The sequence below is a fragment of the Nannobrachium achirus genome (assembly GCF_963921795.1).
Source record: "Nannobrachium achirus genome assembly, chromosome: 10".
NCBI lineage: Eukaryota > Metazoa > Chordata > Actinopteri > Myctophiformes > Myctophidae > Nannobrachium > Nannobrachium achirus.
The window spans coordinates 42,822,613-42,885,684 of NC_137819.1; the positions used below are offsets into that span (position 1 = coordinate 42,822,613).

Consider the following 63,072-nt stretch of genomic DNA (forward strand, 5'->3'; position numbering starts at 1 on the left):
CACCATCGTACCCACACTGGAGAAAAAGCTTTCTGGTGTAAACAGTGTGACAAGAGTTTCAGTCGGTTAGAGTCCCTGAAGAGACACCATCGTACCCACACTGGAGAAAAAGCTTTCTGGTGTAAACAGTGTGACAAGAGTTTCAGTCGGTTAGAGTACCTGAAGAGACACCATAGTACCCACATTGGAGAAAAAGCTTTCCTGTCTAAACATTTTAACATGGGTTTCAGTCAGTCAGAACACCTGAAAAAACACCTCCACGTTCACACTGGAGAAAAAGCTTTCCTGTGTAAACATTGTGACAAGAGTTTCAGTCAGTCAGGTAGTTTGAAGAGACACATTCGTACCCACACTGGAGAAAAACCTTTCCGGTGTAAACATTGTAACATGAGTTTCAGTCAGTCAGACCACCTGAAAAAACACCTCCGCGTTCACACTGGAGAAAAAGCTTTCCGGTGTAAACATTGTGACAAGAGTTTCAGTCGGTCAGAGTCCCTGAAGAGACACCATCGTACCCACACTGGAGAAAAACATTTTCGGTGTAAACATTGTGACAAGAGTTTCAGTTTGTCATCTCACCTGAAGGAACACCATCGTACCCACAGTGGAGAAAAACCTTTCCTTTGTAAACATTGTGACAAGAGCTTCAGTCGGTCAGGTACCTTGAAGAGACACCATCGTACCCACACTGGAGAAAAAACGTTCCTGTGTAAACATTGTGACAAGAGTTTCAGTCATTCAGAACACCTGAAGAAACACCAGCATGTTCACACTGGAGAAAAAACCTTCCCCATGTAAACATTGTGACAAGAGTTTCATTTCGTCGACTAAACTGAAGAAACACAAGTGTGTCCACAGTCACACTGGAGAAAACATATCAACCTGTTAACAGTGTGAGAAGGGTTTCAGTCAGTTTCACTCCTGAACAGGGGGGGACCCCCTGTTTGCTCCAGGAGGAACCCGAGCCTCAACAAATTAAAGAGGAAAAGGAGGAGCTACTTCAAAGGAGGAGCTACTCTAATAGACCATGGGGTGGGGTTATAATGTGCAAATCTGCCTTCCCTGTGTATTGTTGGTTACTTCCTTTAAGCCAGGGGTGTCGAACTCATTTTGGGGTGAGGGCCGCATTGGATGAAAGGCGACTTGATGAGGGCCGAACCAGTCGCGGATCGGATGGCATGCACACTCGCGCACATGTTCGCTCTGTTTTTCTTCCTGTCGTCTCAGCCACTGCTGTAGCTAGCAGTATAGCAGTATATCATTTTACAAATTGTGTTCATTATTAAAGGAGGGGGAGCAGGAATCTTTCTTTATCTAAATAATGACGCATATCTCTCAAAGATCCCCTAAGGATGCCCAAATAAATTTAAAATAAATAAAAACACAAAAGACATAGGCACATTTGAAGTTATAATCAAGTTATAATCAGTGTCTCCCTCTACACCCTCTACTTCCTTCTGCTTCCCTCGACTTCGGGACCACGCCTCTTCCGTGACTCACAGCGGAGGCTCGTTTCAGTCAGTGAGACAGGCAGACAGTCACCCCCCTCCCCTCTGCCTGTTTCTGCACGACTCTCCAGTCTGCACTGAGAGAGTGAACGATTAGTGAAATAATTGTTTAATGTTCTGATTGTGTGTACTTTAGCCTACTTCAGTAGTAGAGACACATTGCAGACTGTTTGATTGTGTGACTGTTTGTGTTCGCGGCTCGCTGCACGCCCGGACATCACCGCGATGTGTAAAGTAACTATAAGTATATTTACTCAAGTACTGTACTCAAGTACAATGTTGAGGTATTTGTACTTGGATATTTCCAATTTCCAATACTTTCACTTCTACTACACTACATCTATCTCTCAGGCAAATACTGGTTACACCATTAAAATTATTTGAAAGCTTTAGTTACTACAGTACCTTTTCCTATGCAAACTTCTAATAAAGTCTTCAATCAATCAAAACAGAAATACATTATAATATAAAACATATATTAACTACCTATTTTATACCTTGGCTGTTTTAAACTAGCCGATCTGCAAGCTGCACGTCACGTCCTAGGCGACTGTCATGCGAGAATGATATGAGAGTACTTTTACTTGAGTAAAATATCTTTTCCACCATTGCGATCTCGCACGTACGGCCCACGGCCCAGTCGCGTTTGTGAAGGACCAGATAATAACTACTTTAGCCCTATTATACCTTGGCTGTTTGAAACTAGCCGATCTGCAAGCTCACAATTGTGAGCTTGTACTGTAGATTGGCCACTGCGTGACTGTCCATGCGTGCGAGAATGATATGAGAGTACTTTTACTTAAGTATGAGTATCTTTTCCAGTCGAGATCGTCACGTGGCTCGCACAGCCCACGGCCCGTCACTCGCGTTTGTGAAGCACCTTTTAATAACGAATTCCAGTGGAATACATTTGTCTACCTTCTTTTGGGTGAGTTAATCCAATCTCGTGTCATTGTTTGGTCCAGAGGTAGAGAACACATGAATGGAGTAGAGAGGCAGGGGGAAAAAACGGGAGGAGAGAGAGGAAAAAAACAAAAAAAACAAACATCCACAGTCACACACCGAGGCAACTCCAGCATTTGGCCGAAACGAGCGCCCATCTCGGCTTGGTGTTTCTCAGTGCCTCGCTAGAGAACCGGGGCGCGAAGAGACACGCCCCCCAGGCTAGTAAAATACGTGCATGCTACACTATATAATGGATACGGAAAAAACGGCTTATTGATTCTTTATAAGAAATTGCAAGTGTATAGCATTCAAGTTGTTGTTCATGTCAATTAAGAAAGTTAAGAGTTCACTTTATTAGAAATAGTGTAAAATATTGTAATTTCCAAGACATTCTTCACATTCCTTTCAATGGGATCACGTGATGTTGCTCTGCTTTCATACGTCATGCTTTTGCTCGGCCATTCCCGAGCTCGTGGAGGAGGAGTTTTGAAAAAGTAGGACATTGGAATCTCCGTCTGAATACAACTCTGTAAACAGGCAAGACAACTATATGGTTGCATTGGCAAATATTTTCACAACTACCTAACAATTAAATTGGGACAAAGTAGATGTTATTCTGCTACCCTGTCTTTAAGTAAAATAGCTACTTTCATTATTGGTATTACAGTTGCAGTTAGGTACGAGAGATGCTATTTGTTTAAAGGAGTAGTCATCCCCAAAAGGATTTTTTTTTCTTTGATTACTCACGCCATGGAGACTTGATTTCAATAATATATTTTTATTTTATTTGTCGCATTACTAAGACAAAAATGTGATAATAGTACACTTCCCCCCATTGATTCCGGATGGGGACCCAAATGCATTTGACCGGATTGAATCGCGGGCCGTATGTTTGACATCCCTGCTTTAAGCTGAAAGACTCTGAGTCAAAAGGCCTGAGTAAATGACATCATATACAGGGTTTCCTGCAGGAAAAAGTCTTGACCAGGGGGGATGTCATGGCGCACACGCTTCCGAAAATTTTTGATAATTAATTAATTAATTCGAGTAATTAATTCACTTCATTTTTAATATTAATTCTTATTTTTGCCCTATAAAAACACATGAATGTGCCCACAATTCGTGCACAGATGATGCACTATGCATGTACACTCTTTTCACAGCTTTCAAACAAAAAAATCCGCTTGGAAATCCGTTCAGGCATTCAGGAGATACCAGCCCTTATGTTTTCTTCAAATGTAAACAAACATGGCTGCCATGTTTGAAAGATAGGGTTGGTATGGGGGTTAAACATGCAATTTCGCGATCGCGATCATGCCTAGTACATTGTTGGAGGTCCAAAAACCGCTTCCAATGAGTGGCTTTGTGTGTCCCACGCCCATATATGGTCATTTCAGTCCAGAATTAACAGGTTTTTTCAAAAACAAAATGTTTGTTTAATGTCCATATATGGTCATCTCAGTCCAGAATGAACAGGTTTTTTTCAAAAACACAATGTATGTCACCTCATGTCCATATATGGTCACTCCAGTCCAGAATGAACAGGTATTTTCTGTCCTGTACGTCCAGAATATCAGTCCAGAATGAATAGGCTTTTTCAAAAAGCAAAATGTGTGTCCCATGTCCATATATGGCCATTTCAGTTCAGAATGAATAGGTTTTATCTGTCCTGTACGTCCAGAATATGTGTGTAGTGTCCCTCCCGGTCTGATGAATGGATACTTTGAGGATTGGTCAAACTTCACATGATAATTTGGCCTTCAGGTTTTATCTGTCCTGTACATGCAATAGTTCTCACCTACTGCATCCACAACTAATGCTACTATAAAAACCTTATTCAAATAACAATTCAGAATAGAGGTTTTATCTGTCCTGTACATGTAGAATATTATCAACAAAAGGAGTGGATATCTATAGACACCCAATAAAAGATTCAAGTAAGAAAAGAGAAGAAAGCAGCAGTGACAAACAGTACAGAATGACACCACCAGAAGGATGTCGGGCAAATATAGTAGGCCACAAAAGAGTTGAAAAATGTAGTAGGCCACAAAGACTGGTCAGGGATAAAGATCCCCAAAATATCCAACCAGCACAGACTGACTTCCCCATCACTTGTGACATACCCAGAAGAGAGGAGATCAGGAAAGCTGTACAACAGCTGAAAAATTGGAAAGCAGTAGGGCCAGACCTGGGAAACTGCAATAACTATAGAGGGATGCAGTTGACAAACAACTAATCCCCAAAATATCCAACCAGCACAGACCGACTTCCCCATCACCTGTGACATCAGGAAAGCTGTACAGCTGTCATACCGGCTCTCCAGACAATTGTATACTAAGGGCGGATTCACACTGCGGTCTCGGGACCGTTCTCGAGGCTACTTGGCAGATGTTTAGACCGGTTTTGACAGTGTGAAGCGTGCGGTTTTCCTCAGAACCGGATAGCCTCGAAACCACCTCAAGAGGTAGTCTCGAGACTGCTTGATGCGACCTTGTGAATGGTGAGCTGCAGTGTGAAGCAACCGTCCACAAAACCGGTTTTGATGTTGAACGTGACCTCATATAAATTCGACGAGTCAGGCGTCGCCACAAATAAACACTAGGTAACAGTTGTCGACATGGCCATAAGATCAGCGACGCGTTAGATTGCTTGCTTGCTGGAGATTTGGGCAGACGCTGACATCCAAACGCAATTAGACAATACCCACAAAAATGCAGACATATTTTCGGTAATCAGTGAGTATATGCGTGAGCGTGGATTTAACAGAACAATATTACAATGCCGTGCTAAAGTCAAGTGGCTCAAACTACACTATCATAAAGTTAAGGATGCCCTGCTAAAAACTGGCAGCTCCACAGATGAAAAAGATACATTTATTTATTTAACCCTAACATCCTAGACCTAGAATCACAACCCATCACCCGTCCAATAAATCCGAGTCCGTCAACACCGCCAACTTCTCTTCTTCATCATCATCATCATCAGCAGCAGTAGCATCTCCGACTCCACTCTCCAGCCGAAGACAGCACGGGCATGTCCCGTTTTGGTGTCGTAGCGTTAATACTAGTGTACCAACGCTTTTTCGCCTCGTTTCTTTTTCTTTGAGGAAGCCACTGATTTGCACTCACTAGCAAACTTGTTCTAATATAATGTGCAGTGCATGCAGTGTGCCTGCTTGACGTGCTTGTTACCCTTAATGTGAACATTAATTAAGCCACACTGTGGCTTGTGAAAGCGTTTCAATTGTAGGCTATGTTGATTATTAAATAATAAAAATAATAACGTGCACTGCGCCTGCGCTGGAAGTCTGACACAGTGACTCGCTCATCATCATTCATTCATTTCTGCGCCTGGAAAATAGCAGATCTACAAGCTCACAACGCGTCGCGGATGCGAGGCATTGTGAGCTGGTAGATCAGCGAACGTCACTCGACGCCTACTATACCACCGGCTTCGACTGCTCTCTTCGCATTCAATCCGACTTTTTCACCATTTCTCAGACGTTTGAATGCAGAGAGTATGCACTGGGTATCCACGGAGGAGTATCCACGGTATCCTGTTCACCGTGCACTTTGAAGTACGCATGCGCCGATATCTCTCGCCTTGAATATTATTCCCCTCAGGGGAATCGAACCCAAACCGTGGGTTTGTTGCATCCGTGCTCTACTGACTGAGCTAATGAACGGATGAAGTGACTCCTTTTTTGTGCATTTATCTATGACGTGGATAGTGGGGTAGATGTTGATAGTGAGGGACTGAATATTTACTATTCTGTCCATAACGGCACATAACTCGGTAACGCGGCTGAGTGGGATTGGGCGCCGTTCCCACCGCTCGTCGCGGCAACTCGGCTCGCTAGCGCTCGCCTCGGTGGCGGTCATCGGCGCCCAATACCGCGCCGCTCCGTCGGGGTCTGTGGCGTGGGGCGTTACACCGGGGAACAGAGCATACTTGGCATCTTGGCATCTGGTTCGAGGCTGGGAGAGGCTGGGATTCACCTCAGGTTTTATTTTTGCGCTCCTCTGAGGTTGACCACTAGATGTCGACATTTTACTACTAATATCTCTGCATTTGGATACTGGATATCCAAGTATCCTGGATACTTTCTGCATTGAAGAGTCTGAAAGCACGTGAATATTTCGCATTAAGTGCGTTGATATCATTCGAACCAGGTGCACCATACAGGTCTATTGATACGAGGTGTGAACTTCGGGGGGTGCGAGACCCCGGGTCAGAAAAGGTTTGGTCGTCGGGGATCACTGCAACACTGTTCCACACTGCGCTGTCGCGCGTCATTGGATTGTTACATCAACTTTCGTGCCTGAATTTCTTGGCGACCAGAATCAGCAATGTCGCATAGTTGATGACGTCTGTATTCAAAAGCGAGGCACTATGTGCATACCGCCACCTATAGGATCGGGACGTATAGTGCTAGTGATCTCCAGGGAGGCCAGAAGGCATGCCAATGTGAATGCTGGCCAGCGTGAACCAGCAACCGTTTTCAGAATCAGTTCTAATCAAACGGATTGCAGTGTGAATCCGCCCTTAGATTCACTGCTTCCCTTCGAACCGAGGTTTGATTTTTTAATAATAAACTAATCCACAAAACTGACATCATTTCTATTGTTGACGTATTGCTGCTACTACTGCAGCATATGCCCAAAACAAGGTGCTCTGCGGTCAGCTTCATCAGCTGTTGCAAGTTAGAATGCGGCTTAATTCAACGTGGAAGTTGCTTGAAAACATTTCCTTAGACTAATTTAGGCTACGCGCCGTCGGATCTTTGGGATGTCGGAAGTTTGAGATTTTGCCCTACATATGTTTTCTGTCAGAGGAACAAAATGCGAACGTACCATTTTCCTGGATGTTCGACTAGAGAGACAGCCACTAAAGGAAAAGTATTTCCTACAGCTTGATGTCCAAAAATCACACTTTAAGACATCGCTTCACCCTGTGCTGAAGTTAAAGTTGAGCTTGAATCTGACACTCAAGTCACTGAAGACAACGATGATTGGGGGAAGACAAATGGAGGTGTCAACGTTGGAGAAAAACCTTTCCAGTGTAAACATTGCAACAATAGTTTCAGTGAGTCAGGTCTCTGCAGAGACACAAGTAGCCTGTTTCACAAAAGCAGAATGACAGTGATGCAAGGCATCATAAAACTGGCAAGAGTGATCCTGAAGTGGCTGGATTTTATTTGACACGTGCATCATTTGCTCTTAAAGTTAATTTGATAACTAACAATTAAGTGTAGGTTTGAAACGAGCAATAGGCACCTTTTTGGCTGTTAAAAAAAACTTGAATCCTCAAATTACAGATCTGTAAAAAAAAGGAAAAAAGAAAGAAAGAAATGCCACAAGAAAAAGAAAAATACACTTTGAGCATGAGTCCAATGACAGCAAGTCCATTATGGCTATTTACAGACATATTTGACAATTCTGTAACAAACATATTGTAAAAAGATAATTAAAATAATGTGAAACATTGTTTGAATAAAATGCAACTTTAATCAATTGTTTGAGAACATGTATTGTGCCATGAATTATTCATTCCACAAAACAAGAAATTGGCATAACAGCTAGATGGGGGATGGGGGGTGGGGGGGGGGGAATCCATTTTAGGGATTATCTATCTATCTATCTATCTATCTAGGTCGTCCTCAGACGAGCCCTCCATCGTTGTTTCCAGTCATCTCGGTTCTCCATACATCTGGCCAGCTCATTGGTGTTCTGTGTCCCTACGTCTTCCTTGAGTATGTCCACGTATGTTTTTGTGGGACGTCCTCGCGACCGGTGCCCATGTGTTGGCTCCCACCGTACCAATTTGCTGTCTGGAAGCTCCTGGTGTCTTTGGCAGTGTCCTGCTAGTCTCATTCTTCTGGTGGCAATTGTACCTTGGATATTTACATGTATTGTGAAATTATTCTCTGTCATGCACTGGGATCGATTCAACTTTTATTTGCCAAGCTGCATATCTGGTACCATTGAAACCCTCTGATCTACAAGCACATAACACGTCACGTGGCGCGTTATGTGCTTGTAGATGGGCTGCCTATTTTTTGGCAAATGTTTCGCCCCAGGATAATGGATGTTGGGATATTTTGATTATCGCCATAATATCGTAAATCGCAATTTATTTGGTCACAATAATCATGACGGTTACAGTATTCCACCCCTATAGCACAGGACACATTGTCATTCATACCATAACAAGACAGGGGCTCTCAACGCAGGGACTGGGGGGACCTTGAGGGAGCTGTAGGCGGTCCCCAGTTAAATGACAATTGACAAATTCAAAAAAATTAGAGTAAAGATTGGGGGACCGGACCGGTTCCATAGGCTCTAACGTAGCCTGACAGTTCCCTGACTGCTAGGCCAGTGGTCTGGGCACGTAGGGTAGGGCCATATATTCGTCCATGCCTTACCCCTTTCCTTAAACTATAGTAGTAATAGTAAAACATGGCAAAAGGCCATGTTCTACTATTTTGATTTTGTTTTTAAATATATCAAGTAGCTGATCTACAAGCTCACAATGTGTCGATATAGATCGGCTAATTGAAGTATTTTAAAATGTTTTTCAAAATGTAAAAAAAAAGGCAAGGAAGTTTAAGGTATAGGGGTAAGGCATGGATGAAAATATAGCTTGTAGGCTCTAACATAGCCTGGTACCGGACTCGAACCCGCAATGCACTGTTCAATGCGGGTTCGAGTCCCGTTCCAGACGATCTTAACTGCATGTCTCTTAGTTCAGATTGGGTTCCCATAGATATAAATGGTATAAATTGGGGGTCCGTGGCCTAATGCGTATCAAACTGGGATTCCTTGAAATAAAGGTTAAGAACCACTGCCCTAACACAATGGTTCTCTATAGGGACCAGGGATTGTCAGGGTTCGTTGAGAGGGTTACAAATGGACCTTTACAGGTCTGTAACATCTGAGAGATCATGGGGGTCCTTGATAAAAAACACACCTAGTGTGAAGTGAGTAGTGCTATTTATGAGTTAATTTCATTGGACACAGAAGCAAGTGCTAGGACAATGTCCGTTCTGCAACATTATAGGCTAATGCATTGGGATTTTATATTTTTATTTTTTTTTGCATTGGGAAAGTTTCCTGTTTATGACCTGAACCATGCAGCATGCAGTGGTTCCCAAACCTTTTAGCCCGTGAAGAGAAAAAAGAGAAATTAGACGTTTGCCCTGGGACCCAAACTAGTCAAAATAGCAGATCTACAAGCTCACAACGCATTGCTTCGCACCGTGTTATGAGCTTGTAGATCAGCTATTTTATTGACTTCTAATTTATGGAATTTCTTCGATTTTTCTTTTATTTATTTATTCTTTTTAATACTTAAAAAAAGAAGAAAAAAAACATTCTATACTTTTTTTTATTCATGACAATCTTAGATTTGGTGGAATGTTTTTTTTTTTTTTTTTTTTATGTTTTGACACAATGTAGGAAACAAAATAATTAGGGATCCATAAATGGGTCCCGACCATACTCTATGGTCCCGACCATAGACTTATAATAAGTGGTCCCGACTCCCGACCCAGTTTTTACGCTCTTGCAGTGTTTAGGAAACTATGATTTATGGGAACTGAGTAGGCTAGTTGTGTTTCAAGCCGGACATGATAGACGGCCGAGGACCGTTTCCGTCCTTCTCTCTCGTCCGGGTTGAAACACTATAACGGTAAACACAGTAAACAGAGAGATTCTACAATAAGTTTGCAGTGCACAAACCTTCGTGTAACTTCTGTCTGAGAGCGTCGTGCACAACAGATTTTGGAAAGAGCAGAGTGACAGGCTGTCTCTCGTTGTGAAAACGGGAGGACTTAGTTTAAGTTTCCACACTAATTTAAAGACATCAAAAAAAGGCAGTTTTTCTTTCATTCATTTTGGGGATGGTGTTTTCCTCTGGTGTTTCAGTCCGAGTGTATCAAAGGGTGCCTGCGGCGCTCGGGGGCGTAGAGCAGGACCAAGGTCCGCTGGCCTTCGCGCCGCTTGCAATGTCGTGGACAATAAAACGAGCGCACCCTTTGATACACTCGGACTGAATCACCAGTAGAAAACACTCTCTCTTCATTTTGGGGTGTGGGCTAATGCTAAGCTAAGCAGTCGACCTAGAGACTGAGGGCGGCTTGCACCAACACGGTTTAAGCCTTAAACTGGTTTAAATCAAGGTTTATCTTTTAATCAGCTTGCACCAAACCTTAAATCTAGTTTTCATTAATCAGGTTTAGTTTTAAACCATCCTTTTAATCTTGGTTTGAATTTTCACTGTAAACCTGGATTTCTGTTAATCCTGTTGCACCACTACTTTAAACTTTGATTTAAACATCAGTAAGGGATCAATTTTAAACCTGCTGTAGAGGTGGTTTAAATGCAAACATGCCATTGACAAGACATGAATGGGGGTCCCCCTCCTGGCTGCGAGGGAAGCCTCACAGCATAAGCCCTGCAGGCTTGCTGCAGACAGCGTTTCACAGCTGAAAACAAAAATCTCATCATATTGTTGTCTTCAATACATCCTTGTACATCGGCTATTTTAAAATAGCGAACATTTATATATTTACGGGGACATAATAGGCCTACAGTCAGTGGAAGAGGACTTCCCAACCAATATGGAGACGTTTTAATTTTCGAAATCGCTTCATAATTGACGAAACTATCAAACTGTGGTGTATTTCTTTGCTTCCCTCACAGGAGGATAGCCGCGCATCGCCGCACCGCGCTGTAGCGAGCCGAGCGCCACCGTCGTATGACGGAGGCTCACGGAGCGTTATAAAATTAAATATTTTTTGGCTGCAGGCGCTCTTCTTAACATAGAAGGTGATAGGCCTGCCCACATTCTCCCCGAAGTAAATAAAAAAGTAACGTTATGATGTTAGGCGTAAGAGAATAGTTTATTCCAGTGTGTTTACATCGCAAATCCAAGATGGAGGACATTTAAACCATGAAATAATCGCAGTTTATGGTTTTAATCACAGGTTAAGGGTTTAATCACAGATTTGTTAAGCAATGCTTAAATTTAAGTGGTGCAACGCACCTCGATTTAAAATAAAACCTAGATCAACAAACCCTTGATTAACCCTAAACTAAGATTTATTTAATCCCTCTTGGTGCAAGCCGCCCTGAGCCTCACCCTTACCCGTTAAAGTGTGTTTTCCACCAGGATAAATGAATGATGGTATGTTTTTTGTTCTTCTCTATTTTTGTTTACATAGAATGATAAGAATGTAACTTAGGCTAACTTGGAAAAAGGGGCATTTATGGTAGTGAACCTGAACAGTGTTTATTAGGTAAATATCAACGACACTAAAATTAGACCCTAGTAAGCTTTTCGGCTTATTTAACCCTTAAGTTCTGTTCAGATTCACTTCATCTTCGTTCTGTTCGCGGGTCATTTTGACCCAGGGGATATTTTGTTTAAAAAAACAACACTAATATAAATTTTAACTTAAAGGGGAGCTCCGGTGGTATTTAAGGGCTTTTGTAATCCCATATTATGATATTCGAACGTGGAAAACAAAAAGGGATTTTATTTTGGTTGGTGGTACATTGAGCGAAAACAGTGTTTTTTTTCTCGAAACTCCGCTCCCTGAGCTGACTTTGCCTGACTCCAGCCCATAGACCCGCCCACTCTCTGAGCGGACTGGTTCTCTTGGTCTGGTGTTGTCATATGACGCTTAACTTGATATGGTTTGGTATCTTGGCGTACCAGCCAATGAAAACTATGCGAGACGGAGGAGGGGTTGGGTCTAACTTTTGAAAATCAACAGAAACAGTGGAGGTAGGGGGAGCTCAGCCAAAGCTCTTAATTGCTCCCTTTGAACTTCAAAGGGGGGTTGTGCACACTTTGTTAGCATCAAAGACAACGACCTGTTTGATGCCTGTCATAGAGGGGAGGGGGAGGGGGGAATGTTTTTGTGTACACACAAGTCAAACACAACCCCTCCCACCAGATCTCTTGTGATTGGGAATTTCAAATCCCCTCCCCTTCAATGGGACAATGTCAGAGTCAAGCTTAGTGCAGAGTCTGAAATCAGGCTAGAGCTGACTATGACCTCACTTCCTACACTACCCACAGACAGTGCTTTGCGCGACACGCTTCCTCCCGCCCGTAACAACAACAGCACGCCATCCGATGCTACGTTGTAGGGGCTTGTTGGTGGAAAGCATTGGTCGTGTACTTGGAAGCAGTTGTTTTTGGAAGTAGTATTAGTAATAGTAGTATTAATAGTAGTAATAATAGTAGTAGCCTAGTAGTGGTAGTAGTAGCATCAGCAGCAGCAGTCGTTTTAATAGTAGTAGTAGTAATAGTAATAGTTTTTTTGTTTTGTTTTGTTTTTTGCAGTAATTGTACTTGTTTAGTGTGTGTCTGTGTCGGTGAAACGATGCCGCAGTATTGTTTTGTTCCTGGGTGTTATGGGGCCAGAAGGAGGCAGAAAGGACCCCTGTCTTATCACCGTCTTCCAAACATGGATACTAGATGGGACCTTTGTAGACAATGGCTGAGAGCTATCAAACACCCTCGTTACGACGAAAACACAGACCCAGCTATACTCGGAGGTCTGCGCGTGTGTGGTGTACATTTTACAGCAGATGACTTCGAGAGAAATCTCATGGCAGAACTGATGGACAAGGGAAAGACCAGGAAAGCGCGGGCTATACTGAAGGAGAACGCGGTTCCATCCATATTCCCCCAAGAGACTGTTGACATGGAGCCTGAGGCGTCCACTTCGACTGCTGTTCAACCCCTGCCGGCCAAAAGAAGCAGACCAGAGGTGTGTTTGGAGTTAAAATGCCGGAAGCAACTTGTGAAATATGTAATTATAGATTATAGCAAACGCTACTACGCTAGCCACTTGACTAGCTATATTGATGTTGTCACTTTTCTTTAGAACCTTCCACCTGCAGAGGCTTCAGATGAAGTTGCAGTCTTTGAAGGGGTAAGCAACTTTTATTTGGAAGAAGTAAATATTTAGCCTTGTTGTTTGAGACGCATCGCTACACGTTGGGAGCTTGTAGAGTGGCTATTTTGAGTAAATTGAGTACCTGAGTAAATGTACTTAGTAGTTACTTTACACCACTGATTATTGACTGTTCAAACTGAACGAAAGGCTGTTTGATAAACACACGCGCGCACACACACACACACACACACACACACACACACACACACACACACACACACACACACACACACACGCACTGCTTATTTGCGTTCACATTTCTCAAGACACAAACACAAGTAGTAGCTCAAATGCTCAAACTTGAGAAACTCAAGTATTTCTGCATGCAGATCGCGGATTCAGGAATCTGTGGCATTGAGGCTCGGTCACACAGAGAAGATTAATGGATCGCTTACTTCAAACTCATTGTCCCTCCTGGTCCATTGGGTTTCGGCTGCTTTTTCCAGTTCAGCTTGGGTATTCTGAAGTTCAAGTATGTTGCAAGCACACCGCTATCCAGGTGGGCAGCGAAACTGGGGTGTTCTGTCACCCACACACTGGTTGTCTCTGTGTCAGCTGGAAGGTCTTCAAACAGGAACTGAACACGAGGCCATGTTTTACAACACAGAGACTCCTTTTCTGTAGGCATGGGTTGACCGTCCACACTCACACCAGTCAGTGTTGTTAGCTCTGGGTGGTCCCTCATGCTCTGGTGCAGCAGCCCCACTTAGTTTTACTACTACTACTGATACTTTTGTTTTTGTTTGGGGTTCGCGGTTACTGCAAGCCTACGGCAGCCGTATCGGGTCAATCCTATTGTAGTTTCAATAGCTACAACGACCACCTTCCACCACCTACGTCATAGCCTCGGGAACCCAGGCGTTTCATTGGCCAAATCAGTCTATGACGTACGTGGTGGAAGGCCCCCTACTGGCCACAGAACAGTAATGTAAGGAAATAGATGCATTTTAGCATGAATGTGGTTAACTAAAAAGACACAGACTTAGTTTAAAACCGGCGAACTACTCCTTTAACAAATCATCATCATACATTGACTTTGTCTTAATTCCAAACAATTCATATAATATATATGGTAAATATTTGCATTTATGCTTTGCTATATCACATTTGAAAGAGCTGGACGTTTTACTGATAGCTGAAATTCATGTAAAATAAGAGCTGAACACATGTGAACATGGGAACACACATTAATGTCACATATGAATGTACACTTGAACTTAAACACTAGGAAGCACATGCTTCACAAACATGGACTGCATGTGAGGCACATATGAGCTTCTTGCACCTCCTGCAAGCAGTCTGTCTTCCTGTCTGCTGTTGTAGGACACACTGAACAGAGCTTTCTCTTGCCAGATGCTTCAACTCTAAGTTCACGGTTTATTTTACCATTTATATCATTTGGATTGTTTGGAATTGAGACAAAGTCAATGTATGATGATGATTTGTTAAGTTAAAATGTATATTGTTTTTTTAAACCAAATATCCCCCGGGTCAAAATGACCCGCGAACAGCATTAGAGGGTCAAAAAAATGAGGGGGGTTTAGCATGGGTGTAGTGCAAAATCTTTTGACATGTGATCCCTGAAGAATCTTTAAAGACTAGGTGGTGCCATGATTTCCCCCCCCTCTAAAACATGATTATCAGGTATTATGATTATACTAGGAGGAAGATTTTTTCCAAAAAAGTATACAGAAAGAGTTAAAATTGGGTTTTTATGTGGCCACACCCCAAGTTCATTAAGTATGCATGGATGTCATGGTGGGTGGTGACCCAGCTGAAGATAAGATTAAGATATTAATTATATTTTCCAGAATTTCCACATAATTAAAGTCTTCAAGTGCAAACTTGAAGTCCTTTTTCACTTGAAGTGAAAAAAGGACCTTAAAGTTATGAATTATAATTGCATATTCAGGAAGTGCTCTGTGAAAAAGTAACTTGTCCAAGTGATAGCCATGCAAAACATTACAGTCATTTGACAGTTATTACAGAGGAATGAAAGACACACACACACACACACACACACACACACACACACACACACACACACACACACACACACACACACACACACACACACACACACGTCACACGCACGCACACACACACACAGTGTGTGTGTGTGTGTGTGTGTGTGTGTGTGTGTGTGTGTGTGCGCGCGCGTGCGTGCGTGCGTGTGCGTGCGTGCGTGAGAGAGAGAGTATGTATGCATGTTTCCATTCTTAACAAATCCTGGTTAAACTCTGGGATTTTAATTGTTTCATTCCAAACTGCAGATGCAGATGAACTTTCCAGACTCAGCCAGATCTGTCTCAGTGAAACAGGAGGAACCTGAACACCAGCCAGACCTCAGTAAGTTTCACTGTCTCTTCTTTCTTGTGTTTTTCAATACAACATCCAAAAACAAAATCTTGTTAAAAAAAACGCAGTGTTTTTTTCTTCTTCTCAGAAGAAAAATTAATACATGTAAATGAAATATTAATTACTTTAATGCTGCATAGATTAATCCTACTGATTAAATGGCCTCTCTTCTGGCGCCATCTTTTTATGGAAAGCTAAATCTGCCATATATAGAAATAAATAAATACATGAATAAATGACATAATACAGAATTAAATGCAAATATAAATACATAAATATGCAAAGAAATACAAAAATAAATAATTAAATGTATATATTTATGCAATATTTTAAGTATTTGTTTATTTATTTCAGTATTTATACATTTATTTATGTATTTAAACATGTATTTATATATGTATTTATTTACGTATATATTTATTTGTACATATATTTATTCATTTCCTAATTTATTTGTTTATTTATGTGTTTATTTATGTGTTTATTTATGTATTTAATTATTTATTTAATTATGTATTCATTTATCTATACATTTATTTATTCATTTATTTCTGCCTGTATTTCATGAACTGTATGTTAATGAGGGGGCGGACCCTGATGATGTCCCTTAACAGCCATTGGATAATCTATGTGGGAGCTCACAGATCGATTGTACTTGTCTGACTCTCCAGGAAATGATTAGCTATGGCCTTTAACTTGAGGCTGCAGTGAGGTAAACAAAATGTTGAATTGGCAAACAATTGAGGGAGAATATAGAGTTGAGTTTTGGTGTATTTGGCTGCAAATACTTTTTCGGACATCATGCTTTTTGGAGTGGAGTACATTTTAGAACATTCATGAAGTGGCAGAGCATATGAAAAGTCCATCATCTCCATGGAAGCCTTGGAGAGTTATTTGTTTTCAGGATTGATTTAACTACCTCACCTGCGACATCGTTCATCTGCTTGGTGTGGATGAAAGTACAGTCTACAGTTGGTGGCATTAGCCATTAGGTGAGTTTGTATCTTGGGTAGGGTTGCCACCCGTTCCGTATAATACGGAATCGTTCCGTATTGGACAATTAAAAGATGCGTTCCGTATTGAACCAATACGGAACGCGGTTTGTTCCGTATTTAACCAAATGCCCCATAAAGGTCTGTCACACAAACCTCAATACAGAATTTAACAATAATGAATGAAATAAAACACAGGAAAAGACAGCAAAAGGAGGGAGAGGGTGAGGCGGCTCGCCTCGCAGTCGCTCTCTCCTCTCCTCTCCTCTCGCTAGCCCGGCCGGCCCCTGTCTGCATTATGCACTGCATGTCGCTGTCAATCACCGTTGCCTAGTTACAGTCAGCGCACACCGCGCGCTTTAAAAATGTCGTCTGAAGACAATACTCCACCGCCTCAAAAAAGGACAGACGCCTACAAAGGTACAGACGCGAGTGGGAAGAAACAAACCCGTGGCTTGACAGCGTCAGTGAAGGTTGCTTGCCAAGCAACCTAGCCTACAGTAGCCTTGCGTAGCCAGGCTTACTCATCTCCGAAGAGAAAAGAGCCTACAGTGTGTGGAGAAAAATAACATGCAGTTGCCAGGTCTGATAATATAAGCCATGTTGGGCTAGGTTGGAAGAAATTCCATGCAGTGTTGCCAAATCTGACTATTATAAGTATTTTGGGCTCTTATTTCTGTAAAGTTGCTCAGGTGAAGCCTATAGTGAAGCCTATTCAGCCTAAAGTAAAACATTTGTAATCTTCGTTGCTAATAAAGCACTTTAAACTTTAAGTATATGACTTAATGGTTTCTTGACTACCTTCTCTTTACTGACCACCAAGTGACCCAATACAAGAGCCAGGTTCAAATCATTCATTGCTTTATTTCATACAAAATTAACTTATTCATATTTTAGAAACAATTGGCCACTTCAAACTGCAAAACAATATAGGTTATACCATGTTGTGTGTTATAGTTATGGGTCCTATTCTATGCATTTCATGGGTTTGGGACTGCATTTTTTCGCCGGCCGGCGGCTGTGCCACGCGCACGGAACGCACGCACCGCGTGCCCGGAAGAGGTGTTCCTTATTTCAATTTCTGAAAGGTGGCAACCCTAATCTTGGGCAAAAGCTTAAAATGTTTATACTCACTTACAGTATACATGTAAATATTGAATTATCTTGTTTACCACTACCAGCACGGTTTGTTACAACTTCACTTTAAACCAGTGGTTGTTAATTTGGGTGTTAATTTATCTATGAGAGTGTACACATTGACCCTTAATGGTTCATTTGCCACCTTTTGTACACCATCAGAGTTACAGACCTGTAAGGGTACATTTAATACCATTTGTACACTCTCAGAGTTCCAGACTTAGGGGTCTCTTTGGTTCCATTTGTACACTCAGAGTTGAGTTAGAAACCTGTAAGGGTCCATTTGGTTCCATTTGTACACTCTCAGAGTTACAGACTTGTAAGGGTTCATTTGGTTCCATTTGTACTCTCAGAGCTACATACCTGTAAGGTTCCATATGTACACTAAGAATTACACATAAGGGTCCATTTGATTACTAACTAGCAATCATGACTTGCCATTAACCCCACGTTGAGAACCAGTGCTCTAAACCAGTGGTTCCCAAACGTTATAGCTTGTGACCCATTTTTTGAAATATATTTTTTGTAAGAAAGGAGAACAGGATTTTTACTTGAGTCATGACACATAACATTGGTTTGTGACCCACTGTTTGGGAAACGGTGCTCTGGATAAACTATTAAAGTAAGTTGTGTTTGTTAACACAATCAAATCTTATTTTTAAGGGTGGCTGACAACACTGGCGAAGATGAATTGGATGCAATGGTCTGTGAGATCCTTGGTCTTCCTCCAAATACTGACTACAAGATGATGAGACACAAGGCATACAGGTTCAAAGTAAGTGATCATTGCTCATCTTTCAGCTTAAGCCTAAACTCTTGTCATTTTATCTATCCTCTTATAACTTTCAAATGTGTATACTGTACATTGCTCAACTCACCTCTGAATCCTATTAATTGACATGACCAATAGCCTAATTATATGTTGTGATTATTAGAAGTGATTCCAACATGGGTGAAGCACCCTTTTAAATTTCCTCTCTTTCCCCCCAGTTTTTCTTGGAGAACCATGTGTGCAAGGATCAATGCATGGTGGTCCACAGGGGGTTCAGATGCACACACTACAGCAGCAGACTGTGAGAAGCAGATCCTATTGTGTCATCTCCTACAGTCAATGACATATACTGTAGATGGCAACCAGAAATGAATACGGTATGGCTATACTTCACATAATACTTATAGAAAACCACAAAAAGGTAGTTTTCTTGAAACTTCAGCCCCAATCCTATGCCATTTAGAGGACATGATAATGATGATAAATCTAAGTTCTAAGCTAGTGACCACTGCTTTCACAATTGTCTGCTACCGGGTGTCATGGTCCTCATTCATTTCTATTCATTGAGGGGACCTAAATATTGAACAAAGTACTACTACTGTGCAGATTTCAATAATATAAAACTCACAAGGGCTTCTGTTTGTTGTGTTTTTATACCCAGCCCCAACTGCCTCTGATTGGCCTACCAAACTTTTGTTTCTGTGACGCAGACGGAAATGTGCTTCAAAATTCTGGAAGCTTGCCTTAAAAATTGCCTATCCTTTTTTGCAGATGCCCCAGAGCCAGTGGAGGAGTCTACCTTTCTACGAAGGACTCGCATTCCCTGCCACAGCGGCCAAGGCCATTGACTCCTGAAGATACTTTACATCCATCTACCACATGCCAGGAGGACTGATAACACGAATAAAATACATTTAAACGAACCGCTAGGCTTTGTGTCATTTAACATGATCCTGCACTAAGTCATTCTGTGTAAGACTGTACTGTATGATATGCCTAAATTGTATATTGATTGATAGTTTGAAAAATAGTAGCCTACAGTGGTACGGTTATATAATGATGCTACAAGGATAACACAAAAAGTTATAAGGGCTTGTTTCCATTGTGGTCCTAGCTGGAGATCAGCTATATTTGGCAGACCTAGAGACCTCAGAGACCCTGACTGGTAAAGTAAGTACCGGTATATAGGGTTTAAGAGCTTAAATGCAGTGATTGTCTGTGTTCAAATATATTCTGATAGTAATCATTGTTATAGGGCAGAGGTCATCAACAGTTGATTGATAACCTTGTGGGCCCTAGGGGGTCTGCAGAGTTACTGCAGGGGTGGCAATGATAGATGTTCTAATGTCTGAAAATACACATTAAACAAAATAATTAAAAATAAAAGAAAAGAAAAAGTTTGCATCAGCTGGCACCTCCTAAGGACTGGTGTGCTGAACATGAAAATACATATTGACATGAAACCAGCACATTTGCAAAGAAGATACATTCGTAGAAATAAAAATTTAACTGAAGTTACCCATCTGAACAAGCTCATTTGTGTACAAAAGTTGCACCTACCCAGCCAACTACTTAGATATTGAAACATATTGAACATCCTATTATTCTTAATTGTGGATCAAGATGGCAAGAGAATATTTTTATTTTGCTAGTTTAAAGGGGAGAAACATCACAGTGTATATTTTGCAAGCCAAACCCCAGAATCAATCCTCCAGTTTTAGGCAACACAGAAGTGGGGGGACTTTTTTTCTTATTTCCAGATAACCAGTGTTGGGCAGTAACGAATTACTAATAATATATTACTGTAATATTATTACTTTTTCCAGTAACGAGTAATGTAAGGTATTACTCTAAAAAAAATGGTAATATATAACGCTTTACTCCGCAAAAAAAAGCCTCGCTACTCCGTTACTAGCCATTTTAGCCGATTGCAGAAAAAGAACAGATCTACAAGACATCAACATACATCTACACTTCTACAGAGATGCAATGTAGCTTGTAGATCAGTCATTTGCGCAGTGCGCACAGTTATGACGTTGCTTATGTCATGAGACCGGTGCATGGACCAGTGTCAGCGCTGCCTGTCACAGTCACAGAGAGAGCATCAGCGTGCGACGCGCTTACATGGATGGAACATTTACAATCTACAAGCACTCCTCTCGGCCGCGGAGGGGTCCGCGGGGGTCCGCCGCGGAGGGGTCCGTCGCGGGGGTCCGCCGCGGACCGTCCGCGGAGCTCAGCGGGACCACCGTGGACCACTGCGGACTGAGTTGCTGCTGTTAGCCACTAATAGCCAGTTAGCGTAGCCTCCACTGTCTGAGCCCAATAAGCCTCATGTCTGTTGTAAAATGAAAAACTACTCACCGAAATAGACGGTTTTAGGGAGTTGAAAGCCTACTTTCCTTAGTGGGAACACCCAGAGCCCCTGCACCTCACGTCTAAAAGTAGCCTACACTTTTTAGCCAGAAAAGAAAATATGTAGCCTATTATTTAAGGATAATATAGGCAGGGGTCTTCAACAGAGCTGAGAGTTTTAAATGTAATAAAAAATAAGCAATGTTTTGTTGGGTTATATATTATATGTCTTAATTATTAATTGATAAAATCCATTAAAAAAGTTTCTAACTGTTCCCAGGTCAAATATTGATGTGTGATTAAAATGTGATTAATTGAGATTAATTAATTACAAAGCCTGCAATTATAATTTCTTTAATCGCATCCCAGAGACTCTTATTGTTCCAATAAATTGGATTCAGTTCTAAAAGGAGCTGGCTAAACAGATTTTGCAGGTTAAAAAAAAAGAAAAAAAAAGTAATATAACTTAATATATTACATATTACTCTTGATTCCAAGTAATAAGTAATATAATATTATTACTTTTTCCAAGGAGTAATAAGTAATAAGTAACGATTACTCTCCTAAGTAATATTGCCCAACACTGCAGATAACAAATCAAAGCAGCATGTGGAACACCACAGGCCTTAAAGGAGTGCAAACTGCAAATCCCTAACCTCCTTCAAAATGAGTCTGAAAAGTCACCTCCAGAACGCGGCTGCTACTCGAGACTAAGCCCCCTTCTCTTGTTTTTTTTTTTGCTTTTGTAATTGATGTTCTCCTGTTCTATCCTTCTGTCTTTCAATGTTGCTTTCCATATCTTTTGGCCAAACACTCCACTTGGACCCGTCTCAAAATGTAATGGGCAGATTTTCATGAAACTTGATCAGTGCATTCATGCTTCCTGGAAGATCTACCTTAACCAAGTGTTCCAATGACCTATGTTTGAGCGCCACCACCAGGTCATAATAATCAAGTTTCACACAAGGTTTGGGGCTGTTTGATTATAGCAAAAAACAACACAATCTTTGGTCAATATGATTATTTACTCCATGAAAGTTGGAACCAAAAGTGTTAATTGGTTTTACATGTTGACCAAAAGGCTCTCTTTCCATCATCTTGGCTAGATCAGAACTAAACATCTCACAGTTTACCTGAGATTGAGTTTGGGTTTTGTGGTTTTTAGTGAGTCAAAGTGCACAGATTCATAATAATGATCTTTCAGCCTTACTGTGGTCACTCCCCTAACTCAGGCAAAATAAAGTCTGTTTACAATATGTGATCAAATACGATCTCTCATCCCCACTTGTTAGTTTGGACCACAGCCCAGTTTTTGAACAACAATTATTTGTGTCCTATTTGCATATTCTTGATACCACTAAGTCTTAAGTTATTAACGTCTTTGTACAATTGCTTCATTTCAGACCAGTGTTTGGAGTCCAGACTGCAGGAGAAGATGAACTCTCCAGACTCAGCCTGGGCCATTTCTATTAAACAAGAGAAAACTGATGATCATCCACACTTCAGTAAGTTTAACTTGAACCCTGGCATTTGCTGAATAGTAACCTACAAGCTCACAATGTGTGAAGTATTATTTTTTAATATTGTTTCATAATTTCATGATTGAAATTAAATATTTGCTGTAACACCATAATTGGGACCGCAGATCGCAATTAGTATAAAAACCTGCAGATCATGTGCAGTCAAGCCTCATGTCACGCTCCATATTTCGCCAAGACAGAATTAATTTGCCCATATACGTATGGAGATCCCTGATGTCATCAATATTAAGCCGATATCTGGGAATGTCCATATATGGACATATTGTGTCAGTTCAGGATAACCAGTATGGTTGTCGGTACGCGAGTCTCACTTGTAAATGAATTCCATCCTTGTCCCTTAATGTACCGTAAGCAGATTATACCTCATTTTGTACATGGCACATGGAGGATGGAAATGTTTATTAACACTTAAATAATCCAGTGTTTGACTATCATGTTCTGCTCCCATGGTTGTGTGTAGAGGAGGTTTCTCCTGATCAGCAGAGGAGCTCCAGTCTGCTCCATGAGGAACCAGAGCCTCCACCCATTAAAGAGGAACAGGAGGAACCAGAGCCTCCACCCATTAAAGTAGAACAGGAGGAACCAGAGCCTCCACCCATTAAAGTAGAACAGGAGGAACCAGAGCCTCCACCCATTAAAGTAGAACAGGAGGATACAGAGCCTCCACCCATTAAAGTAGAACAGGAGGATACAGAGCCTCCACCCATTAAAGTAGAACAGGAGGATACAGAGCCTCCACCCATTAAAGTAGAACAGGAGGAACCAGAGCCTCCACCCATTAAAGAGGAACAGGAGGAACCAGAGCCTCCGCCCATTAAAGTAGAACAGGAGGAACCAGAGCCTCCACACATTAAAGAGGAACAGGAGGAACCAGAGCCTCCACACATTAAAGAAGAACAGGAGGAACCAGAGCCTCCACCCATTAAAGTAGAACAGGAGGAACCAGAGCCTCCACCCATTAAAGTAGAACAGGAGGAACCAGCGCCTCCACACATTAAAGAGGAACAGGAGGAGATACTTCAAAGACCAGTGGAGCCTGATGATGAAGACATCTCTTCACATTGTTCTGAAGTTGAAGTGGAGCTTGAATCTGACACTGAAGTGACTGAAGACAGTGATGAATGGGAGAAGACAAGTCGGTGTGTCCACACTGGAGGAAAACCTTTTCGGTGTAAACATTGTGACAAGAGTTTCAGTAAGTCATCTCACCTGATGGAACACCATCGTACCCACACTGGAGAAAAACCTTTCCTGTGTAAACATTGTGACAAGAGTTTCAGTCAGTCAGGACACTTGAAGAGACACCGTCGTACCCACACTGGAGAAAGACCTTTCCTGTGTAAACATTGTGACAAGAGTTTCAGTAAGTCATCTCACCTGATGGAACACCATCGTACCCACACTGGAGAAAAACCTTTCCTGTGTAAACATTGTGACAAGAGTTTCAGTCAGTCAGGACACTTGAAGAAACACCATCGTACCCACACTGGAGAAAAAGCTTTCCGGTGTAAACATTGTGACAAGAGTTTCAGTCTGTTAGAGTCCCTGAAGAGACACCACCGTACCCACACTGGAGAAAGACCTTTCCTGTGTAAACATTGTGACAAGAGTTTCAGTTTGTCATCTCACCTGAAGGAACACCATCGTACCCACACTGGGGAAAGACCTTTCCGGTGTAAACATTGTGATAAGAGTTTCAGTCAGTCAGGACACTTGAAGAGACACCGTCGTACCCACACTGGAGAAAAAAGCTTTCCGGTGTAAACATTGTGACATGAGTTTCAGTCGGTTATGTAACCTGAAGGAACACCATTGTACCCACACCGGAGAACAAACTTTCCAGTGTAAACATTGTGACAAGAGTTTCATTCCATCACAAAACTTGAAGAAACACCAGTGTGTCCACAGTGGAGAAAACTTGATATGTTAACATATTTCAGTCAGTTTAACTCCTGGACAGGAGAGGACCCTCAGTCTGCTCCAGGAGGAGCCAGAGCCTTAACACATTAAAGAGGAAAAGGTGGAGCAACTTCAAAGGCCAGAGGAGTCTGTTGATTAAAGGGATCACCTAAAGCTGTAGGAAATACTTGCCAGTAATATAGTCGTTGCAAAGGTATTCATTTGTTGCCTGAGTCCTGTGGTCAGAGTTGTGGTCAGTTTCTGCTGAATAAGAAGTAGTTCCAATGATTTAGCAAGCCCATTTTTTTTAAAAATAAAACACAAATCCACAAAACTCATTTGTCTTGTCAATATATTGCAACTACTGCTGCATACAACCAAAACGAAGTGCTCTGCGGTCAGCTTCATCAGCTGTTGTAAGTTAGAATGCGGCTTCAACATGGAAGATTCCTTAGACTAGTTTAGGCTTCGGGCAGATGACCTGAAGATACAAGCATATCCACACTGGAGAAAAACCTTTCCACAAAAAAATATTGTAACAAGAGTTTCCATAACTCGGATCACCTGAAGAAACAACCAACGTACCCACACCGGAGAAAAACCTACGCCCGTCAACCGAGGCCTCCGTTAGGACGCCTTTTGGAGGCATTACCCTGCCCTTGTCTTTTTTTCTTTCTTTTAAATCCTCATTCAATTTCCTCAATCCACAATTTCCTATTTTTTTTTTTATGTATATTTTTTAATCCCATGATTTTGTTACCCATTCTTCACCCAATTGTCTAATGTAATCCTGGACGCTACACTCCCTCCCAACGGACTGTCCGGCTAATGCTTCCTTCTATGCATGAGAAAGTTTCCCCAGCTGGACGTAGCACGTGAAAGGAACATGTTAATCCAACCAGTTCCTTTCCTCTCCGTCAGGCGCCCCTGCTGGCCAGGGGGAGGCAGTGTAGAAACCACGATTACTGCATGTTTTTGTGAGGGTACCTACCCTAACTCACAGAAATGCCCTTTTGACAACCCCACCAAGGGTACGGGCACTGATGACACAGAGGAGAGAACACGCGCCCACAGTGGTTGTGGTTGTGTTTTTATACCTTTTGGCCTTACATCTTTATTCTTGGCACACAATAATATGAAATCTCATAAGTTACACCACTTTAGGACAGGCTGACCCAGTGCAATTCATCCATTACAATCAATTTATCTTACAGAACATTATGGTACAATAATCAAACTCTGAACTGTATTCCATTCTCTCCACTTCTCCATGACGGGAGCGCTTCGCTGTTACTACGTGTCATCTTTTCGACACCCAATTCCAACCCTTACTCTAACCCTAACCTCCGTGCGGTGAGTCGCTAACCCTCCCGACGCTCCGTTGTCGAAATGATGACACATAGTAGTAGCGAGATTTCACCTCCATGATTCCATTGTTCTCTTCTCCATGAAAAAAAAAATATATATATAATAATTCTACTACAAAATAGCTTTTTTGTCACAGACTATTCATCATACATTATGAATGTAGCTTAAGTTGAGATATATTCACACAGTTTGAAAATGATATGGTTAACACATGTTTAAGGACAGCACTCTTATCCGTATAAGTTCTGCCAGGAGAAAGCATGCACAACTTCAGGAGAGGAATAGTTTCTTAAATCAATATAACTGGGCGCAGACAGACTCTTGAAGGTGTCAGAAGTCAGAACATGTTAATACATACGTTGGTATGAGTTGTGTCCTGCATTTCTATGAGACATGATCAGACCCCGTGTGGCATCAATGTGTAGTGATGGAAGCTCAAAGCTGTGATGGATGCAGTGTGAAACTATCATTGATTTGAGATTTAAAAAAGGAAGAATATATAATGTAATATCAACTAATTGATTAACTGTGTTGTCCAAGACTAGTGAAAATAGCCTGATCTACAAGATCAAAATGCATCTCATCTTGATTTGTTTTATTTGTAAGGGGTTTCTTGCAATATGTCCAAAATACTGTAGTCAATCAATTATTATTTGATTAACAATTGTAATTAATTGACTGATCTCTGCCCTCGATCATTTTGTTGGGTAAACTGTTGTACTCCTAGGTGGATGTTCTCTTCTCTACAGGTCTGGAAGGTCATATACTGTAGTACTGTTACTACGGTATATAAACAATGGACAGTACAAACGGACCTTTACAGGTCTGTAACCTCTGAGAGGGGTTCCATTTGTACACTCATGATCATGGGGGTCCTTGATTAAATAAATAAAAAAACACCTGGTGTGAAGTGACCGCTCACTCATTTTGTCCTAGGGGACAATGTCCAGTTTGACACAGAGCCAAGAGCTATAGGGGAAAATGTCTGTCCTGCAACATTATAATGCCTTGAATTTGTTTTTTGTTGTTGAAAATAATGTTTCCTGTTTATGACCTAAACCAACATTTATGGCAGTGGTTCCCAAACCTTTTAGCCTGTGACCCAAAAGAAAAATCAGATGTTTGCCCTGGCCCCTGGCACCCAAACTAGTGAAAATAGCAGATCTACAAGCTCACGTGTTGCTTCGCTCTGCTTTATGAGCTTGTAGTTTGTATATTTTCACTACTTCTTAAGGCCCATTCCCACTGGGCCAGATAACAGATAAAAAAATATCTTTCTCCAGTTATTTTTCCATTCAAAGTGGATGGTAGATACAGATAAAAAAATATATTTGCCACAGATAAAAGTATCTGTGGCAAATATCTGTGGTAAATATATTTTTTATCTGTATCTACCATCCACTTTGAATGGAAAAATATCTGGAGAAAGAGATTTTTTATCTGTTATCTGGCCCAGTGGGAATGGGCCTTTATTCTTAAACATTTGTTTTCTAATTTTTTTATTATGCATGATACATAAGTTCATTCTTTCATAATTGATGCTGGATTCTATGTAAAATAAAAATGATTTGATAACAAAAAACGATTCGATTAACTGTGTTAACTGTGTGCAAGACCAGTGAAAATAGTCTGATCTACAAGATCAAAATGCATTTCATCTTGATTTGTTGTGAGCTTGAATATATATTTTCACTATTATTTGTAAGTTTTTTTTTTCTTTTTTTATTGCAAAGCAATATGTCCAAAATAGGCAATCAAATTTGTATAAATAAAAATATAATTAATTGACTACATCATTTTGTTGGGTTAACTGTTGTACTCCTAGGTGGATGTTCTCTTCTCTACAGGTCTGGAAGGTCATATATACTGTAGTACTGTTACTATATAAACAATGGACAGTACCCGAGACCAGCAATGGGGGGCAGCAGTACGCCAACTAGCACTAATAACCTCTTACCTCGCTCACCCACCAAGCAGATCACAGTGAACGAAACTGTACTGTCTGATACGAACGGCTAATAAGTATTCAATCAATCAATTTGGGAGCTTTATGTTTGTAGCCTAAATAGGCCTAATAGCATGAATATGTATAGGATATAAACATTTGGGCTTTATGACGTGAATGAAGCTGAAACCGTAGACGTTCTAAACTCAAATTAATTAAACACGAACAATCTTTCTAAATTCGACCAAGACATTTCAAAAGGATTTCCCTTTTCTTTTCAGTGTGCGTGTGTGTGATGGTGTCCCATATGTTTTTTTTTTCTTTTTTCCCCCCCATATGTCCGTCCATAACGTAGCCTACGTGGAAGACGCTGTTGCTATGGTGAAGGAATGTCAACAAGTCTGTGTGTGTATCGTGTGTATGGGCATACAGTAGTTCAGCCACCGTCCACACCGCTACAAACATTCCTGATCAACAACGTAGCCATACAACCCGAACAGTGCACCCGACGTAAAATGAAAGAAATGTCTGCTATGAACAGAAAGTTGATCCAGAACCTCGCTGAAAGGCTGTCTAAACAAGTGAAACACTGTGAGTATTGACTTATTGTTTTATTTCTATCATTGATTCAACAAAAGGGTTAAACAATAGACCTATCTAGGCTAGTCACAGGGCCGTGCTTAGCGATTTGGAGGCCCCAGGCAAACCCCAGTTTGAGGCCCCTGGGTCGGGAGCCATATGCGGGTCGCGGACCAATTTCTAGGGGTCGCGAATAAATACTCCCTTATGTTTTGTTTCCTATATTTTAGCTTTTAATTATTTGAAAATATATATATATATATTTTTTTTAATAACACAAGTTTAATAGCCTATAAACTCTAGCACTTTTTCAAAAGAATTCCAGAGAAAATAATAAGAGGAGGAGGGAGAAAACAGGGGTTGAGTGTTTTACTCAGGGACACTGCAACACATTGCTAACCTGGCCTGGAATCGTACCTGTGACAACCAGGGATCTGGTTCCCTTGGCAGGCTCACTAACCACTCAGCTATGGATGGCCACAATGTTTGACATATAGAAGATAAAGAATGAGCTTCAACTTCTCTCACCAGAAGCAACTTACACAGGACAGGTAAAGTAATAAGAATAAGAATACTGAGTTAAACATTACATTACATGACCATGTTAACATCCTTTTGTTAAGGGCCCTTTTACTATTTATATATGAGGGTATTGAGAGCTTGAGTTTGAGAGCTGGTGGGGCACCAAATGAATTTGGGGGCCCTCAAAACGTTAAATATAAATATATACAGTATAAATCTTGTTTATATTTTTAAGGAGACTAAAGTAACTTGTGACATTAAAGCTCTTTTCAGATAATCAGAGCCCATTGTTGCAGCGACAGGCCAACTTCTTTCAGGTGGTAATTAGCTGCATGTCTGTGGCAGAAATGTCATCTAAGGATGGTTGCTTCATGTTAAATAACACACTTCAGCTCACGTTTCATACACTATTAAACCTATGAATTGAATCAGTTTTATTACTTATAGTGTTTTAAAAAAACGTAATTATAATAAGAATATAAATAACTTTTAAGTGCATGTTTTGCAGTGGTTTTCAAAGACAAAGTTTGTCTCACAGGACAGTCAGTGGGTTAAAGCTATACATATCCATTCGAAGTTAAACACATACATTACATGACTATGTTAAGGGCCTTTTTACTGTTTATTTATATTTGACGATAACTCATGGAGCCCCCTGGGTGTTTCTGTTTGAGAGATTGAGAGGCCCCAAATGGATATATTTGGGCCCCTCAAAATGTTAAATATAAATAAACAGTATACAAACTATGCGTGCCATCTTTAAGAAGCCCCAGTAAACCCTGTGAAAGTATTTCAAGTTAAACATCACATTTCATGTTAAGGCCCTTTTTACCCTTCTTTTATATTGATCTCATCCCGGGCCCCACTTCAAACTATCTGGGGCCCCCAAAATGAAATGGAATTGATACACATATATTATATGTATATATAAATATGGGGGCCCTCAAAACTTTTTTTAAATATAAATATATACACACACTTTAGAAATAATGTATCCATTCCCTGCATCGATCCTTCTTAAAGTTAAAGTAATGTACGTGACATCACAGAACAGACACAAAAGAACCGCTTGGGTAATCAGGACCATTGTTCTCTGGTCACACCTTTGAGAGCCACGCTCTTTTCAGATTCTAATGAGCTAATGTTAACCCTCACCCTCACTTCAACTGTTCTCTGTCTCACAGTTGAGAGCTCAACTGGGGCCCCCTGATGGCCATGTTGGTTAAAAAATAAAATAATAATAATAATCTCATGAGGCCCCCAGGCTGTGAGGGGGCCCCAGGCGGCTGCCTATTTTGCCTGTATGGTAAGCACGGCCCTGGCTAGTCAACAAAACTTTAAGCCGAAAAGGGCTGAAGACGAAGCTTAGTATTATGCCACCTTATTAATATTTAATTATAGGCCTACTTATTTGACCTTTTTGTTTTTAGTATGCAGCTTTCACATCAGCAGCATTACCACTTACCCTTTTTTTTTGGCTTAAATGTAATTAATAGTCCACATCACTCCCAAGACCTTTCCAACTTGCGCAAATCATGTTAAAGGTGCATCATGATGTTATTTTCTTTTGTTAAAATTTGTGTTACATGGGCATGGCTCTACTGATAGTATAATAGTATTGGGATAATAAAGGTATCTATCTATAATCATTCATAAAGCATTTGTTCAATAGCCTAGTCCTCTCTATAGTTAGCAAACATTTTCAGGCCAGGACACCAATTTTATCCAACCATATACCTACTACAGGATCCATGATGAAGTGAAATTGGAAGTGAGGCTTCTGAGAAGAGAAATTAATGAGCAGACAGAGACACATGAAAGTGTAACACTATGAAACTGCAGTTGATAAATGGGTACTTTTTCTCCTGAATGGATGAAATTGCTCAGAGAGTGCTGGAGAGTTGGGTAGAAGAATGCTATATTGAACAAACAACACTAGCATTAACCTTATATTTCATACTCTGGCTAGTCAAAAATGGCTAATTTACAAGCTCAGATAATTGCATTGAAACCCATTGTGGGCCTAGATCTGCTATTTTTGAAAACATTTAACATTTTAAAAAACATGTTGCAGTTCGAACTCGCCATTATCTGAAAGCTCACCTCTTCAGACTCTACTGTAGCACAGAAGTGCTATAATTGTGAAGACCATTCATGGATTTGTTCTCATGTTTTTGTTACTTAGGCTTGTCTTTCTTCTAGATAGCAGGTTATTTAGACAGATGGTAGGTTCGTTGTTTAACTGGTATCCAATATTTCAAATGTACAGCATATTCTAATAGTTGTTAGTATAATATAATATAATATAATATAATGTAGGTTATTGGTTTACCTGTGATCCTATAGTTTACTGAGGCAGTGAGTACACTCTCAATCTCTGCATTTGATGTACTTATTTTGTTTAACCTGGCTTATTGTAAGCTGTTCTGGTTAAAGAGTATCTGCTAAAATGCCTAAATTGGAACTGTAAAATGTCTGTATGCTTGTGTGAATGCAGTCAATAAAACGGAGGCAGAGGGTCTGATCAGGCTGTTCAACGGCCTGGTGGGAGACCAGAGTGTGTCTGGGAGGACGGTGAACGGCCTGGACAGAGGGAAGTTCAGAAACATCCTGCACAACACCTTTGAAATGACCGACGACATGATCATGGATAGAGGTACGCTTTGTATATTATCTGCTGTCCAGTTTTAAACCGTGACATTTGATTTAGAATGTTGTTGCTGTTGGGAAGAAACCTTGTGTACTGTATGTCTGCTGGGGCGGCATAGCTCAGGGGTAGAGAAACCGTTATTAGAGCACAAAGGATTCCCAGTTCGAATCCGGGCTCCTCCTGAGTTAATGCGACATGATGTGAGCTTGTAGATCTGTTTTCTGCACGATGTGAAGATGTGATACAGTACATAACCTAAGTGCTGCAAAATGACAACTCAAAACTCAATACAATTCTTCATCATTATTCTGCCTCCCAGTCTTTCATTCCTTTGATAAGAACAATGACGGCTTTGTCAGCGCCAAGGAGTGGATCGAAGGACTGTCCATCTTTCTCCGAGGGACCTTGGATGAAAAAATCAAATGTAATGTCTTACTATCAATCTTACTATCAAGTCTATTTTCTCTCTCTCGCTGATCTACAAGCTCACGTGCAAGCTGCAACGTGTGTGAGCTTGTAGATCAGCTATTTTCAAAAGCAGAATCCTCACCCTAACCTGAATCCTTTCCTTATTGTAATTGATTCCTTTTTCTATTGATTTCTCACCCCATGGAGACTTGAATTCATGGATATGTGTTTTGTTTTTGTTGTATTCCTAAACCAATCATTTGAGGAGACTCTTTGTGTCTCCATAGGGAATCACTGATGCTCATCAAATTATTGGCTTAGGCTAAACGTTTAAAACCATAAAACATCTTTTATCCTCACAATGTCTACCTCTCAAATCTTACTAGACTTGTGGGGACATACTGTATTGCATGACCCTCACAAGTATAATTATACAAGCACACACACTATTGTCTAATAACTGTGCTATGTGTATGTGTCAGATTGCTTTGAGGTGTATGACCTGAATGGCGACGGCTACATCTCCAGGGAGGAGATGTTCCACATGCTGAAGAACAGCCTGATCAGACAACCTACAGAGGAGGACCCTGATGAAGGCATCAAAGACCTGGTGGAGATCACACTCAAGAAGATGGTGAGAACACTAGAGGAGAACCAACCCAAACACACTACTCTACTCAGTCTACTGTCATATAAACATTTTCATGTTAGGGATTTGGCTGATGCTGGCAAGAGTGAAGAACATGAGTGAACTGGTTGAGGCTTTCGTTTCTAGAACCAGTTTGGTGACCTGCACTTTGATTGTACGATTTTTGGGGTAGGGGACAGTTACAGTAACAGGTCACCACTCACCTGCATATCATTGCTATCGGACAGAAACCTCATCAATGGCATATTTTTGTTCTCCTTTTCGTAAGTAGCAATCCACACGCTCAAAACACGTCGGATATGGATATATGGAGAATGAAAGAAGACTTTGATCATATTTATTCAATATTCTTTGTGAGGTGACGGTGACCTTGACCATCGACTTCTAATCGGTTCATCTTTTAGTCCAAGTGGACATTTGTGCTGTATGTCATGGAATTCCCTCAGCGCTTTCCTGAGATATCACGTTCACCAGGGGTTGGGAGTCTGGGACGGACGCACAACTTGAAAACATGATGCCTCTGGTCCGGCCACAGCCGTCCGCTGGCGCAGGCATCAAAAAATAATCAGTTGGCAGTGTGTGTTAATGTTTCTCAACTTTTGAGTATTTGTGTTGTTCACAGGATCACGACCACGACAGCAGGTTGTCTTATGCAGACTTTGACAAGGCAGTGAGGGAGGAGAATCTACTGCTGGAAGCATTTGGAAACTGCCTCCCTGATGCTAAGGTAATGAATGATACAGTAAAGTAAAATGTAACAACTGAATTATTTTATTCAACAATACCATGAAATCTTTCTCATATTGTATTTTTTTCTCTTCTATTCCAGAACATACTTGCATTTGAGCAGCTCGCATTTCAAACTTGAAGAAAATTGTGTATTTTCACCTATAGAATATTCAAAAGAAACATACCTCTGAAGCCACACTCCCATTTGTACATAAAATATTTTGACTACAAGAACAGTTTCAAATAATTTCTTTTACAACTGAAGATCTCTGTGAAATGTCCAGCATTGAGTGAGTCCTATTCCTGAATGAGCTTCAATCAAATCCGACGACGTGGTTTAATCTTTTTTGGCGCTGGCTTGATGTCAGGAACGGATGCCACCTAAAAACAATGAGAGAAGTAGTCATCTTCAATCAAGTTCACACCAAGCATGATTAACTATACTGTCGTTTTAAACATTGTTCTAACTGAAGTGGATGGCAGCGTTCACATTACAACTGATGTTGATATGTGAATGATAGTCACAAATGGTGTCGTATGGATAATTATTACAGAGAGTTATTTGGAGCCACTGTTTACTTTACAGCACTTTATCATTCATCAGCGTGGACGGCGGACGCTCAAATAATCATTGTTATGTAGTTATCGTGCTTGATGTGTTCACTCATTTAGACATGTTGTAATAAGTCTTTATACCTTTCAATCCAGGACAGCATCTGTGTGTCACATTAGTTGTTGCTATACTATACATAGCAACAATAATTGTTTTAGATTCAAAATACAAAGTTTTTCATAAAAAGCATGTTAGAAGAATTGACCTCAGGTCTAAATGGATTAAGACAAAATTTACACTCCGGTGCGCACTGGTGTTGCACAAAATAGCTGATCTATAAGCCGACAATGTGTCGTTTGTTGGATGCCTTGTCACCTGAATTCACGTCAGAATGACGGGCACAAAAGGTCTACCTGTTGCATGGTGCTCCGGATGCGGTCGACAGTGGTGTTCAGTGATGCGTCCTCCATGTCCATTCTCGGGGGTTCGGGTAGCTTTGGCCCAATCAGTGGCCCCTCGCTGTCCCCTCCTGTAACATCACAAGACGACAAGATGCTCTTGGCTTCGTCTTCCTTTTTACGTTTCCTGTTCTCCAAGAGTGACGTCCTCGGTACAAATCTGATCGATGGGGCTTTCTCTGGGGTCGGCCTGCTTTCGCTGCGGCCTCTGTCTCCATTCAATGGCGTACGACCCGTGCTGGAGCTCTGTGTTGGCTGCCAGTTTTTATCAACGACGACAGCGTTATGTAATGTCCCCATATTGTCCTCCGTGGGTAAAGTCCTGTGTGGGCTTGTCTGCGGAGGCAGATGGTATGCCGTGTTATGTCTGTAATGATACTCTTCTCGAGGGGGGAGAGGCAACAGAGGGAAGCCTGCTACGCAATGGCTGGACGACGTCGAACTCTCTCCTGCGTTGTGGACAGAGCTACGATCTACATAATGGCTGGAGCTGGAACTCTGTCTTGTACTGTTGTCGTCAGTGCTCCGACCGTGTGCTGCTGAAGTTGTCCTCTGTGGTGGTGTGGTCGTGTCCGATGCCGTGGCCTCCTTGTCCCCTTCTGTCCCCTTGTTTTTTTCCCTTGCTTTGTAAACAAAATGAGAAAACCACATGGTCAGTGACTCATGAATAGCAAGCATAAATTTAGCAATTTAGCAGTTTTCTTCTTAAATAACACTCTTGATCATACTACAGCGAAACAAAAAAGCATCAAAAATAGCAGATCCACAAACTCAAAGTGTGACGCAAAGCAACACATTTTGAGCTTGTAGATCTACTACTTTTTCTACTTTTGAATTTTAATCCTGAAAAGTAACAGTTTTGGACATGAAGGGTTTCCACCCGATGGAGACCAAATGTTTTTAAATGTATTTATTCTTTACTCATGACCCGATTGACACTAGTTTTAACCAATTAACCTATATACTTAGTTGCCTGGGGTCCCCCAGGGGTCTATACCGGATCCCCTCCTTTTCCCCTCTATACACCAAATCTCGTAGCCAAAAATAGACCATCTACACAAGTTTGTAGATCGTCTATTTTCAATGATTATGACTCGAATAGGGATGCTACAGGGTTCATGTTATGTTACCTATCATCTGAGCAGTCCTGTTCACATATCGCCTTCGGTCTTGCAGCTTCAGGCGGGTGTCCTCCACCGTCTCGTACTCTGGAACGTAGCACACATGTAGCACCCCACCGTAGAAACTGGTCTCGTCCATGCGCCGCTTGGCTGCTCTGAAACAGAGTATCACCCACTCACTTTACTTCTTCAAGTAGACTAACAACACGTGGCCCAGGTTGTCTGGAAAAAGTGGTCAGTTATAGGTGGGCCGAATGCATTTTCAGAGCATGTTTGTTTTAATTAAAGTGGCACGGTGTAAAATGTGTTTAATGAATAAAATGTGGGTGGGAATCGTTGGGTGAACAATTGAACGTGTAAATATGGATTACCTAGCGCTGGTGAGTTTCTGGAACTTGACGAGGTAGACCTCGGTGAACTCTTCGGCAGGGTACTCGTCCAGCGGCCGGTACTCCTCCACCGCGCCGTACAGAGCGCACAGCTGCACCAGCTCTGTCATCACCCCGATGGCTGGGACCCCCTGCACCATCACGTAGCGGGACTCCAAGTTGATAGTGTACACCTGGGCAGGGGCGTCACAAGGGGTAGGAAAGTGGGACTGAGTTACAAGGGCCCAAGGTGGAGGGGCCCTAATAACTTTATCTATTGAAAAATAGCAGATATACAAGCTCACAGCGCGGCACCGAGTGCCGCGCTGTGAGCTTGTAGATCTGCTATTTTTGAAAAGTTGTGAAAATGTGTGAAAATCTTTGAATATATGTATTTTTTAAGCGAACATTTCTAACTCAAATTTTGCTTCTGGGGGTCCCTGGAACTAAATATTTTGAGATCGGGGTCCGTGGCCAAATACATATCATCTTGGGGGTCCTTGACATAGGTTTCTTGCACACATTTTCACGATTTTTCAAAAATAGCAGATATACAAGCTCGCAGCACGGCACTCGGTGCCGTGCTGTGAGCTTGTATATCTGCTATTTTTCAATAGTTAACATTCATGGGGGGCCCGCAGTGAATCCTTGTACCCAGGGCCCAGATTTTGGTGTGACGCCCCTGCACCTGGGTGGGTGGTTGGGCACACAGGGATTAAATAACAGAATGGTTTTCATTTCAAGGATTCCTCACGGTTTGACATGCATTAGACCCGGACCCACGGACACCCATTTGAGATATCATATGTTCATGTCTTTGTGACCCCAATCTACACTGTAAAATCTTCATTCAATTTAACTCTGAGAGCATGCAAATAGAATCAATTCCATTCCCTCCAGAAATAAGATAAATTTAGGATGTTTTTATTTTATTTTTTATAATCAGTGCTTCTCACGCTTTTGAAATTCAAAGACCCCAGGTTTGATATGTATTTTCAGGCCTCTAGAGACCCCCATTTGATACAAATGTTTTATCTCTGGGACCCCTACTCTACCACAAATATATAACATCCTCACACATTTTTATAGATGTTTTTAACTATGAGAGTTCACAAATGGAACAATGAATAATCCACACAGGACTCTGTATGTTGTTTTTCTGCATGGCCCCATTTGTTGTACACTCTGAAAAGTTCCACACCTCTATTCCACTTGGATCCCTGGTGGTCCCTGGACCAGTGGACCATGACTTTGAGAACCAGTGGTTTTAAAGTGTTATTGCATCAATGCCATCTTTAGCAGGCAAACAACACACTGCAATATTTTCAAAAAGGTATTCAATTCAACATTTTGCAAGCATAATGAAGTAGCAACATACATCATCCTAGCCTAGACCATTCAACTTGGCACTTCACTCATAGATGTGGAGTCTTCGTTATAAAAGGCTCCATTGCTCACTTATGTGTACAATTGTTGTTTATTTTAATGGAGACAAGACATATAAGCAAATAAGTGTAGCCGATGCGAAAACATGTATCATACAGTATTGCCATTGTACATTTTAACAGTCTGTCACATGTTGCTGAGGTTGCTGCACGTGCTTCTCACCTTAACAGCTCTATCTTTCCTCCCCTCTCTGTACTTGGGTCTTGAAATGCAGACTTTGCGTTGTTCATGGTGTTTATAAACCTCAGGAGTGTCCCAGCAACTAGACTTGTTGTTGTTGTTGTTGATGACGGGCGCCGCCATGTTTGACCAATGACCAAGTCGTGGGGGGAAAAGAAAAGAAAGAAAACAAACCTTGAGTTCCGCCTTACACTTCAGATTAAGAGCTTCGTTACTGTACAGTGGCCGCTGATTACTGTGCGTGTTCGGCATTCGGTGGGGTAAATATCTTATTCTGAAGGACTCCTCTTAGATCGGCTACTTTGGCCTTTACCGGTGACCACTGAACACATCGATTGATCATTGTGAGCTGTCTGTGTGCACTGCTGACTTGTGAATCATGTCAGTTTAGCTAGATGTAACAACTATGTGTTGTAGATAATGTTTGTTAATCAGGGTATTCAGCCCGTGACGGTGGTCTTTACTAACACCAAAGACTGCTTCATTCACCTGCCCTCTAAACTCATTTCACATCTTTCCCTGAACGAGGTACGTTTTATTTATCATAATTTATGTCACTTATGTGTGTCCTTATGTGTTAGCTCTAAGTTTATTGACACAAGAAAGTGCTGAGCTTGAGAGCTTCAGTGTAGCACATGGTGATTATTTTATGGCAGTAGATTTGTGAAAAGTGTAGGTTTTCTTTGGGGTGGTGGACTGGTGGTGGACTGGACACCTTTTGTTTGGAAATGAATATAAAATACATCATGGTCCCAACTATATCTGTTGTTGTTTTTGTACAGTACGCCTAGATTAATAATCAATACATGGCCACCCCATACCTAACCACGTCTATAAGTTTTAAAAGTAAAATTATCTAAAGCATTGCTTCTTGGGTTCCCCAGCTAAATTGGTTAATACAGTATCACAGTCATTTTAACCACTTTAACCATAATGTATCAGGGGTCACTGGAACAAAATATCTTTGAGATTGGGGTCCGTGGCCAAATACATTTTGGGGGTCCTTGACATGAAAAGGTTTGCGAACCCTTGATCTATATGCACTCGAGATTTGTAAATAGACTAAGCCCCCATGTTTCCACCATCCCCCTTATTTCTCCTAATTTCTATGCTTTTGTAATTGATGTTATCCTATGCAAAGTACTCTCTTCTAGCCGTCTGTCTTTCAATGTTATATGAGATACATAAAGTGGTTCCTGTGTAAATAAGCCGTAAAGCTTACTAGGATCTCCTTTTAGTTGACCTGGTACCAGTGATTTGTGCTGTAATGAAACGCTGCTTTTTCCTATTGCAAACTTCTAATACATTCTTCAATCAATGAATTCAATCAGTCAATCAATCAATCATCAATGCATTGTGTGGTGTCTCCAGAAGCATGCTGTGGAGCTGTCCTGGGACCATGGCTGTCCTCCTGTTTTCCTGGGTTGGACCAGAAACCCCTCCTCCAGCGGGGAGGACGACCACAAGGTGGCGTTGTGTCGCCACCTGGGACAAAAGCTGGGCCTGAAAGATGGAGAGCAGGTAGGTGGCCATGTATTTACCTTGATTTAATTATCAGTGATTCTCTGCCTTCTTTTAGGCCAGCGGTTCCTTAAAGCAGTGGTTCTCAACCTTTTCAGGCTGTGACCCCCAAAATAATCATATTTTAACTGGGGACCCCCCACCCCCACCCTGACGAGCAGTGAGAGTTGAGGCATTACATTTTGTATAACACGGTTCTATTGTGAAAATAGCGTCTATTTTCATCATTTCTGCCTCTGATATTTGACAATTTGACCAATGTTTCATTTGTCATTTTAGAGGTCTGACATCACGCTCTGACATCACTGTGATGTCAGGTAAACCAAATCCCTTTTTTGCCCATATATGGAGATATGGAGATCCCTGCGATGCCAGCGGAACCAAATCCCTTTTTTTCCCATATATGGAGATATGGAGATCCCTGCGATGCCAGCGGAACCAAATCCCTTTTATGTCCATATGTGGAGATCCCTGATGTCATCAATATTAAGCCCATATCTGTGATGTCTGTATTGAATCTGTGATAATTATGATGATTTCCTCCAGGGCTACCTGAGGCCTTGTCATCAGGTCTCATCGGTTCATCAAGTCTTCGTGGAGCCCGTGTCTTCTGACGACTGGGAGATCTTGGTAAGGCAGCATACCGTTTTGATCGATTGATTGAATACTTTATTAGTAAAAAATGCAAACGGCAAGTGGTAAAGTCAGACATTAAGGCTAAAAGAATGAACACAAGAAAGGGTCCTGGTGACTTGTTTCCATTGTGGTCCTATGTTATTCAATTCATCAACGCAGCATAAAACATGTACAAACAATCGATCAATAGGAGCTCCACAGTTCAGCTCTGGAGCAGCAGCTGTTGGATCAGATCCGAGTGGTGTTCCAGGATGCTGTGTTCCCGGTATGGGTGGACCAACGTACAGTCATCTACATCAGGATAGGTCAGTATTAACACAGTTGCCGCCAGCCTTTTTTTTGTAGTTTTTCAAAACCACAAGAGAGCGCTGTCTACACGTCTATCCGTTCCATTGAAAATGTTCTTTGGCCTGGCTGACACCTAGCCCAGAATAGCTAAACTCTATCCACCCATGTTGACACAAGGGAGAAATAGCACACGTCATCAACCTTTGCGTCGGGCGCTCCGTGCACACGATCCATGCATGAGCTTGTAACGTTTAGCAAGCCGTCCTCCCACGCTTCTCAGATCCGTTTTCCGAATGAAAATACGGCTTACAGCTGAGGAGATATAAATGTTTATGTTTATTATACAATCTAATTGGAATAATAACAATGGCGACACGGAACCGATCGCGCACGTCCGGTTCCGGTTCAACCACTATGATCCGCCAGTGGACACAAACATAGGTTACAAACGAAACCCCCATTCTATGATTTTGGCAACATTTTTTGGTTGTTTTATTTAACCAAAAGTGCTTTTCTCGTCCACCTACATCCCTGGCGGAAATGCCTAATTAATGACCCTCGCCATTCTACATCTGGGGAAGTAAATTAGTTAATAAGCCCAACAGTGACGATACAGTAGGAGCAATAATTCATACATGGCACGTAAACATACTCTTTTTCTTTCCTAACACCCCCTGCATGTAGCATCTCTCACTCCATCCGTACCCTACGGCCGCCTGGAGCAGTTCACAGAGCTCATGGTCTCTCCAAAGATCCGTGCGGGAACTAGTGGCATCCACCACCACACCACCACCACCACCACGGGCCCTCCTCTCCCAACCGCTCAGGGGAGCCAGAAGCCTCCTCCTCCTCCTCATCACAGACACAGGTCCAACCTCGACTTACCCTCCTCCGCCGCCCCGTTGGCAACGTCATTCCAAACTAGCGCTCATCAGGGGCACGGTTCTTCCTCTAACACTTCCATTAGTGCCTCATCATCATGGGGTGGTGGCGGCATAGCCGACCTAAAGAGCCTGGTGCGCTACATGCTAACGGGCAGCTACGACGACCGTGCCGCTGACCATCCTGTCTCCGTCCCCACCATCCCGGCCCTGGTCAGTGACTCTATGTACAGGGTGTGCCGCGCCCCTCCCGGCTATGCCTGCACCATAAGCCCCCATGGCGGCGGCGCAGCGGCCGGCGTGGTTCACCTGTTCCCCTGGTGGCGTGGTACGGAGGACGGGACGCCCGGAGGCCGCTCGGCGGTCACCTACGGCCTGCTCTCCAGGGTCCTCTCTCCCAAGGAAGGCAGGGAGAGGGTTAAGCGGAGCGCGGAGAGAAAGAAGAAGGTTGCTGGGACCGGGAGTGCCTCCTCATCCAAGGATCCTACGGGTGCAGGTATGCCTCTTTAACAGTTATTTTCTTATTGTTTATAAACATAGGGTGCAGTTATGCCTGTCACAATTATATTTTATGTCTTTTAGATAAAAGATTTGAATTATATATTTATTATTCCCATAGTCGTTCCCATGTTGAGAAATGTTATTACAATCATTTTCCACTGCACTTAAGGATTTTATGCTTTTTTAAATGTATTGATAGTTATTTTATTGTAAATGGCTGGTCCTGAGTGTGATTTGTTTAATGTGCAAGCATGTAAATGACAAATAAAATTAACCTCGAAACGTAAAAATAGCAGATTACAAGCTTACAACACATCCCGATTCCCGAAGTGACACTTTGTAAAAAAATTAAATTGTGTGAGAACTTAAATGTGTAACGGTGACAAAGCTCCAGGTGCGGGCAGAGTAGGAGAGGAGCAGCAACGACAGGAGGAGGTGGAGGAGGAGGAGGAGACCATGGTGGTGCGGGTGGTTTGTCACCACATGGAGCAGCTAGCAGGAGGCCTGCAGAGGTACCCTGACATGGGGGAGATCCACTGTGGAAGAGTGTGGGTGAGTGTGGAATGTCCCTATTATTACATAATCATCTAGTCGTAATTATTTGACATAATCGCAATTAAGCTTGTAGGTCTGCTATTTTTAAAACATTATTGATATTGTTTTGTATGAAATGTTTTGAAAGTCTAATAATAACATGCCCAACAATATAAGTACATACCTAAAACACAGTAGGTGCTGGTAGAGTCAAAATGGTTTGGTTTCCCAATAGTTCAATCTAGTGGTCACTGATCAGTTTAGAACAATCATGTGTTTTTAGATGCCTGAGCACTTGACAACACAACTGAACATCAGCCCCCATTCCATGGTGAGGATCAAGCCCGTCCAGACCACCTGTAAAGTTGCCTCCTGTATTCGCCTACAGCCCTTAAAACCAGAGGTGAGTTCCAGTCATTATGACATGTAACAGGCATTAAACATGCCCAATGCAGTTCTAACGATGGCTCACTCCAGTGTTCCCAGGGCTATGAAATTCCTGGAAATATGTTGAAATGAGAAAAAAACTGTTTCCCAAAAAGGCTATTGGTTTTGGTAATAAAAACCATGTAAAAAACAACAAAACATGTCTAACGTTACTCAAAATATTTATCAGTAAAATGTAGTGCTGCCCTGCACAAGCTGCATGAAAGCGACCTAATGTATACAGGACGTCACGTGACAAAATTCTAGCTGTAGTAAAGCTTGTAGATCTGTCCCCTTTGTTACGTGACGCCCTTTGCTTGAGTCTGTCTTGGGGCTTTGATAGCATGCTGGAGTAAGAGCCTCCCGGCCTCATTATTGCACTGCTTTAGGCCTGGGAATAAAATACTTGTAAATTCATTCGTAAAAATGTGTGGGAAATTTGTTGCCAAGCGGATAAGAGCTCTTTGCCATTGGATGCTTTGTCCCCATGTCTTGTTGTAGTCACAGCCAGACGAGAGTGACGAGGACATCCAGACAGCTTTCTTGGACTGGCTGCACGCACAGAGCCACCAACCGCTGGCCTGTCTGACCGCACGCCACAGTGTCATCCCCCTACACGGACATGAAGGTGAGAGATACGTGGTGTGACCAGACGTACCGGTTTGGCTGGGATTGTCCCGTTTTCAAGCTGCCTGTCCTGAGAAAAATCTCCAAAACAATAGTCTCCCATAGCCAGACAACCATTCCACACTCCACATCCGCAAACGCTATATACCATAGAGTCTAGAACTACACATCACAAAATCCGAATTTGTTCCTGACTCATTTCCGTTCGCGAAAATCTTTAAATTTTCTTTTTTTAATTTCCATTTTGGCTAAGCAGCAAGCATATACTGTATATGCTTCGATGTGAGGAGGAGGCTCCACATCCGCTTTATCGCTTGATCATTTTCAGATCTTCCATTGCTCCAGACTGTGTGACGGAAACATTTGAAAATTGTGGGAGGCAACAGTCTGATACACCCAAACATTTCCATAACCAGCTTTTTTAGAAACCTGTTTGAAGGATCATTCATCATTACCGATAGTTGACCTTGAACTTTGACCTCCTTTTTTTTTTTAGATCGGTGGTCTCAAACATGCCCATGGATGCTATGAAATCAGGAAAAAAAAACATTCCCATGCAAAGCTAGATCATTTTGAATGAAGGCTGTTTTAAAGAAGGTTTACAATTGGAGTGAATGAGAGCTCACACACACACACACACACACACACACACACACACACACACACACACACACACACACACACACACACACACACACACACACAACAAACACACTTAGTCATGTTCATCAACAGCTGCAGAAGAGCCTAGAGTCAAAGCCAATTCTTTTGGCTTAGTCAACGGTGCCACCTAGTGGTCAAACCTGTGAAGATAGTCCATGGCATGGAATGCGTTTTAAATACTACTCCTGTAAATCAACAACCAGGAAATATATAATGTACATGTAGTGTTAAATAAAAGTAATGTCGAACCTTCTTTCTTGTGACAATTCTTTAGCTAAGCTGGAGCTTGCGTTGACTGTGCTTAAGCCAGAGCCAGAGAACGATCATCCAGACCAGTTGTTTCTGCTGTCTCCAACTCTCCTACGCAAGCCAGTCATACAGGTACTGTTTCTGCTAGCTCCAACTGTCCTATGCAAGCTTTGAGCTTGTAGATCTAGGCTTTTGCGCATAAAACTTTTTATGGAAACACTTCAAAATTTGAATAAACTTTCATTATTCGCAAAAACATTTATGCGCTTGGAGGAGGTGGATTTTGAGGCTTTATCTTAAATTATGTTTTGAATTAAAATGCATTGAACTCGTGGGAAGGGCTGCTGTTGGTCGGCTGCCTCTTGTACCTAAAAAAGTTAAACCATTCGTTATTATTCTATGTTCCGCAACGGCATCGTGTGCACAGAACGGCAGAACAGTTTACTAGGCTAGAGAACTAGGCTAGAGAACAGCAGACCTCCAAGTCCAAGCTCACATCGCATCGGCAACGAGCTGTGATGAGCTTGTACTGTATATCAGCTGTTATCATGCGCAATGCTTTTGCGGGGTTGAAGTAGCAGTATGTGGAGTGGAGCGTCTTCTCTTCTCTCTCTCTTATATATTAAATCTATAGGCTGAAGAGCCCTAGCTGGGTTAGAGTGCATGTTCAATAATGCGTCTCACTTGACTGGAAAAATAGCGCCTGTCCGACTGCTTATCTCCCAAGAATCGCATTTATTTTATCAGTGAATGGAAACAGGCAAAATGCGCATTTTCTTTTTTCGACTTAACGATGATTCGCTTCCTATTTTCAAATAAGCTTTATGGAAACGCAACTAGTGTCACAGTTTCTTCAACATTCACATTACTTTACGTACAGTGTAGTCCTTGGGTTCCCATACCATACCAGTATTTATTTTGGAAACCTCACACTTGCTATATGGTGCTGTTTCAATGTTGAAATAAAGCACACTTAAAAAAATAAAGCTAGCATTTGTTGACTTGAATAGGAATATTTATTAGTTTCTGACTAATAAAGTGTTCAATCAGTCAAAATGGGTGAAAGTGAATTTTCTTAGTCTGCTCTGTTGTTTGTCACATCCAGGTAGACAGACAGCCGGTCAACACACCAGCAACAGTGAAATCCCAGGGCGACACGTTGCATCCAGATCTGCCCTGTACGAGTGCTCTCGGGTATGTCTGGTGCTATTTATTGCTTTCATAGTACTACTTCTGAGCTTCTGTGGCTTTGTTCAGACAGCAGGCCAGTCCCATTTGTTTGTCAAATACATATAATAACTCTGTACTGTGGGCCATGTGTCTGCTGAACGTACCTGTTTCTCAAATAAAACAATATAATATGTTTGCTGTCGAGCAGAAACCTCTTATCTCCATATTTTTTATTTATTTGTATTTTATTTTATTTTTTGTAAATTAATGACCTACTTGATCATACTACAGTGTCACACAAAAGCATCAAAAGTAGCAGATCCACAAGTAGATGGAAGTAGATCTGCTACTTTTGTTGTTTTTGAGTTTGAATCCTGAAAAGTACCAGTTTTGGACGTATGAGGTTTCCACCCTTCAGAGACAATATGGAAGTGTAAATCAGGCTTCAGTGTCAGGCGTATAGACTGAGACTTTTTAACTGCATTTCAAACCACCTAAGAATGTTTTTCAAATCTGATTTTTAAAAATGTGTTATTTAGTTCACATTTTTTATACTTTGTCGCACAACCATGTTGCACAAAAATATATCTGTAGGCTATCCACGAGTTTCCAGACGTCTGTACCGAGCTTCCGGCGCCGATTTACAAGCTCACAACGGGTTGCATCTGCGACGCGACGTGAGCTTGTATGTCTGCTGTTAAACCCGGAAGTTTGGTCCCGATAGTCTCCAGCAAACTCCCGCGGAAACTTGTGGATATATATTTTCTGCCCCCCTCATAAAAAACGTAAAAAAGGTCACCTTGCATAGGATCGTCTGCTAAAATTGTAAAGATTGTTTCTGCCTTGTTTCCGCCCCAGTGGGGTAAAGGACCTAATCACCACTGGCTTTGAGTTCATCTACTACAGCCTCCAGGCCGGCCCTCTCTCCAGAGAGCTGGTGTCCACGGGGCGGGGCCTCCGGGGCGGGGCGCTGCTCATCACCGGAGCCAAGGTAACCTTTTCACTTTGCTTCTGGAGATCTCTGGCACAAAATATTTTGTCGCAGCCAAATACATATCATTATTTCCTTGACGTGAAAAAGTTTAAGAACCACTGCTTTAGCTGGCATCAGCGTTAGCGCTGGCTAACATACTGTACACATGGTCTGTTAATGTGTGGTTGTCTTCTTCACAGGGCAGTGGGAAGAGCTCTCTGGCTAAGGCCCTGTGCAGGAGGGCTGGGGAAGACCTGGACGCACATGTGGAGGTGGTGGACTGCAAGAAGCTGAAAGGTTGGACACACACACACACACACACACACACACACACCTTTATTGATAGGACAGTAGACTGTCAGGAAATGGGGAGAGAGATCATTGGGGATTGATATGCAGCAACGGTTGTTGGAATCGGGATTTGCACCCGCGGCACGCTGCATCAGAGCATATGTGATATGCGTTTGGACCGCTAGGCCAGCGGGCGCCCCGCACATGCACATTTCTAAATCGAAAATTGGTGAAATTTTTTGGAAATATTATTGACGTGCCCAATCTAGGGATCCCAGGTTCAATACCTGCTTTCATTTAATGTCAAATCAAATGTGTTTATTCATTCCAGGTAAAAGGGTGGAGACCGTCAGGCAGAGACTAGAGGAGGTTTTTGAGCAGGCGGTGTGGAGGCAGCCCTCTGTGGTCCTACTGGACGACCTGGATCACGTGACGGGGGCGCCCACCTCGCCGGAGCACGAGCATGGCCCCGAGGCCATCCTACGGAAACACATCGCACAGAGTAAAACATCACTTTTATACTAAACTGACATTACCCACATGTTTAGCTGTGTTGCACATTCCACAAATGCAATCTTTACAAGCCGTACCTTGTTGTAAAGGTGACTAATCAACGATAAAAAATGATATGAAACACCTTGCAAATTTGTATTACTGAAGGGCAGAAATAATCCTTCAAAGCTATGCAAAGTTTTTCCAACTTTTTGTGGGCAGTTAATGTACTATGAACTTGTCTATGCCAGATGACTATGCTAAGCGTCATTGCCTCTGACTGTATTTCTCGTGGTTTGTGTACTTGCATTTCTATACTTGTGAAATAGAGCACACAGGGTCACATTTTTGTATTCCTCCTGGTCTGATGGACATAGTGTATGATGTCCTCACAAGTGTGTGTGTGCGTGCGTGCGTGCGTGCGTGCGTGCGTGTGTGTTTCTCCAGGTCTCATAGACATAGTGGGAGAGCTGGTGCAGCGCTCCAGCCTGGTGTGTCTGCTCCTGTCCAGCTACAGTGAACACTCCCTGCACGCCTCCCTGACCCAGGTGCAAGGCTCCCACTTCATCCAGGGCTTCCTCCACATACAGCCCCCTGACCAGGTACACACACACACACACACACACACACACACACAACCCCCTGACCAGGTACACAGTACACACACAATTAGGGGTGCAATTTAATCGTTTATTATGCTGACCCCCTTGAAAACAAGATGGTTCATCTCAAGGCATTATTCCTAATAAAGACATTTTAGACATTCAAAAAAAATATCGACAATCAATTTAATGAAAGTTAAAAAAAAAGGGGTTTCAGAATTTTCAGAATAAAAAAAACTGAGGCTATTCCTTTTATCACTGTATGTATCTTCCCTCAGACGCAGAGAGCAGAGATCCTGCGCTGTCTGATGCTCAGGAGGAGCGGCCTTTCAGAGGAGACCTCACACACTCTGGACCTGGGGATGGTCGCCAAGGAGACGGAGGGTTACGCACCCCGGGACCTGGCTCTGCTGCTGGAGAGGAGCGTACACGCCAGTGTTGTACGCACCGGACACACCGAACATGGTAACGAACCACTATGATACTTTTACATCAAGGGTCTACAACAGGGGGTCTGGGACCCCTAGGGGGTCCTCAGAGTTGCTACAGGGGGTCCTCCAAATCTTTGTGTGATAGAAACCTTTTTGTTCTCCTTTTTTATATTAACCACTTGAATCCTAGCGTCCATATTCTGAGAACTTTAGCCAAAAATAGCAGATCTACAAGCTCACAACGGCGTTGTGAGCTTGTAGATCTGCTATTTTCGGCAAAGGTGGTGTTTGGTGTAGAGGGGGAAAAGTGCAGACTAAGTACACAGTGAAAGGTCAAGTTTATTAAGTATTGACGGTTCAAGTGGTTAAATATCTGAAAACACAAATTGACATGCATGAATCCAAAAAATACACTGATGGTCAACCAAGGTCCTGTCTGTGAGAGTTGACTAGAGAGACAGCCTCACCAGTCACCACTGAAGCCAAAGAATGCTTCTTCAGCTCTTGAACAACGCAATCTGTGAGAAAACCGTCTTAAGGCCACAAACCCCAATCTTGTATTGTTTATTAGGATCCCCATTAGCCTAAAACGGCGGTGCTTGCTGTGACACAAAGATGATTCTGTCCCTCCCCAGGTGTGTGTGTGTCTCAGGAGGACTTCCATGCGGCTCTGAAGGGCTTCACGGCCCCCTCTCTGCTGGCCATGGACCTCCACACCCCCCCCAGCGGGGTGGGCCTGGACAGGGTGGGGGGGCTGAAAGAAGTGAGACGGCAGCTGATGGACGCCATCCTCCTCCCTGCCAAGGTCAGCCGCACAACGGTCAAACCATGTGGCATCTAGAGTTTGTGAGGGAACCTCCAGACCAGTGGTCCTTGAGGGGGTTCCTGGGGGTCTAAATGATTGAAAGCAACACAATGGACCCTTTATATCAATGTCTGTAACTCTGAGAGCATACATAAGCTCCCAGAGCTAAATTGATATTGATGATTAGGCAGCTTGGAACTTCAAAGAGATTTTTTAAAAGCAGGGATTGTGTTAATTACTTTATTATTACAATTACTATTTTTGCTACTTTTGTGTGACATAGAATGACCAAGTAGGACATTAATTTACAAGAAAGAAAAATAAATAAAAATACAGAGATTCTGCCTGACAGTATATGCAATGTGGACCTTTGGAGTGAGTGTGGAAATATACTAGTGGCCCTCTCCTCATCAAAGTTATCAATGTTGCCCACCCCTGATCTAGTAAGGCTAAATATCAGACACAAAAATGTTTGGTTATGTGCTCTTTAAATAGCATGTGCTCTCCTATACATTGCAGTATCCCATCCTGTTCTCTAAGCTGCCCATCCGTCACTGCTCTGGGCTGCTGCTGTACGGAGCTCCTGGCACGGGCAAGACTCTGCTGGCAGGGGCTGTGGCCAAAGAGAGTGGCATGAACTTCATCTCCATCAAGGTACAGTATACTGTACAGTTTACTAACACTAACCCAAAGACAGTAATATCTCTATCAAGGTACAGTGTGGTATACTGTACAGTATTATATACTGCTCAAAGAAATTAAGGGAACAAAATGTTCCCTTAATTCTTTGAGCAGTACTACAGTATACTGTACTCAAATAAACAAAGGGACCATTTTGTTCCCTTAATTTGTTTGAGCAGTTTACTAACCATAACCCAAAGACAGTGGCATGAACTTCATCTCCATCAAGGTACAGTATACTGTACAGTTTACTAACACTAACCCAAAGACAGTCATTTATCTATCAAAGTACAGTATGGCTTGACCAGGACCTTCTGTTCGATAAGTAAACCTTGCAGAGCAATGAGATCCATAGCCTATCTCCTGTTTCTTTAGCGTGAGGCAGCTAGATGTATTAGCTCACCCCCTGGACATGACGCTGTCACGCTAGTATGTCACAGGGACTTACCCCCAATCCAACCGTTGATGTTGAATGCCAAGCAGGGAGGCACTGGCTCCCATTTTTCAGAGTCTTTGGTATGACACGGCTGGGGACCGAACCCTGATCTCCGAGTCTAATGGCGGGCACTCTAACCAAAAGGCCACTGAGCTGGTGGCTTTCTGGTTGATGACTTTGGTCTAGTTTTGTTAGATAAACCTGTGAGACATGAGGTTTCTTCATTTTACCGTGTTTTTACACATCATATGCAAATTTCTACCTTCATTTTTTTTGCTACATAAAAAACAAACAAATTGATGTATTGAGGACACTCGTTTTTTTCTACCCCTCTCCAGGGACCCGAGCTTCTCAGCAAGTACATCGGAGCCAGTGAACAGGCAGTCCGGGACGTCTTTCAAAGGTCAGTTCTCTGTTCTAACTCCAACAAGGCTTTATTTTAGTGCCTATAAGCGTAAACAGGGTTCCCACGGTCATGAAATTCCTGGAAATATTTTGAAATTAGAAAAATATTTTTTCCAGTACTGGAAAAGTTTTGGAATTGATCAAGGGTCCTGGAAGGTCCTGGAAAAAAATAGCTATGCATTGTCTTTGGTTATTGATTTTGTTAATACCTCTGAAAAGACAAATTAAACATGGGCCAAATTGTCAAATATTAGAGGCAGAAATTGTGAAAATAGCCGATCTACATGCTCACAACGCCTCGCAACGCGAGGCGTTGTGAGCATGTAGATCGGCTATTTTCACAATAGAACCGTTTTATACAAAATTCCTCAACTCTTATCATATATCAGTTAAAATATGATTATTGCGGGGGTCACAGCCTGAAAAGGTTGAGAACCACTGGCATACACTACCTGTCTTTGGGCATTGCGCATAGGAGTAAGCGACCTGTTATTGAGCTGAATTATTGTTATATAGTCCTGGAAATTGGGTTAAATATTCTGGAAAGGTTTTGGAAATGAATTGGTAAAAATGTGTGGGAACCCTGTGTAAACTGGTGGCAGTGACGTAGCAGTGACGGTGCTATCCCCTGTCCTCCTCCCAGGGCCCAGGCAGCCCGGCCCTGCATCCTGTTCTTTGATGAGTTTGACTCGCTGGCCCCCAGGAGGGGTCACGACAGCACGGGGGTGACGGACCGCGTGGTCAACCAGCTCCTCACACAGCTGGACGGGGTGGAGGGCCTGCAAGGTACGGTAACACTTCACACTGCAACACACCGTCGCTGTCATCGCCAGAAACCTCCTATCTCCACGTTCTGTTTTGTGTTTTTTTTAGTAAATTAATACCCATCCCCAAAAGCAAAAGCTAATTCCTGAATATTTATTATATTATTTATGTTATACTCTGGAAGTATAAGAAATAGACCCATAATAGGGGGGGGGGGGCATCGTATCTATATGATACGATTTTACTGCTATTTCTGTTGCTTCAGAACCGCTGTGGCAAACGAGGACAAATTAAAGTGGGTCCACAACGCATGGTTTGGAAAACAGTGAGGCTGTGCCCCAGTAATACATGTAATCAGTATCAACTTTATTTATTGTCACATGATAGGTTTACAGGTGTGGAACAGTGGGTGGAATGGGTTTTGTTACTTTCATAAGAGACAGGGAATAAAAAGAAGGATGGGTGGAGAAAGAGAGAGATCAATTAAAAACAAACTATTTATCTACACATAGGACTGTATATCTATCCGGTGCGGTAAGTATCTGAGGTAAGACATAAGGTACGATAAGTACCTGATGTATGTAACCCAGGGTTCAGATGGAATATATTTTTATTTTATTTTTCAAATGGAATGTTTTCTTATTTTTCACATGCAATGTTTTGGTCCCGGTCCCCAAGTCGCAATCAGCCACAAAGCATATGCTACATGTATAATTTGAGAGAACATATATTTTTGTGTATTTTCTGTCAGGTGTGTATGTGTTAGCGGCCAGCAGTCGACCAGACCTGATCGACCCGGCTCTGCTGAGACCTGGCAGACTGGACAAGTCCCTCTACTGCCCTCCCCCGGACCTGGTCTGTACTATTTAACAGCATACAGTCATACATAATGATCCTCTGTTTTAGCACACTATATTAAATTTCATATAATTATAATTATTATATAATAGTATTGTATTGTAATTTATAAAACATAGCAACAAGGACTTTCTCTGTACACCTTATCTGTTTGCCGAAGCTAACTGATCTATACGCTTTTAGATTGTCTTTTAGATCGGCCAAGCTTATAGATCGGCTAGTTTCGGGCACAAAAAAAAGTCCCCCATAATAGGGACGCTTTAAGTGTTAAGGTCAGTGTTTAATGTAACAAACTGTGTTCTGTTTGGATCTAACCACCATAAACCCTCTCTGTGTGCCTCTTCTCCTCTGGGCGGGGTCCAGGAGGATCGTGTGGAGATCCTCAGGGCTCTGAGCTCGGGTCTGCCCCTGGCCGATGACGTTGACCTGGAGCAGCTGGCCGCGGCCACGGAGCTGTTCACCGGAGCCGACCTGAGAGCCCTGCTGTACAACGGACAGCTGGAGGCGGCACACTGCAGCCTGGCGGCCAGCACCAACACACACGTCAGTAACCGGGGCCGTAAAAACAGGAACGTAGTGGGGTTAGGTTTAGGCATAGTTTTACTGAGGTTAAGGTTAGGGTTAAGTATCATTGGACTAATGGGACGTCGGAACAACGCTACGCACCCGGCGGTACTGGAGCCTCATACTAAGTCAGGTGATGTAGGCCCATCAATATTTCCGTACATGGACAAATGTGTGTGTGGCAAGACTTGGCCTCATCCGTGGCAAGTTAAAATTATAATGTTCTTATTTTGATCATAAGACCCAATTACTGAGTGTCAGTCTCCAGATTCTCCTCAGAATATCTATATCTATATCACTCTTGAGTTCAAAGACCTGTAATAGGGCTAGCTCATTATGTGTTTACTGTTTTCTACTCATTTCGTATGAACATTTTAATTTAGACAAAAATGTCCACCACAAGCCAGTATGGTGATGACCCCTGCACAGGCCTGTCACAATTATCACGTAATCGCCTAATCGCAATTATTTTAGCTAATCAAATCAGATCACCATAATAATCATTTCCATGTTGAAAAATGTTCATATATTTCCTAGCATGTATGTTTCCTAAGAGGTACAAATGTCATCTTTATTCTCTCGTTGTGGTGACCAGGAGTTGGCCTCGGGCTCAGACAGTGACATGAGCCTGGGCTCCATGATCTTCCTCAACCACAGCAGCGGCTCCGACGACTCGGCCGGGGAGGCGGAGCCCGTGGCCGGGCCAGACCAGGCCGCTGTGGCGGCGATGGCCGTTCTCCCGGAGAACCAACAGCGCCCCCCTCTGGAAGCTGAGCTCCACCGCAGCAACCTGTGGAGGCTCTACTTCGGAAGCTCCTACGAGTCTGAGCTGGGGAACAACAACGCCTCGCTGTCTGGACAGGTGAGAGGACTCTTTGTATCCATATTTTAACTTTTTGTGTTTTTCTTTTTCGTAAATTAACGCCCCAGTCGTCCCTACTTGATCATACTACAGCGTCACACAAAAGCATCAAAAGTAGCAGATCTACAAGCTCGAAATGCAATGCAACGCAAAGCAACGCGTTTTGAGCTTGTAGATCTGCTACTTTTGCTATTTTTTCAATTTGACGCCTGAAAAGTAGATCTGCTATTGCATATTTTGATACCGGAATTTAGACATTTTGGCAGACCATACCTGTATACTTCAATTAAGATCAAGATTTTGAATACAAGCATATTATGTTTAACCTTGTTAAATGTATTAGTCTATATTGTGGTGCTGATACTTTTACTTAAGTAAAAACTAAAGAGTATTTCTTCAAACACTGCAAGTATTACTGATCATCAATGTCATCTGCTTACAATGGAGGCCCCACACAAATACTAGATTGCCACTAGATGGCGATGTAAGAAAACTTTCTTTTCTTTAAAATCCCAGAACTCTCAGTGTGTCTCTGGTCCAAACTCCATGAGCCAGGACCTGGCTGGGTTGTCGGTACGACTCCCCCCGGCCTACATGCCTTCAGTCCAGAGGGGCTTTGAGGAGCCCAACCAGGAGCAGATGGAGCGCCTCCTACAGGAGATCAGAACCATCAAGAGCAACCTCAGGAGAGCCAATGTGAGTAGTACCAAAGATGGTATCGTAATTGGTACAGCAGCCGTGAACTTCTTAAGTCCAGCTCTAGAACGCAAACGGTTCCAAATGTGATGGAACCAATTCCCAGTTAGGAGAAGAAATAACGCACCTCCTCCGTCCTTCGGTGCCGAGCTATAACTGACAGTGCAGTAACACTAGGAACAAAGAAGGTAGCTCGCACTCACTTTTAGGTCGCTCCAAGCTTTTATTGACAGGCAGCAATAATAAGAATAGACGTTTCGACCAGTTAAAGGAGTGATACAGACCAAAATAGGACCCCCCCTGAATGAGAATGTTTCCACAGACGTTCTTACCTGGTTAGGTTGATACGTCTCATTTCTGCCCCTGTTCTGAGATTTGTAGATTAGTCCACACATCTAAAACGGGCTTATCGTCTCTATCCAAAAGCACACATTTTGGCAGGTTCCAAAAAAATACTTTTATGAATCGTCCAGACATGCTTCCTACAGACACCACACAGTGTTTTAGCGAGACGCTCTGTGCATTCTATGTAAACAAACCAATGAGCACGGCCACTTCCTTGTGTGTGTGTGTGTGTGTGTGTGTGTGTGTGTGTGTGTGTGTGTGTGTGTGTGTGTGTGTGTGTGTGTGTGTGTGTGTGTGTGTGTGTGTGTGTGTGTGTGTGTGTGTGTGTGTGTGTGTGTGTGTGTGTGTGTGTGTGTTCAGGGTCGTCAGGACAGTGGTCAGCAGGAGACCCCAGTCTCCAGTGGATCAGGCCTGCTGCTCACTCAGTCCCATCTGACCTCAGCTCTGCAGACCACCAGAGCCTCGCTCAGCAAGGCTGACTGGAACAAGTACCGCAGACTGTGAGTACATTAAACTGTTCTACTGCTGTGCTTCTGCAACTTTATTTCATAACTCTTAAGAATGTTCACATTCTAAAATAACAATAAAACGGTGTCCAAACTAGGCATGTTAAACAACTCATTATTTGCAAGTCGACGTGTCGAGGGCAAAATCGAGAGATGTGCGCAGTTGAGACATAAGAGGGCAAAATGTGCTGCTCGTCACAAAACAAGGATCACGGAAGCCTTTCCTCTCGACAACACTATAGTATCAAGCAGGGTTCCCACGGTCATGAAATTCCTGGAAATATTTTGAAATTAGAAAAATATTTTTCCAGCACTGGAAAAGTTTTGGAATTGATCAAGGGTCCTGGACAGAATCGAATTGATTGTTTGAAAAAATATATTGATTTAAATAAAATAATACATTTTCAAAAAGAAAAAACAAACAAACAACAAATTATTTTTATTTTTATTCTCCAGGTATGAAGCATTCGGCGCTACAGGAGAAAGCACAGTGCAGACTTCAGTCCCTTTTCAAGCCGGACAGCGCGTCACCCTAGCCTAATGACACGTTAGCCCGTCATGGTAGCAGTTAACAGGGTTACTAATTTGTGGACAATGTAAATCAAAGAGTTTAATATTTTAATGATTCCTATTGGTCTTTTAAAATGATCAGTGGCTAATATGCCAAATATACCTTAACAAAAACACAACTTAATACTTCCTAAGGTTAATATGAGTATCAAATCAATATCAAATCAACGTGCGACAGGCATTTCCCCTCTTGAGTAAAAGATGCTAATATTTAAGTTGTTTTTAAAAATGATAATGCAATTATAATGTATCAAGGCATATTTGGCTTAATAGCCTGTGATCCTTTTAAATGATGTGAATAGAATACACTTGTATGTATCATGTAATAAATGTACATATTATGTAAAATAAAATCTATTCTAATTGTTGGTATAATTCACGAATGTTTGTTTTTGTTCATCAACCATTTTTATTATTCGTTCTCTTTATAATACTACTATGGGCATGAACTCTGAAATCAGGAGTTGAATGATTCAATTGATTAAGAAAAAATCACCCCAGTGTCAGTGTGAAGTGAGCGGCACTCACTACATCCACCCTGGGAGGCAGTGGTGTAAAGTAACTAAGTACATGTACTTATAAGTATAATTTTGAGGTTGTACTTTACTTGAGTATGTTCAATTTCCAGTACTTTTACTTCTACTCCACTACATCTCGAATCCAAATATTGTACTTTTACTCCACTACATTTATTTGAAAACTTTGGTTACTTGTTACTTTGTAGATCAGAAATTATAATTTAATCACTCCGCATCGTGAGCTTGTAGATCTATTTTCAAAAGATTTGAAAACTCGGGAGAATGGGACATTCTGCATAAAGAGTACTTTTCTACTACATTTTGATACCAATACTTTTGTATAAAGTTAGAAATCTGGACTTATAACAGAGTATTTCTTCTAAAAAACATTTGAGTACTTTTTCCACCACTGCACAGTATGAAGAGAATGAGCCCTATGTTTAATCACAGCATTACACTATGTCTGGTAACTCGGTTTACACTAGTTATTACAGGAAATGTTACCTGTATTTAAGACTTTTAAAGACAAGTATGGTCTGTTCAGATGGAAACGGATATTTCACCATGACATATTGCATCTTAGGGAGAAAGATTGTCATATTTGTCATACTTTATGCACGTCACACATTCACAGCTCTTATTTATTATGCACATAGTCACATTAATTTATTATGCAGATTAGTCATATTATGCACTTTATGCCCCCTGCCCCCCATTCCTCTTTCCTTTTATATGACTATGTTTTAACTGCAACGATGAGCCTGCACAATTAAGAATCTTACCCACCTTACTTGTAACATGATTCTGAATTTTGATGTGATTCAAATCACCATGATCAAACCCCCCTGGCCTAAGGCAGTGATCCAGATTGCACATACAGTAACAGTAATAAAAACCATAATGAATATTGTTGCATTAAAGTTTGTCATCTGATGTTTTTTTTGTATGTTACATTTGTATTACGCTAGGAAATCTTACCTTTAAGTTTTTAGGATTTAAGATTTGTCATGTTTTGTTATTACAAAACATACATTAGCCACTTCCCCCTCCCCAGTCATAGAGTTTAATGAAGGTAGAATAATTTACCTATATTTATTGTATCTACTGCTTTCTTTTCAATGTCTCTATTCTATTTGCAAGGACCAATAACTCTATTGACAGTCCATTTGGTTCCATTCGTACACTCTTAGAGTTTTAGACCTGTTATGGTCATTCAGGGCAATCTCTTTATGTGTTTCTATTATTGTCCAAAAATGAATTTTGACAAAAATGTCCACAACAAGCTCACTGTCTATGAAACGCTCATATAGCCTAGATCTGAGCCAGAGCCGCAATAGAGGGTATGCGCATGCGTAAAGTGAATGGCATATCGAGTGGCAAAGTGAGTTGCAAAATTAGTTTAACATCATTTAACATCGTTTAATGCAATCAGATAGGACTTTTCTATTTGGATGTATGGGCTGTCAAGGCCAGAAAGTAGTTTTTTTGCCACTCAGTAGGCGTTCCCGCATAACTTCCTGGTATGATGATGATGTCACGCGCATACCCTCTATTGTTTCCGAATGACTGAATGTTAAAGTACTTAACTTGTTTAAATGGGTGAATGATTAAAGCACCTACGTAACTTGGCTGTTGTTTGTTATTGTTTCCATAGTTTGATTGAAATTGCTCGTCATCGTCACTTGGAAATGAAATGCCTTTAAAAAATGTTATATTTTCAAGTAAGTGTATTAGAATATCTATCTATAAATGCGACAAATCTCTGTCTGTTTGTTTGTAATCCGCGTATCTCGAGAACCGTTCGTCCCACCGGCTTCAGATTCGGCACGCGCGTTCCCCGCCGCCGCGCGGAGTGCAGTGCCGGGCCTCGACCCGACCCGACTCGCGGTTTTCCGAAACCGGCGCGAAACGTTCGGAATCTCCTTATGCGGAGCTGATTGTTGACATCAGGCTGTTCCGGAGGAAATCGGCGCAAGCGCTGAGTCATTGTGACATCACTTCATAAAAGGCTCTGACATCACGTACGCCACATGAGTCAACACAAAATCTCTGTGAATGTGTATGTATGTATGTAATCCGCGTATCTCGAGAACCCTTCTTCCCACCGGCACGCGCGTTCTCCAGATATGGGCATAAAGTCTGACATCAGAGTTTTCTGCAACCGGTACTGTGTGTGCAGAGATCTTCATATATGGGCATAAGTGGACAAAGACAAACAGATGGTCAAAACGTGTATTGGATGTATGGGCTGTCAAGGCCAGAAAGTAGTTTTTTTGCCACTCAGTAGGCGTTCCCGCATAACTTCCTGGTATGATGATGATGTCACGCGCATACCCTCTATTGTTTCCGAATGACTGAATGTTAAAGTACTTAACTTGTTTAAATGGGTGAATGATTAAAGCACCTACGTAACTTGGCTGTTGTTTGTTATTGTTTCCATAGTTTGATTGAAATTGCTCGTCATCGTCACTTGGAAATGAAATGCCTTTAAAAAATGTTATATTTTCAAGTAAGTGTATTAGAATATATTATACAATTTGGAGTGGATATGTGTCCAGATGCCTGTCAAATTGTTAGACAATGCTGGTCTGCATGTAGCCTAGTAAACGACCAACTTCTGTTATCCAGGAGAATTCCTGGTTTCCGGAAGAGGGCGGGTACGAGGCTAGTCTGCATAGTATACGATGGAACGAACTGGCATAGCCAAAGCCTACATCATCAACCACTTGTTTAAGTGATTTATTTTGATCACCAAGGAGCTGTTCTCTCTTTTCTTCTTTCTTGGCACTTGCCTCTATATAATAATAAACATATCATAATAAAATCATAATCACAATCTTTATTCATATAGCACCTTTCAAAACAGTACAACGGGTTTCAGAGAAAAATCAATATGCATAGAAATCAAACCACATAACTAGTAAGACGCCCTAGGGGTGAGAAGTAACCTACGTTGCGATCTCCATATTCTCCATATATGGGCATAAAAGGGACAAGGATGGAATTAATTTGCAAGTGTTACTCGCGTCACGGCAACGACACTGGTTATCATGAGACTGACACAATATGTCCATATACGTGCATACCCAGATATGGGATTAATATTGACGACCCCAGGGATCTCCATATATGGTCATCAAAGGGAGAAGGACAAAATAAATTTGCAAGTGTGGTTGCTGTGACCTAATTAAGTCACACTTGCAAATGAATTCTGTCTTGCCATTAGTTTTCCCCATTCAAGTCACCGTAGGGAGCAGTATCAAAACCTCCAGCTCATGTCAGTGAGTGAGTCATTCACGCCTCATGTCATGCTCCATATTTGGCCATTCATTTATTAGTGAATTAATTGTTGGGGAACACTCAGGACTTCTGCTGAGGCGTACGTGGCTGGTGTTGTTGCGCTCACGTGAGCTGCTTCCGCTCTTTGTCCAGGCGGCGCTTGTGAGCGGAGGCTTCCTCCGTGAGACTCTGGCGGTGACGCCGCTGCCACTCTCTTTCCGTGAGACTCTGGCGGTGACGCCGCTGCCACTCTCTTTTCAAGCGGCGCTGGTTGGCGGCGGCTTCCTCCGTGAGACTCTGGCGGTAGCGCCGCTGCCGCTCTCTGTCCAGGCGGCGCTCTTCCTCTGTGAGACTCTGGCGGCGGTGCCGCTGCCGCTCTGTGTTCAGGCGGCGCTTGTGGGCGGCGGCTTCCTCCGTGAGACTCTGGCGCTGACGCCGCTGCCGCTCTCTTTCCAAGCGGCGCTGGTTGGCGGCGGCTTCCTCCGTGAGACTCTGGCGGTAGCGCCGCTGCTTCTCTTGTTCCAGGCGGCGCTCTTCATCCGTGAGACTCTGCCGGCGGCGCTGCTGCTTCTCTCGTTCCAGGCGGCGCTCTTCCTCCGTGAGACTCTGGCGTCGGCAGCGCTTGCGTTCCCTGTCCAGGCGGCGGCGGCGCTCGCTGGCAGTCTCCTCTGGCACATCATCTGCTGTACAGTTGGAATCATTTCCTGAGTCGCTGCATGAAGGTCTTTCAGGTAGACTGACCACGTTGTCGAAAGATGGTTTCAATTCATCATTAGTGTTGCTCAGGCTCTCCAACTCAGAAGCTTGGAAGGTGAGGTCATGCATCTTCTCTTCGAAGCCCGTGGCGGCCGTAGCGCTCACATCCGTGGAGGCAACATCATCATCATCATCTCGTGGACGGGTGCTCAAATCCATGGGCGAAACATCATCGTCTTCACGTGGACTGGTGCTCACATCCGTGGGTGCATCATCATCATGTGGACAGGTACTCACATCTGTTGGTGCATCATCTTGTGGACGGGTGCTCAAATCCATGGGTGCATCATCATCATCATCATCGTGGAGTGGTGGTGGTGAGTCCATTGGTGAGCCAAGGCACAATTGAATCTGGGCTTTGACCGCCTCACTAGTGAACACGGGCTGGAGCTTGTCGGAGGCAAATTCATAGACGCGTCCCTTTTGACTGGCCACCAGCAGGAGAACCTGGCCTCCTGTCAGCGTGGCCAGCTCTTTGGCCTTGTTTAATACACCATTTCTACGTGTGTAGAAGGTTTGTTGTCGCTTTTTCGCATTTGCAATGAATTTAATGTCTATCTTCATGCGACCCTGTGACCTTTTCTTGGGTTTTTGCAGTGGGACAGCTGCCTCCTTCTTCTGCCTTGCCTCATGCTTCACGCCTACTCTGATCCTCCTCCCTCTGCTGTCTCCATTTGAACACATGGCGTCATATTCATCTGCTGTACAGTTGGAATCATTTCCTGAGTCGCTGCATGAAGGTCTTTCATCTCCAAGTTGGGACATATTGAGTATTGACTGTGTTCATATAAATGCACAATGACACACCGCTCAATAAACAAACTGACTAGTGCTACATGTGTGGCTGTGATCTGCCTTTTATGGAGCCAAATTCTGCAACGTCACCTTCACGTCACAATTTGTGACATGTTTGTTGATTTGGTGTGTCACGCAAAACCTAGCAACCGTTGCTAAGAACGCGCAACGGTGGCTCCTGGCTGTGTGACGTCACCACGGTGTCTGAAATTCCATAATAAAAACGTTTTGTTGGATTGACAAATTACGAAATTAGTAGGCTACTTTTAAGTATGTCAGAAGAAAATTAAGTAGCCTACGTTAAATGCATTAAATTAATGCCTGTAGGACACTGCCAGGCATAATCCCACAATGCAATGCGGTCGCTATGACAACATACACAAACCTTAACGTCAATCACGCGTCAATGAATCGTCTAGCTAGTTAAACAACAAACACAAATAAACAATATCTATCTATCTTTTAAATATACACATCTAGAATGTAGGTAGGCCTATTTGTTTAAACTGCTGACCAGTAAACAACGTTTAACTGCAACTGTACACAGAAACAGCAACAGGTGTGTGTTATACATCTGCTTCGTCACAAGATGGCGCACTTTCCTCACATTGCCCACATTACAGAATAGTTGTGGAGGTAAAACCTTTTCCTCTGCGGTGGAAAGGACGGAGACGTGGTGACCATATGGTGGAAAAAAGTACTCAAATGTTTTTACTGGCGCCCAGAAGTTTAACATTATGATACAGTAGGTCACGTGGTCTTTCTCCAAACAGTCTGAAAAGGCCTAATATTTGAACACTTGCTACAAATTGCTACAACAATAAGTTGAAGGATAAATGTCTGGTAAAGCAGTGCTTTTCAACCTGTGGGTTGGGACCCCCAGGGGGGTCCCCAAATTATTTTGTGGGGTCCCCAGATTAACTTAATGTGCAACATTGTTTTCTCACTCAACAGTAAACGAACCATCATGAAGTTTAAGTGTATGGGTATCTACACATTTCTAAAGTGACAATTTAAGGACTTTTAAATAGAGCCTACCTCGTCTAAAATGACAAATTAAACATTGGCCAACCCTGATATACAAAATGTAATAGGCTACCTCAACTCTTAGTGCTCGTCAGGGTGGTCCCAAGTTCAAATGTGATTATTTTGGGGGGGTCACGGCCTGAAAAGGTTGAGAACCACATGTTATAATGGTGTCAGGCATAATCGCCTATAACATTTTCGCCAGGTCTTTTCGCGGGGCACTTTTGCCGTGGAGGAGAGTCTTTTCACCTACCTGTCTGAGCCATTTCGCCTACCCTCAATTCTGCTGTCAGACTGTCCATGTTTTCATATTATCTCTTTGTCATTTAAATATTATAGTGACTGTGACAGTGGTGTTACATGTCAAACATACACACAGCTATCCTATGCCCTCCATAGTAATCACATAAATACAGAGCTATTGGAATCAGGTGCGCCCAAATAATTAATTAATCCATGTCCCGATACTATACATTCTTTGGTGCAGTATTGAACAGTATTGTAAAATGAACAGTATTGTAGGCCTATATTGTTTTAACATTAGGCTATACAAAATATTATGTAGGCTATTAGCCTATATAGGTCTATATAAGATATGCTACACCTAAATAGCCTATAGAATCAACCTTGTCAACAGGCATAAAAAACTATTTTCCAATTTTTTAGGAATAAAATGTGATGTAAATAATAAATGTCAAGTAAACTGTTAGATTCACTTGACACCACTGTCACAGTCACTATAATATTTAAATGACAAAGAGATAATTTGCAACATGGACAGTCTGACAGCAGAATTTAGGGTAGGCGAAATGGCTCAGACAGGTAGGTGAAAAGACTCTCCTCCAAGGCGAAAATGCCAGGCGAAAGGACCAAATGCGTGTAGGCGAATATGTTATAGGCGAAAGTGCTGGTGACCGTTATAATGTAGCCTATACCGTGCAAGTTCAAATCATATTTAGCCTACTTTATTGCAAACCATTTTCCAAAGCATACTTTCTAACTTTTCACATTTTACAGGGGAAAAATAGCCAATTTCACTTTAAGGTGACCACTTCTCAGGTGCACACCATGGTGCCCAGACTGCCCAGTAGTCAGTAGTGCCCACTTGTATCAGAGACAGACCACCAACAGACAAAGCACAAAATGAGCTGAATATTTCCTGGCTGAGCCAGAGCCACACTCCGGATCAGAAGGTGGGGCTAATTCACTGTCAAAAGCCACACTCGAGTCTACAGCAGTCTGTCACGGTCTCGCGACGTGTTTTTCAACTCTTGAGACCCAAAAAGAGACATTTGGTGTGTTCTCCCTGGCTGGGACCCAAACGTACAAAAACACTCATGCAGCAGCAGGTCTTTAAAAGTCTGTCTGGGTAGTTTCGTTTGAATGGTGGAAGTAGAGAGCGTGACTGAATGAGAAAGAGATGGAGGAGTGGAGGATGTGAAGGGTTAACCTCTACAAACACGCT

At 42.3% G+C, this 63,072-nt stretch overlaps 3 protein-coding genes across 3 annotated transcripts; 2 read left to right on the plus strand and 1 right to left on the minus strand.

The window, feature by feature from the left end:
• Positions 1-28,265: 28,265 nt before the first annotated feature.
• Positions 28,266-33,468, plus strand: clxn (calaxin; the record flags this gene model as incomplete). Its single annotated transcript, XM_080735509.1, has 6 exons — positions 28,266-28,383; positions 31,391-31,549; positions 31,863-31,967; positions 32,434-32,585; positions 33,223-33,327; positions 33,430-33,468. The coding sequence occupies exons 1-6, from the start codon at positions 28,308-28,310 to the stop codon at positions 33,466-33,468; spliced, it is 636 nt and encodes a 211-aa protein (XP_080591635.1). The 5' UTR covers positions 28,266-28,307.
• rbm48 (RNA binding motif protein 48) lies at positions 33,458-37,578 on the minus strand (the record flags this gene model as incomplete). Its single annotated transcript, XM_080735034.1, has 5 exons — positions 33,458-33,710; positions 34,296-34,963; positions 35,471-35,616; positions 35,833-36,023; positions 37,438-37,578. 5 exons carry the CDS (start codon positions 37,576-37,578, stop codon positions 33,648-33,650), a joined length of 1,209 nt encoding a protein of 402 aa, XP_080591160.1. The 3' UTR covers positions 33,458-33,647.
• Positions 37,579-37,875: 297 nt separating this feature from the next.
• pex1 (peroxisomal biogenesis factor 1) lies at positions 37,876-55,483 on the plus strand (the record flags this gene model as incomplete). Its single annotated transcript, XM_080735033.1, has 25 exons — positions 37,876-37,983; positions 38,827-38,976; positions 39,523-39,606; positions 39,803-39,917; positions 40,585-41,277; positions 41,671-41,834; positions 42,100-42,219; positions 42,744-42,870; positions 43,807-43,913; positions 44,887-44,975; positions 45,810-45,942; positions 46,125-46,221; positions 46,547-46,717; positions 47,155-47,309; positions 47,588-47,774; positions 48,376-48,545; positions 49,065-49,199; positions 50,001-50,065; positions 50,711-50,853; positions 51,584-51,687; positions 52,054-52,233; positions 52,850-53,116; positions 53,633-53,812; positions 54,518-54,657; positions 55,120-55,483. 25 exons carry the CDS (start codon positions 37,876-37,878, stop codon positions 55,202-55,204), a joined length of 3,969 nt encoding a protein of 1,322 aa, XP_080591159.1. The 3' UTR covers positions 55,205-55,483.
• Positions 55,484-63,072: the final 7,589 nt, after the last annotated feature.